We start from the raw sequence: 72,089 nt of genomic DNA on the forward strand, positions 1-72,089 counted from the left end.
TGGAGTAGTTCGGCTGCTCTCAGTCACAAACTGATCATCCACGTTTCAGGACTGCAATTTGTGCCACAAAGGTGAAGCGACTGGTAGATCTTTAGCCATCCAAATTTAATCTGGTGCTTTAAGTCTGCCTAAAGTCATAGGCTAGAGGCCGTGCTGAGGGAGATTGGGAAAGACTTCTGTCTTTTTCAGGTTGAAAGTAAACTTAACAGAACTGTCTCATGCAAAAGGAAACCCTGCTCACTAGAGTTGGATTATTTAAAACCTTTGAATGACCTGAGAGACTTCCTAAACTTTCTTCCTTCTGCCTCCCACTCCCCACATTCTAAGGACCTATTTTTTTATTCTTTTAGGCAATTCATGCCAATAAATTTAAAACTCATGGATCTCTCAGCTGACTCTTCCTAGCTGGCGCCTTATTTGAGTAATGGGTCATGAAGTTGACATTCCTCCAGTGATGTATTACTTACTAGAGTGGCACTGACCAGGAAAGGAAGGTCAAATAGTGTTTTAATTTAATCTTTTACAGCTAGAGATGAGTTTGGTGTTAAAAAAAATGCAGAAGAGAATATCCACATGATACTCTCACTGGAGAAAGTATCCATGGGGGAGAGGGAGAGATGACATCAGGAGCCACTGAGAGCTATATCTCAAGAAACATGGCTTATTTTGGGGAGAAGCCAAAGGCAAAATAACAAGCAAGAAGGAAATGACAGAGAGATTCTGTGGAATTTTTCAATACCTGATTACCTTCTGCTTAAAGACTTGGCTCCAACTTCTTTTTAGTAGCTTCATCCAAAATACCCTTCGCAAATGAGGAAGAATGTTACCCCTGGGAAGTTAGAGCCCAGCACAATAAGCTTGGTTTTCCTCCTGTGATTTTGATTTTTAAAAATTATATGCTGTTTCTGTTGGGCCATTACTCCTGATGGCGAGATCCTAAAGTTGTTGCAGATTACTACACTCTTTCTTTAAGGTGTGTCATCTTAACATTGAGGGGAACCAGAGTCCACAATAACCAAGAATAAGCAAAAGAAAATAAGCAAAGTGTTTAGTAACCCACAACCATGCTGTGTAGTGCGATGAGGCTCTGCTAAGCTATTTCTATCATTGGATTCCCATCTTTTCCACTTATTTCAGCAAGGTAGGATTTGTTTTCATTAATCCACTTCATTTGATGAACTGAAATTTCTTTGATGCAATTCTATTTATTATACAATCAGTAGACCCAGGGTATACATACTAAAGAACAACAGAAACGGTCTCTATTTGAGGTTCTCAATCCCCCTTCCCATCATCACTTTGCCCGTTTGTTATCTCCCGGGCTGCCTGCAAGATGAGTCATTGTTTTTTTACCATCTTTCCAAACTCTTTGTCCCTCTTCCACTGGATCACAAACCTCTATAAAACTATAATATGGAAAACTCATTCACCAGCCCTTGTCTTGCATGAACAAGGACACATGTGTTTCTACATGCAATGGAAACTTGTTATAATTTCAGCAGTCTGACTCCAGAAAGGTGACCAATGATTCTGACAATTCTTGTAAATGAAGGAGTATATTTTTTATCATCCCATAGTAGCATTTTTGTTGCTGTTGCCACTATACACACGTTTATGCTGATCCATCACTTCATACAGAAAACCAAGTTTCTATGTTTTACATAGGCTAAAGTTACTCCGCACATTTTAAAGTCTGAGGAACAAATTCTGACACTGTTATTCATTCATCATTGATACTGGAAAATTATGAGATATCATAAGAATGTCTCAAGAAAGAAAAATGTTTATATTTGACTTCTGGTTTCTTGACCCTCCAAGGTTATTTGCTTCATATTTTCAACTTTTATCCACATCCTGGAAGGCTACCCAGCCTATTTAATAGAAGCTTAGATTCTCATGAACTTCTCTTATTCCAAGATCTGGGTCACAGAAAAAAAAACAAGTATCACAAGACTGGGTGATAAAATTGAGAAACTTGGCAACACTTTTTCCTCCTGCTGATTAGGTCCTTACTCCATGAGTAATCTAATATAAATCAGTGGGATCAGTCGCCAGTAGATATTATTCATAGTGAGTAGAGCTGGCAGAAATATGTTCTGTTTAAAGCAAAACATACTGAAGCAAGCTCTCAACCTGATAGTGTTAGCTCTAGGAAACACTATATATAAAATGTGCGTAGGCACACATGCATGCACACACACATCTCTATACACACACACACCTGCACTGCTAAAAATACTGCACTAAGGTCTGAACTATCATCTGAACTTCTTGGGATATAGTTCCATTACAACTGTATCTGTTTAAATAAAACACCAAGTGGTTACTTTCGTAATCTTGAGTCAAATGGAGAGCATCTGTAGGAAAAGAAAGGAATTTCTTCAAGACTTGCTTCTTAAATGCCAGGTAGCCACTGAAGGAGTAACGCTCTGTGGTCACAAGATGATACACAGCATGAACTGACACTCATGCACGAGTCAGGTTGGCTAGAGGAAACATTGCTTGCATCGCATATTAGAATTATAAAACTCTGCATTTGGGGCATTTCAAGTTCTTGGTTGTATGGATTCTTTGGTATATAACAGAAATATGTGGCATGGCCCTCCTTTAAATGAGGCACTTCAAAAATCTCTTTGATTTGATCAGTAATTTTAGCACTATTAGTAAGGACTTAATTGCTTTTGAAACTTCAGCTCCCTATGTCAAATTTAGTTGAAATCAGCTGTTGTTGTAAAAAGATTATTGTGGGGACACTCAGACAGTGTGACCTCAAAAAATAACGGGTATTCAGCTAATAGAAGTAGTTCTGGCTTCTTTCTGTATTATATCACAAATCCCCATGAGATCTACTAGTTGGCATCTATAAATGGCAGCTGCTGCCTGCGAGCCAGTGCAATCAATCTTCATGCTATAGCGGTTACCCACATAAAGAATAACCAGTGACAGTGAGTCAATAGACTGAAGCATGTAACATTTATCCCTATCCACTTACAAGTATCAAAATAACAACTGACCAAGGCAAAAGAGTATTCAGTAGCTTTATGCTTTTGTATCAAATCCAACGTGAATACAAAAGTGCAATAGAGGCCACTTGGAAGGCCTCACCTTACAAATTCATCTACTTTTTTTGGTTTGATATGTTTGAGACAAATCAAGACAGCCAACAGATATTATTGCCTTATTGTCTTCATCATTCTGAACATTGATACCAGCTCCACACTAGGAAAGCAGTGATCTCTGAACTGCTATTTGGTTCTGTAAATGTGATTTTGTTTATCAGTGAAGAATAGAGTACAAATTACATAGGGTATATTTACTACTTTTTTCGAGTCTAGCTGGCTAGAGGAAAAAAAGTTCTGTTAAGTGATGCCGTGGAGTTGCCATCATTGGTAACATAATATTTAAAGATATGATTTTCACATGTATTCAGGCTTGGAGAAGATACTTCTCTATCGGGGATACCCATCATCTGAGTTTCATCAGATACTTTCTTATGATTCTATGCTGGGAAAAAGAAGAAAGAAGTGGATGGCTCTTATCAATGATATTCATAATTTTGGATTTGGAATCACCCTTCAGGTCCACTAAACCAGGTGTTTTCAGCATATGGGCTCTGCACGCAGGAGAATCGTGGACTGCAGTGTAAAAGCCTGCCCACGATAACTACCAGAGCAAAGCTCTTGTCAGTAGCTCATTTTCAAATGGGTTCCATGGCTCAGGCTGAAAGACATGACCATGTGTCTGCTAAGCACACGCTTACCTTACGCACATGAGAAGCCCACTAATTTGAAGGTGGTCATTGAAAGGGTTAAGCCTAAGAAAGCATAGTTCACCCACTATTTTGATAGACACATAATCTAAGTAATCACTCATGCAGCTCTTCACGTAACTTCAACTGGTTTTGTTATTCTTCCCTTTTTATTCCTAGCATATCGACTGATATTGAGGCATCTAAAATTGAACTATGGTACAGCTAAAGACGTATCATAGAATCATTATGGTGGAAAAGACCTTCAAGATCATCAAGTCCAACCATAAAAATAAGTTTCAATCATAACTTTCTATTAAATCATTATTACAGTGAGATATTACTCACATAAAGTATTTCTTTACATTCTATCTTTGTTAGTTTATTTTGGAAGGCATATTCATTAAGCTGTAATACTTACAGTGATTCATATCTGTTCCCTCAGGGAACCATGTTAGATCAAAGTCCATTACCATAATGAGAAGTTTATTATATATTATAACACATACTACTTTTCATAAGAGCTGCCAGAATGCTGATAGATGGATAGAGGAATGAATGCTTTGGGTGAATACAAATCTTTCTAGCAGACTCTAATGACCTTCTTTAGTTGTTACTGATCCAGAACCATTTGTTAACAAATTTTATTAAACCTTTTTTTCCCAAATTATTCAAATAATAAGCACAGACTGACATATTTTCTCATTGCTCTCTTAGTCAATAACCAAGTATTTACTAGGAGCTCCTGTGGGTTTTGATTTGCAACAAGATTTGCTATTTATTTTACTTCAAAATTTCTCATACAGGGCCCTGTCCGAAGCCTTTTGAAATTCCACGTAAATTATTTGCAAGATTCATTCTGTCTCTGGCTTCATGCACCTTTTCAAAGAATTCTTGCAAGACAGAGCAGCACAATTTGCCCTTACAGAAGCTCGTGTCAGTTGGTCCTTATCATATTAGGCTTATCTTAATGTGTAATCTAGTCTTCAAGTAGATTCCATTTGAGGTCTTATCTTCCCAACTAGAGTAGATTAAAGAGGAAGGTCTTTGTTCACCCAAGTGCTGTGACTTATTTGCTTTCAAATCCCTGGAATTCGGAGCCGGAGCCCTGCAAGACCACTGTCTAGTGAAAGGTTTTATGCACTTGCTCAGCTTTGGGCACAGTCTCACCGCAGCCAGCAGACCCGTTGCCTTGCTTGAAATTACACGTGGGATTAAACACTATGCTAGCTGTATTGTGTAAATAAAAAAAGCCTGAACCTCAGGTGAAGAAAAACAGCAGATGTGACTATCTCCAGCAAATAGCACTTTTTTTCCCCCTTTTAGTATGGTTTTCATACATCATACACAACACTCAGAGCATTCAGAGGAGTTCTCTTTAAATACTGCATTTCACTAGCTCCAGCTTCCTCAGACATAGTTTCTGTCATACCTAAGGAACTGCCAAATGTTTCCAGAAGAAGCACATGATGAGAATATTTCCTACTGACAGGAAGAAAAAAAAAAAAAAAGTGTCTGACTTCTAAAGTCTGTTAGGAGTCCTGCCTAAATTTCTGTGTTTCTGTATTATGAAAAGAATCCTATGCCTACCACTAAACTCACAGAATTAGCTGTTCCTACATCATTCCAGTGACCGGTAGAAAATATACTCCCTACTCCACCTTCTGCCGTATCCCTTACTGTGGAGGTTGTTTAGTTTCAGTGTGTTAGGATCCAATGCGAGTCATTTTTGCTGCATGTAGCTGGGTCTTTTAACTGTTGTAAACCCTTTGAAGTTTCCTCTTTCTGCCAAGAGGTCAACGCGGTCTTTCTTTTGCCCCTTCAAAAGGACCTTTCATTCATTCCTGTGTTTGGTCAAGTTGTTGTGGGTTCTGCTCCGGCCTGGCACCACGAGTCCGCCCTACACAAGCAGTTGCTGATTCCGCTGCTACTGCTGTTTGTGCTCCTTATTGCTGCTTTCATTTATCTTCGCTGACACACCAAAGGAAAGAGGGGACTGAAAGGGGAGAATTTGGCTGTAAGCTAAATTTATTGCATGTTATATTTCATGGAAGTCTGGCAGGAAGAGTTGAGTGATCTCAGAGGTTCGGGAATATTTTTGTTCCTATTGTGCAAATCAATCAAAGCGAGGCTCAGCCCCGGCCGCCCGCCCCCTCGGCAGCCCAGCGCTGTCAGCAGAGGCTTCAATAGAACAAAAGTCTCCCAAGTGGACCCTGCATTCACTTGATGGGGTCACATATTACCCAGCGTTTAATAAAACTCACATGAATTTTGAAAGGATTCCCAGATAGATCAATGACTGGAAAAGTAGTAAATTTAATCAGTGGAAGGGATGCCCTAAAAATCGAGGTGACTCCATTACATGTGGCAGTTATTCTTCTGTTCAGATATTAAACATCATGGGTGTCTTGGGGCTGTTAGGATCGATTCTTGTCAGATAAACCTGCCCATCTCTTTCCTGTGATGTTTCCGCTGACCCCAGATCTTTCATGGAAGAATCCTCTCAGGGTGGGTTGTTCTTCCCAAGCCTTCATCCACATCGCCGGGTTAACGGGCTGGCCTGGATCCTCCGTTGCGCTGTCAGCCGTACGTGTGGCCAAGCACAAAACTTGCAGGGCTAGTGACTGAAAACAGCGAGGCTCGGGCAACACCAGAGCCAGTGCCCTCCGCGTGCACGGGTAGAGCAGCCTCGAGCAGATCACGCTCTCTCCCTTGGAGCCACAGCGTTGTCTTAACCTTTTCCTGCCTTTTCCGCTAAATCCCAGGCGATGGCCAAGCTTTCCTAAAAGTTATAGCCCATCTGTTATCCTCATCCTTCACCAGTCCTTGATAAAAAAAAAAGTGATCTCAGTAATCCTGGCCGCTGCTCAATTAATGAACTCTTAAATTCTGGCACAAAATGTAATATTTTCATTTCATGCCTGAAAACAGTTAGTGAGAAATAATGACTCTGCATCCTTTCCTAGCAAACAGATAGCCTCAGGCTGTCTTATGAACACCAGGCAATGTGATGTGTCACTGTTCAAAAATTCAAGAGGAATCCAAAGGAGTGTTTTATCCTTGATCCTTGCCGTGTTATCTAGTTCTCCGCTAGCTTTGGCAATCGCTGTCGCAAGTGAGAGCTGAGGGAATGCTGAGTCTGGAGTCATCACTCATCTAACAAGTTAGTGCTGCTACAAGATACACGGCCGCTCGCTGACTGCCAGCACCTTATTTTGGACACAAGTCAGACTAGACAGAGAGAATGGATGTGAGACCTTGCAAAAAACAGGTCTCTGGGCAGGCTTCCATTCGGCAACAGTCTCCTGTGTCTAGTTTTGCTTTTGCAAGGGTAGAGCTTGTAATCCCTTTTGCTGCAACCTTTTGCATTTGGGGGTCATGAGGGTCGCCCATCTCTGCAGCACGCTGCTAAATACTTCATTCATTTGCAGAGTTTGTTTTTAGTAACTTATTTTTGCAGGGCAAATATATGTTTAATTAACACAGTTATGAGAGGAGGATTATGTAGATGCAATTTAAAATCAATATGGAATATATGGAACACTAAAATTAGAAAAAAATCCGTGAAAAGAGGCATATACTCTACTGTGAATATCAGAATTATTTTCATGATGTTTTCTTCTCTCTTTTAAAGAAACATTCATTTAATTTTAGCAAATATTCAGAACTAGGTTTTCCAGTTGGCTTCCCAAATTCTTTCCACCAATCTCATGTTTCTGCAGCCAGAAGAGCAATAGTGCACCAAGTGTGTCCAAATTTGCCATTTACCGATTTCTCCACCCAGTTACTCTATAGGATAATCCCATATGGACAGACTGGAATCGCGATTTTGAGTTTAGAGGCTATGGTGAGTTTTTCGGAAGGACTTTGGGATTGGCTCCTGCTAAATGTAGGTAGATTTCTGGCACTAAGAAACACTTCAGAAATCTCAGCTCAAAAGGCCCATGTGACAGCCATGAGTCTATGGATCTAAAAGAAAAAAATGCATTCTTACTGGAGTACTCAGAATACCACATTTTCGAACTATTAAAAAAAAAAAGAAGAAAGAAAAGAAAAAGAAGACCTTGGAAAAATAGTATTCTAAAACCCAACATGATCATTTTATTAGCAATGAACAAATATTAAATCTTTGAACAGCATGGATTTTTATAACAGAAGATCCGAATACAACCATTAGGTAACCCCCTCTTTGAAGCTACCCAGTCTACACTAGCCTAAGATATTAATGCTATGAAAAGACCACATTATTATTTGGCATACAGCCATACAGCATGGATGCTAACTGGAATTCTGCTAATTCCTGGAATTCAGGGATACTGTGCTAGATGTTGTTATTAACCAAAAGTTAATAATCTGCCTAAAACGCATGGCTACTTTCAAGCTCTTTGATCTACAGATATATAGAAGAACATATATATATATATGACATATACTGTTGCTGTTAACCACCTGAGTTAGCTGAGTTCTCTGACGGCACCATCAGTTAACAACGTTATTGCCCAGTGGTGAATGACCTTTTTAGTACCACAGTTCCAAACAGAGGACTGTTCTGATGAGAAAAAAGTGTGTCCTAAAAACTCAGCTGCTGTTGATAAACTTCAGGGAATAATGCAAATGCTTCTTTTAGTGGCACTAGGAGCAATTTATAAAACAAAACTACAGTTTGTAAAAACTCTCTTTAAACATTTATTAATATTTCTAACAGAGTCTTTCAGAACTCTGCTGCTGATTATTTTGCATGTTTTCCTTTCAGCATTAAAAAAAAATGACAGAATTTTGATCAAACACGAGCTAAAATAAGTACTTCCCCTTTCAGCCAAATACCATTCTGTTGTGCACTGTTTCGTTCACTGATAGGTTGGTAAAGGAGGTTGACAAATAATTTTAAACGTTTTCCTTGCCTTCACCTGGCATAACCTGCCGGGGCAGCAGCAGAAGAGAGAGGAGAGAGAGTGGGAAGCTCGGGATGAGGGTGAAGACAGCAGTGGGAAGGGGATGGCAGACGGTGTGTGCGACATCCCGGGTGCCGCGATCCCCACGGGAAAGACCAGCCCTGTCTCCGGACAAGCCTTTTTTTCTTTATTCTGATTATGTGCAAGCAGGTCACAGCTTGGTCCAGTGAATCAGACATCTTTTTCATTAGGGGCTGGTGTCACTGACAAGCTGCACTCAAGTAGCGCCGTGTAGATGTCCTTGGCCAAAGGACCGCAGAGCGGTTTGGCTCTGTTTCTGCCTTGCATGTGTGAATGAACACATCCAGAAGGAAAAAGTTCATATTTACTTTGAAATGCGTTTCCTCAAGTTTTCCAGTAATCCACTTTCTGCAAATATTTGGGCCAGCAAAGTCCAATCACACAAATATTATGGAAAGCAAACACCAAGCAGGTGTGAGCTGAATTAATTCATTTAAAATTCAAGGAGAACATTTGCAGAATTCACCCTGTATCACTATCCTGAGAAAAAGAGATCTCTGAGATCCTCTTGCTAATTTGAGCGACTTTATATAATTAATGAAGAAGCTGATCAAGGTTCTTGGTATCAAGGATTCGGTCCTGACATTTCTCGAGTCGGCATATCCTGTACGGGCTGGGTAATGTTCCTGTGTTGTTGTCTGCTTAAGCTTGGGCTTAGCCTTCAGTACAGCCGTTATCTCACAGGGTTTCTGTGCGTCAGTGCCCTGCTGTATAAATATCCATATAGAATTATTTAAATGTGGATAATTCAAACAGGCCCTCTTCCTTTTGGTGGTTCCTACATTTCTGCTTTTCTTCTTTTAGCTTAAAAGCGGGTGGCTTTTTAACAGCATTTTGATTTATTTGTTTTCCGTTGGAATTCTTGAATGTAATCAGCTGGAAAAATAAGCACGGAGGGAAAAAAAGGCGCAGCGGGGCTGGCAGCCAGATCCAGCAGCGCCCCGGGACGCGCCGGGGCACCTTGGCTCTGTCCCCCTGGTATCGGGAGGCGCTCGGCACCTCGCGTGACTGGCCGGTGTAAACGGATGCTGGCAGGGCCCTGGTGCCCTTGGATTAAAGGTGATGCATAATTAGTCCGTATGGCTTCTGTTGGCAATAACTGCAGGTAAGCAGCTGCGTTCTCTTAATTCAAATGACCGTCGCCGTGCGCCGGGGGCATGTGTTATCTGCAAAGGTTTTGTGTTTCGTTTCAGACAAGGAGTGATCCATTAATAAGACAGAAAGCGATGACATTGATGCGCTCCCTGCCAGGCCTGCCGAGCCAGCGCGTGCAGAGCTCTGTGCCAGGGCCTTCCCACTGAGCAGGGCTCCCAAGGACGGCAGCAACGCCCGGGTCATTCACTGCAGCGCGGCGCTGCGAGTGAACACACGAACTGTGGGGTCCAGTGAAAAGGAAACGAGACCATCTTGCAGGGGGAGAAGGGGCGTGAAAAGATGTTAATCGCATGAGCAGTAATCTCCTTGGCTGCTCCGTGTGCCACACTTGGCCTTTGTTTGCCTTGACTTATCTGGCTTACGGATCGCAATCCGTGTGCGCACGGAGGTGGTGGAGGGCCCCGCTACGCGCGCATGGGATCGGCTACCGGAGAAGGGCAATGAAATGGTAAGGAGAAAGGTGGTATCATAAAAAGAGAAAAAGGAGAAGAAAAAAAAAAAGGCAATCTTCAAGGCCACCTATCTAGACAAAAGGGCTCAGACAGGCAATAAAAGCAAAAAATCGTTGAGACAGCAATGAATTATGAAGGCTATTAAAACCCACAACTGAATTTACAGAATCAGCTTCCCCTGATGTATTATAAAAATGCTTCCCCATGAACTGGAGATACCAGAACTTGCATTGCAGATTAATTACAGCCTTATTTTGCAGGACTGCAGAGGGAGAGTTCAGCTCAGTTGAAGCAGTGTGGATATTAATAGTGTTAAACTTTCCAAAACTCAAATGCTACCAGGAAATCATTAACATTACATTTAACAATTTCAGGTACTTTTGGGTTTGAACTCCAATTTTATTATTTATGGAATCTTGATTGCAGGAAAAACATACCCAGCACTTGTATTTAGATTGTGTTTACAAAGGAGCTCTGTGTTCACCCTGGAATTTTCATAAGAACAGAAAAGTAGATTATGCGGTTTCTTAATACTTCTTCACAAAGACTCTTCTGTTTCTAACAAATGGTTTATGCAAATATATTATTCTCTGTGGTGCTTCAAGCAGTACACATGGAAAATGACATTTTGCAATCAGAAACAATGAATATTCAGTACACCATTTCTTAGGTGAACTAATGGATAACATATATTCTATGGCCAGTGCCATTCGCTAATTTGGAAATTTCAACAGAGAGCAGAGAGGCATCAACTGGCATGGGCAATGCAAAACACTGATTTTCAGCTTTTCCAACAAATATTCCCGAAAAAGGCGATTTGGGATTTTTAACTGGAGACTAGGAGAAAATTTTCAGTTTTTGCTTGATAAAGTAGAGAGTTGTTTTATAAAGGAGCCTTTAAAAAAAGATGTACCTGCATCTCTAAAGTCACAGCTACTGCTAGACTTTGGGAGGGCAAGAGGGTGAAAACTTCACAAAATCCTCCCACAGATATTAAGCTGTGCTGTGAATAGCAGGAAAAAAAAAAAAAAAAAAAGAGAGAGAGAGGGAAAAAAAGCCAATTTGGAAGGTACAGGCTGTATTTTACAGACCTCCCTCATACAAGCAGTCATGCTGAAGTCAATGGTGTTATTTGTATAGGGCTGGGACTAGCCAGAGAGCAAAGACTGCATGAGGAGCGCTCATTTTAAATCCAGTTCAGGAAGGATGGCTTGGCAGTATGAATTTCACTTATTTATCACAAAATACACTTTGGCCATTAGGATCCTTCGAGTCCACACACAGCTGCTACAAATGAATGACAATGTAATATGACATAGAGCAACAAACTGATCGGTGTAAGAAAGACAATTAAAGTAGGCCTGATGTATATGTTTTAAGCCTCTTTTGCTCTCATGCGCCTCAGGTTAAAGCAGTAGGCTTTTCATGTTGAGAACTATGTGTGAATATAGAAGTTTTAGGGGAAAAAAGAAGAAAAAAAGCTAGGCTTATCTCTCTTTTCCTCTGTATTCTGCAATGCTGCAGTTTTTCCGAAATGTTTTTCTCTTTTTGAGATTAAGCAAGAGCTGTTTGCAAGACTAAAGGAATCTCGGCTTGTCCAATTCTTGACCACTTATATTTTGTTCTTACCAGTCTTCTACAATTACTGGGAGATTGAGTAACTGCATCTTTGAAATGTAGAAGTTCAGAGATAAAGGAGTGTCCATAAAATCGTGATGCAGTTTGAAAAAAAAAAAAAGAAAGGATCAGATTGCTTATTTCGATGTAAAGCGGAGGTCTACAGTGTATGCAACAGAGTAATTAATACCTTTGATCACTGGGCTTTTCAAACTTATCACATCTTAATGCAATTGGAGATTGACAAACAATAACAATTTCATGCTTATGAATGTCTACTAGTAAGTAAGTCTGATTAACAGATGACCCTAAGAGAGAGCTTTTGGACATAGTGTGCAAGTCCAACGTTCATTCCAACAGTGAGTTTAACAGCAATGCTGTGGGGAAATCTGCTGCGTAGAACTGGATAGACACGTGAGCTATTTCACATCCTCAGTTATCTGATGCTAATAGTCCAAATTCACTCTTCAGTTACATAATTCCTGAATTAGTTTGAAGCAAAGTTCCTTCATTCGGTGATGCACCCGGGGACTAGACCTCAACGGCTGAGCAGAATCACAGAGCCCTGAATCGGCCTGCGTTGCTCTCACAGACTGTCTCCAGGAAGCAGAAATGCAGAGCTTGATCCAGATCTGTAGAATCATAAAGCATGTCAAAAACAACGCACTACTACACTTCTTTGGTTCCATCAGCAGAGATATTGTGAGACACTAAATAACTGTTCAAGGCTGGTAGAAAAATCCAGTCTATATGTAGCAATACCATCCACTGCAAGAAATTTACAGTAATCTTTAATGATGACAAAAAGCTTCACCTTCCTTGTGTAGGCTGCAGCTTTGCTAAATTTGTGGTTGCTACGGCCTGATAGGGACCAATATCAAGCTTCAAAGTGAAGCATTGTTTCCAGCGCCCCTTGGACTGCATTTCTGGCTGATGAACAAACAAATATTGAAAGTAATTTGCAGAGGAAAACAAAAATTACTGAAACCACCAAAGGCGTGTTCCATTTGTAGATTTAAGTAAGATATCATGTCAATAGAAAAGCACTCAGTCACAGAATAATGGTTTCCTCCTGCTGCACAGGCCCCAAACCGAAGCAGAGGAGCTTGTTTTGAAAGCAGGAGATCTTGGTCCTGCGCAGCTGTTAAGAGCAGTGATACGACACTCTTGTAGATAATGACTGCGGTCGGTTTAATAATTTAACCTTGTGGAAATCCCTGAGCTGCCACCTGACAGAGTAGGAAAGTGTCAGGAAAGGGGTCAGGGCGGTTTCGTTCCCGAGGGCTTGGTCACCGGCTGCTCTCTAGCTGCTGGGGCCTTCTGCTCACACCTACCCGGGGCAGTTTGGAGCCTACAGAAATTGCCTGGGTGGATGACTCGCAGTGCAGCCACAGTTTTGCTCTCCTTGACTGTATAAAAAACACCTAACTTCCCTCTAAAAGCCAACAGGATCTTCTGAAAGCCCCGTGCTGCTCCGTGTATAGAAAAGTACTGGAATTTGTGGGATCTGGCCAGCTTGCTTCTTGAGCGCCTTCACTGGCATAAGGACCAGCTTGTCTGTAACCGTAACTCACATGGGGAAGCTGAAAAACACAGCCCAGGATCACAGGATCCCAGAATGGTTGAGGTTGGAAGGGACTGCTAGAGATCACCTAGTCCAAGCCCCTGCTCCAGCAGGGACACCCCTAAACAGCTGCTCAGCTGCTAGCTGTGGGTCACAGCTGGAGCAAGACAAGGAAATGACGGCGGGAGGAATTAGGTGGAGTGCTCTGACATTTTCCTGAAGGGAATGTGGTCCCAGGGAACTGCGCAGGGCCCAAAGCGCTAAAGAAAGTCCTTTGTCATATGCAGCTACAGCCAGAGTAAGCGGGAGACTCAGGATGCCAAATCCAGTCCCTGTATCTCTTTCCTTCAGCAGTGCATCCAGCTCAGGCTAAATGCAGCACTGGCTTGTGGACCTGCTGGTCCATTTTCAGCAAGGAAAGGATCAGCTAGTTTATTTTTAGCTAGTAAAAATGAGACGTCCATTTGATTTACAGGGACTTTTCCCTTCTGACAAATAAATTAGTTAATATGTAGGCATCTCAAACACCAAACGAAAGCCCTCAGTCTGCCCAAGTTGCATGTCAAATTGCAGCTAAAAGGGGAGTATTGTCATCTCTCCGTGAGGCTACTTGATTTATTATAAGTAAAATCTCAATACAGACAGAGGAAGAAAATGCTATGTCCCAGTAACTTTCCCCAAACAGGCTCAGACAGTACTCAGGTCATAGTTCTTATGATGTTAGTAAATCAAATTCCTGCCACTGCGCTTAACATGAACAGAAAACGGCCTAAAATTTGACCAGAATCCTTGATTGACTAAGAATGTAACAGGAATGGGAGTGCAAACTTGGTCTCCTATTATTCCAACCGCAAAGCTTCTCTCACATTCCTTCTCGGGAGCCATGCTTGCCCTACTTAGAGAGATGCTAAACTGCTTCTTATGTAACTGCTCAGGAAAAGCAGCACACAGCGAATAAACTACCGAGCTGGCATTCATTTTACTCTAATGTTCTCCAATATGAAGTATTTTACTTTAGCTCCACTGCTAGAGGTTCTTCTACCTCTTAGCTTAAAGAGGCGAGTTTGACATTACATTTATTTCTTGGATAATATACTGGATGCTTCTGAGGTCTACACTGGAGCATGAAGTGATAGTGTCTGTTGAAGCCATCAGTTCTTATTGACAAGTCTGGTTAAATTATCAGGTTGTATGTAGTTTTATTTGAGTGTAGGAAAATGAGGGTTATAGCCAGGAGCTTGGTGGGGTTTTCTTTCCTGAGATGATGATTTATTCATTTTGGCTTCAATAGCTACAGTGTCAGGCATATTTTATATTTTTCCAACTTTGACACTTCAAACATTTGATTTCCCTTTGCAACTTCCAACCTTAAACATGTTTCCCATTATAGATTTTTCAAGTGACTGCCTTGCACACACTGACTCATGAGGCTGGTTTTTATTTTCACAAAATATATAACCCTATTTGAATAAAATACAGATGGTGTCCAATACATTAAACACAGCAAATTTGCCTTTCCCTCCTTCACCCCCTTCATGTTCCAGTCCCCATATTTTCTGTGGCTATATGAAATCTTATCAGCCTGGGTCTGAACAGCTCAGAGAGGGCATGGCAACAGGAATTGGATGCCATTCACGTTGGGTCAATACAATAAATATTGCACAGATTTTAAAATCATTGTTATTTTTCGTGTAGGATTATGCGGTCAGAGCTCTGCTTTAAAAGTGAGGTGCATGCCCTTTGGAAGGCACCAACCAGCCAGTTTTGCATGGGGCTTGAAACAAGGACATACAACAGGGAGAAGGTCGACCCTTTGCACCGAATAACTCTGCTGTCCCAGGGACGGCAGGAACGCTCAGTGGCTTCTTGTATCACCAGACAGTTGGAAGGAACAAAGACACAATACACCGACAGGCTCGGATTTAGTTCTGAGCAAAGTGAACTTCTTGAAACCAGTTAAAGAAAAGCTGTCCTATAAAAGTGCAATAAAAAAGCGGGTTTTTTTGCTATAAGAGCACAGAGATCCTTATGTGTACACAGGATTGAGTAAGATTCTGTCAGCCTCACTAGATGGCATAGGAGGGTGGTTTGTCTCATCATAGGAGAAAAGCTAGTTTCTGCCAGTAACTTACGGGAAATTTTATTTTATTTTATTTTATTTTATTTTATTTTATTTTATTTTATTTTATTTTATTTCAATAGAAATCCTATTAGCTAAGGGATTTACTCTGAGCAAGCTGCAAGCACGTTCTTCGCAGCTTAGGGTGGGGGAAATCCAACAAGAAACAAGCCCCGAGGCTGGCTGAGCAGCCAGTGCATTGCTGTAAGATCATTTCGTCTGCATACGGAGGCTGTGAGCGGGAACTGGGAGACAAACGCAGAAGGAATAAACTGACTGCAAAAGGTACCGAAGAAACTAGGAACTGATATTGCACGGGTTGGTGGCTGCCGGGAGGTAGGGTTTAATCCCCTTTTCAGGCTTAGGGTAGAATTTTTGGTACTCCCTGCTTCTTTTCCAGACATACCGGAATTCCACCATCAGACAAATATTTAGCATGTGCTTATTATATCCTTTTTACTCACCTAGTTTCCTTGTCCCTTTTAAATTACTTTTAGAATATGTTTGCCATACCAGCACCAGCATTCACTTTAGAACTAATTTCAGTCAGCAACTGTCTTGCTGGGTAATTTTAAATATTGAAAACCAGAAATTCTTAATAGTACATACTGAACTCAGCAGAGGAGGATAAATAAAAATTACATTATACCTGCTTGCAATCAGTGGAAATGTGTGGAACTCCTTAATCCTTTGCAAAGATCATTTATTAAATAGTTCACACATGCATGTACACACTCATATATGGAAAAAAATAGTGTATTTTTCCTCCTCATCATTCAACATTCCCATCAGTTTTCTTCCTTTTTTTTGGTATTAGTAATGAATATTACAGAATACCTGTACCTGGCCCTGTACCAAAGTTTGAACATTTCTGTATTCACGTATTTCTTTGTAAAGACAACATAACACGATCTCTGGATGCGCACTATAACCTTCCATATGCTTTAAATTACAATTCCTCTAAATCATTCGCTTAATCTAAACTATCAACAAGGATGTCCAACTTCTTTGGACTCCCACATGACAGCGCACGCAGAGGTGGAGGCCCTACAACCATTGCTGACGTCCGCACACCACCCTTGCCGGTGGGAACACCGGGAATAACGGTGGGATGACGCTTGGCGTCCTCGCGGTGTCCCCAGGCGGGACAGCTCTGAGGAGAGCTCCCGAGGCTCCGCTCTCCACAGACACAGCTTCTTCGGGGACCTCTTCTGTGACCGACTGGCCAGCATTTTGCTACCGCGTCCACCCCTTCGCTCAGCTGCTATTAGCATAAATTTTTGCTAAAACATGGTAGGAGGTGTTTCATGCCTTGATGGAGAGGACGGGCTTTCAGAGGCAGCTGCATCTGTAATGGACCTACCACGGGCAGGTCCTGCTCCATGGCAGTGATCGGTAGCAGCTACCAGACCACCAGCATATAAATACTATTGCCAGAAACAGGAGTCTCACTGCAAGGTGCTGTCCTCCCTGCACGCCACTCTCTGCCTTCCCCCAGACCGTTCTCAACCATTCGCACAAACTCCATAGGAAATTATATGGTGAAGGCTGAAATACTAAGCAAAATGATCTGTTAAAGCAGAGGAAAGTATACTGGGAATTGCAGTACTCACCTTTAGTATTAAACACTGAACTCTGGTAGTACTACCTTGTGGTGGAAGACCACAATCACATCTCTCTGTGATTCTTGACCAGTGTCTCACTGCACCTCAAGCCCTCCCTTCACAGTCTGAACAGAAGTTCACAGAAGCTTCTCAGCTGGCAACAGGGCCCCCTAATTTTCAGGCTTTCTTTCAGGTTCATAAATGCTCGAAATCGTATCACAAATCTCAACATAGAAGCTATTTCTCATAGATGAGGTAGGAGGCAAGACCTTCAGTTCCCAGAGCTGATTGCCTGAGACCTCAGCTAGTCTATTCCCGTTGGGAAAATTCCCTCTGCAGTGTCCTGCTGCAGAGCTGTTCCCTTCCAGCCTGGCTGCTCGTGTCTTCATTAGGTCTCTTCCAGGCTCTGGCCGGTGGTGGGGGCCAGGCAGTTGCTGAACATACCTTGGCCTGAAGCCTGTTGCCAGTGGTGGGGACGGGTCATCTCTTCACCAAACCAGTGCTGAGGCCACAGGCAGCTCTGTGGATGCTCGGAGCTGCAGAGCTCCCCAGGTTTCCTCTCCACGACGTGCTCTGGAGCGAGGACATGGCAAAGCACCCCCGGGAGCAGCAGCGCTCCAGGCTGCGCTGAGCTCCTGCGCCTCCAGCTGAACTCAGCGATAGCTCTGTTAGCAGGACATGTACATAAATACACGCACATGTACGTACACACCCATGCACGCACACAGGCATCAGCCATTTAAAGCCTCCTTTCATATTTGCACCTTGTGGCTTGAGGAAATGCACAAAGCAGTCAAAATGCCAGGGGCTGGGGGAGAAAGAATTGCCTTTTCCCCAGAAAACGCGGTGCAGCTCCGGCTGCCCGGCCCGGAGCCGCCCGCTCCCCTGGAGCCTCCTCCTCTGCTGCGACTTCTTGGGCCCCCGTGGCACGAGCACCAGCCGGGCAGCCTGCTGAGCCCAGCGGCCAGAGACACTCGTCCCCGACAAATTCAGCCTTTTAGCAGTGCTTATTGCAGCTACTGAAATAACAGACTGCAGTGCTGCGCCTCTCTTATTAAGACTTTAATCAGCATTTCCACAGGAAAGCCTCACTCCCAAAGAGCTATAAAACTGCCTGCACGAAGTTGATTGCTGCTGAAATCTACAATCCACTTTCTTGACTAAAAACTACATTTTGTTCCACCTTATTTGATTGGTTTGCAAAACCTGATGTAAGTTGGTTTGGCAAGTTCGTTTAAATCCAGAAACAATTCCTGGTTTCAGAGCCGTTCCTTTCAGGCACACTGAGAACAAGAGAATGAACTTATCTCAAGTTACCTGCCTGCAATATTAAAAACTTACTCGGGTTATCTTTTTTTCTTTACAGTGTTGATAACTTTTATCTAGGAATGTGACTAAAGAATTTAAGTATTCACAGTGTTTTTAAACGTTGAGTGTTTTTGGAATGGTGGATAGCACTTAATGTGAAGGCAACACACGGGAGGTTACAGATGTTCCAAACACAGACGCCCCGTCAGTGCCAACACCCTGCCAGCTCTGTGCAGTACGTGTGGGCACCATCTACGCAGCCTCTTTAGAAGAGCCTGCGGTGTTTGTTTATTACCACAGTGACTGATGGGGTCCTAAGCACGCGGCGATACCATCAGCTGAGCTATCACGGCTGCCAGGGGGGTAATTTGTGCGTTTCGGCCACTACAGGGCAACGCTCCGGCAAATTGCCCTAAGTTTTGTTACAGTATCAGTGACCTTAGAGAAACTGCGGTGAGACTAGAACTGGCACCGCCCCTGTCGCTGTCAGGCCACCTCTCCAGGGCAGCAGAGAGGCTCAACCACCATTTAGCCCTCTGAGCAATTATTTTGGAGTCTCTTCTAGTCCTCTCCCCCTTCCTAATGGTGAATTATTAAAATAATGCTAAACGGCTAAAATAACGCCAGGTGCTAGAAGACTGGTATTGACATGACTCAAACCATGGAGCAAGAAAAGCTGCTAAAACCTTGTCTTCTAACGGTCCCTTTGCTGCCCCAGAAAGACGCCTGTAAACAGAAGTTAAGCTCTTTCCTGCAAAAAGACTTCCCACTTAGGTTACTTACAATACATTATGTCTTCAGAGGATGTAGGCATTTATTTACAACACAGAAAAAAAAAAGAAATAAATCGTATTTATTTTTATTTTTTACAAAAATAAACAATTTAAGAAACAGAAGCATTTTTTTCCTGACTGTACAAACTACAAAACAGTATGACATTGGTCACTTTAGCATTTACTTTATTGCTTTCACTGAAAGCAAATTCTCTAGACACACCATGCCTATAAAATGCATTTTACATAGAATTAAGGCTAGCGTTCATTTGCCATTATTAAGGTCATTTACTTCATTCACTCTAAGAATTAGCAAGCAGTGCCTTAAACCAAGGTGATAACAAATGTTGATGATAACAAATACGAATAATTGAAAGATATTGATTAAAATAGTACTGTCCCACCAGATGGATTGCTGTGCCAGTCTAACAGAGACGTGGCTTAGTTAACAATTCCAACTCGATTCAACAAAAGTCTTAAGCACAGGCTTAATTATAAGCATATGCTTAGGCCTAACCCTATTCAGCAAAGCACTCGGCACTTGGGTAAGTCCCTACCCTTTCAGTGGGACTATTCATATGCTTATGTCATTTGCTAGACCTACAACATGGCTCCTTCAAATTAAAAATGAAATTTTCTGGTAACATTTGAAGAAAAAAAAAAGAGCTACAATCTTGCAATCCTAAACTTATCCGAGGAAGCACTCCTTCATTTTGACAATACACTGGTCTTGCATATTTGAGAACTTTAGCACAAGTGCTGATTGTCTTCAGTAATGTTTGATATGCAGTTTACAAACTGATATGCCTCAGTTTGTTGTGATTGTACTTGCCCAAATAAATATCAACGCAGAGGATGCAGACTTCTCAGAAACGATCAACCTTCATCTCCGTGCAAATAGGCACAGGTTAGAAAAATTATGCTAACCTTGGCTAGAAAAGCTAGAGCTGCCAGCTGATTTATAACCAAAATTATACCCTAACAGTGTATCATATTTTGTATTTTGCTTTGTTTTAAAAATCACATTTTCAAAATGTTGTTTTATTGCACATTCATCCTGGTCATGCAGGTCATTTCTTTAAAGTTTTGTTTAGCACTCTATAGATTAGAATGAGTAATAGTGCAATTATCTCTCCGGCCACAGCCGTCTTAAACATAACAGCTGCCTATATTTATACACAAACAGCTCTTGTCACTCACAAGTCACACCGAGCCACTTTAGCTGTCAGCCTGTCACTTTCACATATGTTATCTTGTCAGGATCAGGCACGATAGGATTTGAGGCCATCTTGAAGAAGACGAGCTGCCGACCTGAACAGGGCAGGAAAGGGAGGAAAAAAATAATTAGAAGTGATTGCCTGTTTGAAACACTGGCATTTCATATTCTTTAGGCAACCTGAGACTAAACGCTTTAACTTCAACTGGTTTAAAACTGAAACGCTTTCATTTAAAATTGCACTGAATGTCCCTTGGTTATACTACATTTACTCGTAGGTAATTATGATCATATAGCATATAGCTAGCTTAATATGAGGGAAAGCTCTGAAGATTTTACACATTTCACACCATCCTTGAAAGGACTGCTCAAGGACTCTCCCACCAATATGTATAGGTCAGCGTGGGTCACCTGCCACACGTACATCCAAGCCCAGTGAGGCTGGAGTTAGCGAGGGGACCCTGAGCACAGACTGTGAGTGGTCAGACCTTGCCCCAAGCAGCACCTCACACACATCCTCCTTCTGCCACGGACTCTCCCTGGCACCGCTTGCTACAGCTGTTCAACCTCTCTGGGGGTCAGAAATCCAAATGCTCTTTACTCCCAGCCTGCTTCTCAAGGGCTCTCCCTTAGCACTGTTTCCTTAAAAAGTACCACATGGCAAACCGGATGCCTGGACTACTGACCAAATTTCCACTCCGAATTTCCACATTTCTGGGAAGTCAAGAGCTCATACATCAGAATGACATGGTAAAGCTGATAATAAATAAGATTTACAGTATTACTACTCTGACTCATTTGCTTTTAATATTGCAGCAGGAAACAGAACCTGCTCTAAACTTCCTATGAATTTCCTTGTGCCCTGAGATTTTTTTTTTTTTTTAGCATCTTAGTTAACTTTAGTGGTCTGACTACAGATAGTGTGACACGACAAGCCAATAGTCACTGGCAAGGTTAGTGTAAATTAGCTTTTTCTGGGGTCCTGGAAGTCTCTGTTCCCATCTCAGGGAATCACAATAAATTCAGAAAGCTCTAGCAGTCTAAACAGTCAAAACACTCTGATATGTAGGAAATTTCTGAAGTTCCTATTCAACTGTAAGGCTTTCCGAGCTGGGGGCCTGCACTGAGATACATATTTATATAAGCTTGGCTTGCTGTATATTTATGTTGCTCACCTAAGCACAATGAAAACACCCAACTGCACACAGGATAGAAAGTTAAGACATGCTAAGACCTCAGTTTTACAGCAAGATGAGTCTTGGAGCTTAAGTTACCTGCCACCCAAGAAGTCTGTGGCAGGGGAAGGACTTAAATCAGCTTCCCAAAGTTTGGCTGGCATCAGCCACCCTTCCTTTTAGAGACGAGAGCAGGACAGCCAGCCTGGGCTGAGCCTTGGTATCTCCAGGCAGGAAAGCAGCTATGGGTGACGATGACACGCAGCACTCCTGGGATGTTACAGACCACCACGTGCATTTGAACATCCACCACCAGTCATCACAGATTCTCAGTAGACATTTGTCACATCTTAGTTTCTCAAATAACTGTGAAAATTCCTCGGAATAAGCCTAAATTTGGTTCAGAAGTAGGGAGACAGAGCCAATCCTACACTAAAGTGAATCGGCACTAACTGACTGACTTCAGTGGGACCACGCTGTGACCACCAGGCCCACAAAACTCTTGGGAAATGTATTTATCCCTCCAAGTCAGCCATACTCCGTTAGACAAGACAAGCAAATGAGTTGTGGTGGCAAGTGGGACTTTCCCCTCCAAAGCTCTTTGTAGCCACGACGCAGTGCCGGGCTCTTCCACCTCTCCCTGGTTTTGAGCACTGCCTCCCCACTGTCCTTGAGCCAAATCCAGGCTGAGGGAAGCACACCATTCCCATCAGAAGCCGGGCATCGCCTACATCAGTCGGAAAGTCCCAGCTGGTTGGATGCGTGGGAGAACCTGTTTGGTTTTGTGTCAAACCGCAGCAACCATATGGGCTGGAAAGATTTATTTAAATCCAGATGTTGGGCCACGTCCTGCACATTTAAGTGCGGAAACAAGTCACAGACTTTTGTTGTTTCTGCTGCTGTATTTTAAAATAAAGCTTGGGACCCCCAAGCTGGGGAACTCCATGGCCCACAGGCAGCAGCCCTTGTCCACTGAGAGCCAAGCTCTGCTGAAGCTGAAACTTCAGAAACGATCCTACTTCTGGCTGCTGATGGTGGCTCCCACAGACAAGCACAGCATGTTCCTCAAACTGTGTTAAAACACTGCTTCACTGAAAGCAGCCGGAATATCTGACTCAGCTGCTGTTTTTCTTGAGCACCATCCATGACCTACCTGTCCAAGTCGTCTGGTTAGTCAAGACGAAAGCTTTGCACTGCGAGTAGCTGTCGCAGATCTCGATGGCTTCGTTGACGTCAAACACGGAGAGGAGGCAGCCCTTGTGATGGTACGATGGCCAGCATCTGTAGTTCTCATCGGGAATAAAAGCTTCAGGCACCCGCCTGTACTCTGCAATTAACCAGAGCAAAGCAATCAGCTCAAGAGCTCTAGCCAAACTGAGCCTCTTTTTTACTCAGCAAAGTTTATTATAACAACTTTGGAGAGGAATATGTGGTGGAAAAGGCGAACAGCTAGACTGAGGCAGAACCATTTTAGTCCCAAATGTGCTCAGAGTTCTGCACCTTACTTTGTTTTTCCTTTTTCCTTTCTACTTTTCACCTTTTTTTCTCCTAGAAAGTGTCTGTAAATAAACAGCCTGTGCACAAAACGCTTTTTCCCCTTCCCCACTGCGCAGGCGAGGCTTTGATTTTATTAGGAGTTTTACAGGAAGAATGTCCCTTTGAATAAACAGCATCCACTTGAATGAACTGACTCACTGTCCTACTTCTCAACAGGGAGCGGGATTGTCAGGGTGAGACCCGGCCAGGCGTTCCCAGCCCTCCCTCCCCGTTAGGGGAGCCTGCTATTTTCCTCCGGCCCCTTTAGAGAAGGAAGAAAAGGCAGGCTTTTAATTAAGCAAACTTTTTTTTTTGCTTGCTCAGATTAGCACAAAAGGGGAGTTGCTTGATGGGCCTCCGAGAGAAGAAAAACCCAGCGCACGAAGCATGTCCGCTTGGTCCGTGCCCAGCGCCGCGGCGCTGCCCGCCGCTTCCTCGTCCTCTTTGGCTGCCGTTCAGTCTCACTTGCCTTTATGAGCTGCCTCTCGTTCCCTGTGCACGGCTCCTCTCGGCCTCCCAGCTGCTTAGGGGGGCTCTCTAATGAATGCACCAGCAAATTTAACTAATCATTTATAAATATTTCTGTTTAGCTTCCAGACACAAAAATTGATGGTTCTGCCTCCCACCCGCCCCTGCACCGTATTCAGAAAAATAAATACATTCTGTATTTCTTCTAATTGTATCTATTATGGAAATTGGAGCTGCCTGCCCTGACTCACAGCCTATTCTCCAGTCACTCTGGTTCTGCCTGACGTTGCAGATTCAGCCTGCTAGCATTTCAGGCAGCGCATTATGCTAACACCCCTAAGTCAGAGGCCAGCGTGTCTACCAGACTCTAAACCACCAGTATTACAATTACAAAAGGTATGATACATCAACAAGGGCTCGTTCACCCCACACATTCTGGAATAGTGCAAAAGAAATGCAGAAAATGCACTATTTTCCAAGCATAGCTCATCAGAAGTATTGTAAGACACATCCACCAACTGGAAGCTAAATCAGAGATGATCATGTGCCACTTAATCAAAGGCAAAAAAGCTTGACTCAGAAAAGGCAGACTCACTGTTAGGAGGAAGTATAAAAAAAAAAAAAAAAACAGAACCAAAAAGTAGTTTCACTAAGAAATGTCCATTTCGCTGCCAAAAATATGCATACATTTCTTTGGAAGAAAAGTAGCTGTATAAATCAGAACTGCTACTGACTGGATAGGTAATAGCCTGTCTTTTCCTAATTTCTGCATAAACTGGATGAGGCCAATCATTCTGGAATGTAGCTCATTGATATTCTCATATCTCTGTATGATAACTGCTGAATATTGTGCCTTACAGCCAAGGTCAGTAAAATGGTGGGTGCAAATGAGATGCCAAGAGTCCCAATTCACCACTGCCTGCACCATACATAACCGCTTATACCAGTGAGGGCCACAGGCTAACGTGATATAAATGTGACTAAACGTGACTACGGAGGTGCCACGTGGCACTGAAACACACCAAACCCTGCAGCACAGCCACAAAATGGTGACGTTGGCTGTAACAGAGGAATCCCGCCCCAGCTCCTCGGCGCTCGCGCCATCCCTGCGGCCGGGCTGCAGCAGCCCTTGGCATGCAGTCAGGCAACTCCAATGCCACGATGTATTTCTCTCCATGTAAGGCAGGAGCCTGTCTTACTGTGCGCTTTTTAAACTCCTCCAGTCACAGCTATGCCTCTTAATACGCCCATAGTACTTTCAGCCCTCTCTTCCTATTACAACCGCTACGAGTTAGACTCTCGGCTGACTTGAACAGGTTTCAAAAGCACAACAGTGATTTACATGAGCTAAGGTCCTGGCAGAAGTGGAGGATAAAGCTCTCCCTTTTACTGACTTTTCCAAGGTGACTGAACCTGGTAAATCACTTGGGCAGCCTGGAAACATTAATCAACAGGGATGGGCCAGCAACAACCGCGATCATGAAAGTGAGGTCCTGTTAAGTGTCCAAGACGGTACTGAGCACATCCTCACCTTGTGCAGGAACACAGCTGCAGCCGTCCCTGTGCTCCAGCTCCCTCCTAGACAGGGCGGCAGCGCTGGCCAAACCCTAAAGCAGGGGAGGCACCACGATCTGCAGCGATCACCGGGTGCAGCATTCACATAAATCATGGAGCACAGCAAAGTTATTTGGGCCTCCTGCCACTCCTGCCTGCTGGAAATTTAGCAGAGGGGGAAGGCAGCAAAGGAAGCACCACGACCCGCACAGGTTTCTCTTTCTACCGTGTGTTTTTTTCCCTATGATGAAGGAGCCGCACTAGCATCTCAAGCGCAAGGCCCTGTTGCAGCAGCACCCAAGGAGACTAGCACGTTAGTCTCTGAACTAGAGTTCAGAGACCAACTAGACTAGAGAGACTAGTCTAGTTCAGAGTGACTTCAGACTGAAGTCTAGTTCAGAGACTAGAACTAACTCTGAACTAGACTTCAGTTAGTTCTGAAAACTTGCCATTGTATTTAAAGCCCTGAGAGCCCGATCCTGCAACCACCTGGAGACTCAGCACGAGATACCATCCACCTCTGCTTCCACCAAAGTCAGCAGCAGCGGGACCCTGACCAGACCTTTTCACAAAGGAGGAAATACCAGATAGCTTTGCTGTCAAAGCAAGGACCATATGGCTGAAAAGGGAGAACTAGCCACATCAGACGCTCCTAAACTTCCTTTTCTACACACAGCTTTTCTTCCTACCACTAGCCTAATAAGTCTTACAACATTTTTTTCCTTTAATCGTTCTTTCATGTTCTTTTAAAAACAGACACGTAGAGCTGAGCTACTCAGCAAGGCCCTGACATGGCGGCGCCGGCAGGAGCAGGAAGGCCCTGACATGGCAGGAAGGCAGCTCCCCGCCTGCCTGCGGCCGCAGCCACCACAGGGCCCTCGGGCACCGCCGCCAGCAGCTCCCTCCCAGGGCAGCCCCTCTCACAGGGAGGCCACAGGGGAGCAAGGGGCGGCCCAGTCACGGTCCCGCATCCCGCCTCACACTCCCAGATCCTGCCTCCTCGCGAGGCCAATGTGGGACAACCTCTTAAACTGTGACTGTCCAAAGGCATCCAGGAACCCATGTGTCCATGTGTTTTTTTATATGCTTATGGATGCTTTGCAGGAGCCAGCAACTCACTGCAACACCAAACGAGTGCTGCTCTGAGGAGTTGCATCCTTCTGCAGATTTTGCTTTATTGCGAGTATGGCAAGGTAGCCGTCTCCCTAATTTGCAAAGTGAAGGCAAATATCTTTGGAATCTCTTGTTTACACCATGACAAATTAGGGAGTTGACCCTCTTAGCCCTTAATTCGCACACGTTGTGAAGAAAAGGACTCTTTTTACATGAGGTAGGAGAAGGAAGGGCACTCTTGAAGGACGCCCCTGGATTAAAGTGTGTCCCAGCAGCGGCAGCACCTCCTGCTTTTGCTTGTGCTCTATTCGCAGCAGCCAGCAGGAAATCAAAGTTCACCCCTGTGTACGTGTGGCTAACACAGCCCTCGGTCGAATCGGGGCTGCCTCAGCTCATCAGATACAAGCCCAAACCACACAGGAGGCAAATACCCAATCTGCACAAGATACCTAAACACAAGGTGAATCCAAATGTTGATATTCTCTGCACTAATTTTAAGTAGTCTTTGCCTATTATGCAAACTTTGCTCAGTAATCCATTGCAGAGAAGCACAGCTACAGTCCTTTGCTTCACGCTTCTGCAAGCTTGGAGAGCGTTTCAACGTTGAAATAGACATCCAGACAAAAATACGCCAGCAAAAACCTATCTTAGGTCACAGACAGAGAAGTCGAACAGACCTTAATGCCAACCCTGTCAAACCTCAGCTAAAGCACTGGCTTCCCTTACGCCTTGAAATGACAGTCCTGGTCACTCAAGTGCAACTACTTGGCCAGTTTAGCAACACTGCACTGAGTTCAAGACAGCTCTAGCTCAGGTTTTTGTCCTGCCAAGACCTGAAACTTGCTTAAATGGAGCCCGTGGAATTTGAAGGCTCACGGCAGTAAATCACATCATAAAAAGGTCAAAGTTCTGGTCGATTTCCAGACTAATGGTGTTTAAAACCAATAAATACTTGCCTAATAGTATAAATGCAGCCATAAATTTACACTTTTGCGTACATATATGTAGTTTGACACAGAGTACGTTAAGGTGATCACAGCAATGGCAAAGAATAGATCAGAGAAATGCAAGATGTTCTTACTGCTATCACCACAAGAATTCTTTTTTCCCCCATCTACTGATTTTCTGAGTATTGAAGGAAATAAAAAGTAAAAAGTAATGCAGTAAATGTGATCTTGATGTCACTTATGACAGGTTTGCTCCAGTTTATAAGTGAGAGCTGATTCATTGCTGATTAGTTATACAAATAAATCTCAGTAGGAAATTTTTTCCTGCCACAGAAACATCTTGAAATTTCAATCTTCCTGTGTGGAACTGAGGCAAGTCTCCGACTTTTTGTTTCCAGATTCAATAGTTTTAAAATGCTTTTTAAAGCTTGCGCTAGTCGATGAAAACATACTGCTTCAATCATCCCCACATCATCCATTTCCAAGTCAACCTCTTTATTTAAAAAAAAGTAATTATAAGCTAATGGGGACCACGAAACAATAAAAATAAAGCAACAATTGAATCATAAAACAATCTTTGTATTTTGTGTTTTCTTAACTCAATTAAAAAAAAAATGAGAAAATGTCCTTCCTGTAAAAAAGTTTCATTTTCACCAGTTGAAAAATTCTGCTTAAAAAAGTATTGTGTTGAAAATTGCTGAGTCAATTCTCAAAATGAATCAAGAAACTTCAACTAAGTTGTACACAGAGTTGGTGTAAGAACGGAATTAAGCTTCACTGAGTCAATCCTATCACTCCCCATTCACTGCAAGTAGCAAGAACAAAGTTAGGGTGATCTGAAGAGCGACAGCCAGTGCAAGACAAGCATTTTCTCAGGCCAGGTAAAAGAGGCATCTTTAAAGCCAGTCTGTGGCATCACTGACCAGCGCAAGAACCCTAAAAGAGGTTAAAACATGGACTATCAAAAATAACCTGCACTGTCCCAAAGCCAACTATAATCTATAAACATACTAATTTTCACCATACTAGACTGAATCATATAAATAACTCTACAAGTATATTATAAACTATGTGAAACCGCCTGTGGTTTCCCCCTTTTAGCTTGTTTGAGTCACCCTAAGTCTGACTTTAATCAGTCCTAATGACCGTTCATTTCAGCCACAGCAGCCAGATTGCATTTTTACTACCCACTACAGCTACTAGTTGGAAAACTGCCCAGTTTTCTTTTCTAGTTATCACCTGCCAATACTCCATGGGTCAATGACACAGATGCAATAATGTTCATCCTTGAAACAGAAATTGTGTTGCTCCTTTTCCTCCTTCCTCTTTGCCTCCACTCTAGCATAAAACAGGCAGTTGAACCTGTATTTTCTTTTAATTGCCTTGCTTGCAATTAAGCAGAAAGGCCCTGAACTCAACAATCTCACTTAGATGCAATACTAAGCAGTATTTTGCTACACAAACAGTCCCACTGAGTCCCAGGGAGATTCAGAACAGAATCAGATTCAAAATAGACAATAAATAGATAATAAATACACTTATGTGTCAATACGATTCATTTTATGCTAAAATTTCCTCATGCTTCAATACGTTCTTCAACACAAACACTCTTCAGGCAACAGCCTTCATAAAAGTTCATGTACCGCTGCTCTAAGGGAAGCCGTTTTTTCCTATGCCTGAGGAAAGGAGACGTTAAACATATCTGTGTGTCTCTGCCTTAAAACCTCTCTGACAAATAACAACTGTTTAGAAGGGCAGAAAGGTCTGGCAGGGCACGTATTTGCCATAGTGCTTCTCTGCGTGTGTTCGTCACCCTCTGGCTGCTTCATGCATGCAGGCTGCAAGCTAAGCACTCTGTTTATGTCCTCCTATGGAGCGTACAGTAGACCACATTTAAAGCAGTATGTATGGTGCCACAATGAAACACAAATAAGAATTATATGTTATGTTGCAGGGTATTCCTATCAACGCTGCACAGCTGGTCTCTTCTGCCTTGCGCACCATGATGTGGGGCCAGCGCAGCAGGTTGCAGCTACAGAACCATCGTGGGTCCGTTCCTGCCATGTAAGCCCTTTCATCAAAGCCATCCACGGAACAACGGAGCACCAGAAACGGTCGTAAGCGGCGCTTGGCCCACTCGCTCCCGAAACCAACGACGTTGATGCATGGGCCCAAAGGGGTACGGCGCCACATGCACATGTATGGGTGCAGTTACATTTGAAGACAGATGCCTGCAGGATTTAAAAAGATACTGGTGACTTCATTTATCTTTTTCAAAGGAGCTGAGGACCTAGCCCAGCAACAAAAAAATATTTTCCTGTAAGCTATCATGTTTGGCCTCGAGAAGTTTAGCAGCAGCAGCCGGCAGCGGCAGACAGAGCAGAAGACACCGCTCAGTGGGCGGCACGCAGCGTTTGCACCGCGGCAGGGGTGCCCATCGCTGCTCTCTTCACCCCTTTGCTGCTTGGCCTCCCTGGGCAAGGGACACAGCCGAAGACAGTGGTGGGGCTGCGAGGCTGCCCCGCAGCGCGTTCCCCAGCGCCCGCCTCAGCGCTTGGGCCTGCCGTGGGGCACGCAGGCTGCCCCGTGGCCCTGCAAAACCCCTCTTCCGCACACGCGCCCTGTTCGACTCCAGTCATTCTTGGAGACATTTACCCTTTCCTAAACAGGTTGCTATAGTTACCCTGGCAAATATTTTTTAAAAACACTGTCGTACTGTAAATGTTTACATACAGCATAATCCTGCCAAATTGTCTTGAGACAAAGGGAAACGCGACGTGCCTTTATGTCCAGCCTGACGGCTTTTTTAGCCCTGCGAATGTACTCTCAGCTAACAACAGGGGCTAATTACAGCTTTCTGTGGGCTTGCACAGCCTTAGGCCTAATAATGGCTCATCTATTAGCTTTAATGAATAACAAAGCTATCGGATTTACTAGTGTTAGCTGATTTCACGCATTTCTGAGTAAATTCCGAGTTAACTGAAAGGCCAGGGCTTAGCTCAAGGGCCAGACACCCAGTTGGTACAAATCAGTGTCAGTTGACCGAAGTAATAAAAGTTTCGGTACTTGGGCAGGACTTTAGAGATGAACAACAGAAAGTTTTTTTATAGTTTTCCTCAATCTTGATAACTAAAGGAACAATTTAATCATTGTAGATAACATATGTGAAACGAAATACGTGGTTCCTGCTTTAATTCACATTCTTATTGCAGCAAGAGGCCAACAGTCAATGAAATATGAAGGTATTTGCTCATGGTGTTGCTTTAAACACTGTAATGTTCCTATACCAACATTAACAGTAGTGTGATTTATGGTAACAGAACACATACATAGCTATCAAATGTCTCCCGCGCCTCTACTCAGTTCCTAAGATACTAAAGCAAAGTCCAGAGCATAATATAATTTACAGCACTATAAAATGTTTTACAACTGAAGCACAGTGAAAGCTTAATATCCAAGACCTTCTGTAATATGACTATGTCATCTTGTTAAACATTATTTATGGGAACACGAGGACTGAGAAGAGCTTTCTTCGTGTCACTTTCCTACCGATTATCAATATCACCTTTCGCACTTCATGGTGTTCATAGGAGGAGGTCTTCCTCTCAAAAACACAAGTTCACAGAGATAACAGCTTGTTTCCTAAAAGACTATTTTAACCATGTCCTCAGATCACCACCCAAGATCATGGTTTCTTCCTTTCTAGTAAGAACTTATAACATTCAAGACAGTGGATAATTCAAAACATTGAGACTTTTAGGGCAAATTCTCAAGTGTCATTACCTGAAACCTCTATTTTTCTTTTTTTTTTTTTCTTTCTTTTTTTTTTTTTTTAGTGCTTGTACTTCTTGAATCTGAATTCTCTTCTAGTTTTGCCTTTTTTATTTGAACATCCACCACAGCTGTTTGTCTCACACTGAAAAATTAATTCCTGTCTTTCCTGCCATGTGAGAGGGTAAGCAGCTCAGGAAGCACTCACCTTCTGAGACTTCCATCATCAGAAAGAGAGTCTATATGAACTCGGACTTGCAAGACCTTGGCACTGTGGTATGTGAATGCAGAGCCCTGATTAACTCTGACCTGGCCTCAGAACTAAACCATAATCTCCAGTTTTAGCTTAGTCTAGCACTGGATTGCTATATTCCTTGAATTTTCACTATATTGTAAAGTAAGAAAAAAAACCTCATAAAAATTTTTCCTTTGCTATCTGGGAGTAACACAGTGACCCCCTAAACAGGGCCAAAAAACTACTGCAGTTTGTGAAGGTATCACAGTTTTTGACTGTCTCTTTCCACTACCCACCAGTGATATAAAATACAGGATTTCACCTAGTGCTCAGCCCTGGTTTAGCTGGGCCAGGAATGGGAAAGCTCAGCTGGGAATGCTGTGAGGAGAAGTTGGTTATGTGGACACGAAGCCTCTTTCTGCACCCACTATCACCCTCTCCTGCAACATCCCTGTAATGTCAGATGAGAAGAATTTCCTATTTATTGAATACTCTTTGGACTGGAAGCATTAAAAATGAATCCCAGCTTGACTTTACAAATGAAGTATTAGTAGAAGGAGGAAGGTATGCAGAATAGAAATGATATGAATGAGCAGGCAGGGCTATTTTCACTCTTGAAGTATGACTTTTTCATTTTTTTCTGGCGAGGAAAAGGAGCCTTAAAATAGAAATAAATTACAATGCCTTTTCTGTTTGGGTAAAGCAGCCTTAGAACAAACGAGAAGCAGACCTGAACATCTTAAAGATGTGGCAGCTAAGTCTGAAAACATCTCCTGCAAGCATAACTTCTGCTAACACATCCGATTTCTCAGGCCAGTTATAGGTTGAGACCTTTTTTATATCAAGGTATTTACATTCATGAGCTTTAATTTAGCAGCCTCCTCGACTGGCATAACGTTACTTAAAGTTTCCAGGTATTTTCAACGTCTTAGCTGATGCTGTGGAGCGTCAGGTCCCCAAGAACCTTGAAGCATCCTTAAAATAAAAAGGACCACTTGCACAGGAAGACATTACTAACCTTGAGCAAGGCGAGCAGATTCTATGTTATATTGTCCAGGACTCCATGGAATTAAACTAACACAAATATGTGTATTTATTATAGGAGCTAGGAATACAGGAAGCTCTGCTCCGTATTACTAGGAACTTGCACTGTCAGGTTTACTGCTACTGTCCTAAACATTTCTCCTTTCATATTATCCTGATATGGTGGTTAAATCTGGAATCAACCAGTATCACAGAAAAACTTTGGCTCTCCTGGCACTTCTTCAACAAAGGACGTGTTTGTACTATTGATTGGACCGCTGAAAATAATTTTGCTGTGTTGACAGGCATCACTCAGCACAGACTGTGATGAAAAGCTGAAAATTACAAAGTTAAATGAACACCTGCAGCAATTATCCTGCCAGTTTTACAACAAAATAAATACTGAATTATTTCTGATAAGTGGGTCAAATTCATCCCTGGTGTCATGACCCCTTGAGGATAACAGTGCTACGATAGGAATGAATTTGGCTGCTGTGTTTCTCTCAGAGTAAATGCTCTGCTGCCCTTTTTAAATGCTCTGTGCCAACATTCATCTTCATTTGGAACCCATCTCTCCTCCTTTACAGTGCTTTTGCAGCAAAACCATAATTTTCCCATCAACTTGCAGTCAAGAATGTCAACAGTCTGACATGAATATTGCACATGCCCAGAAAATAATTTGCGCAAGTTTTTTCAATTGTTTGGCTTAACAGACGTTTCCATTTCTGTATAAACGTATTTGAAACGTATCACTTGCAAGGTATCCTTCTTGGAAGGACATGCTTCCCTTTATATTGGAGTTGCTTGGCTAGTATTTACATACCTGTGTAGAGAGGAGATTTTACGAAAAAGATGCTACTGTGCAGCTTCATTTTCAACCCATGCCTTTTTGTTATCCTATTGCTAGCAGAAGCTGGGAGTTACAGTGTCCTTCCCTTGCAAAGCAAAGAAAAACTTTATTCTTCCAATCTACAGATGCTAAAGTCTGAAAGCAGCTCCTGTAAGTCTCCGGAAATTCACAAAGGAATAGGGTATCTTTATGCTCTAATACAGGAAAATATCATTGTTAATATTCCCATCAGCTCCTGGTTGGGAGAGTTCTCGCACTCCCACAGCGGACAAGTGTTTGGATGTGCTGCACCTCTCAGCATGAGTTTACAAAACACATTTCCCACAGGTCTGCTGCTATGGAAGGCAGCGCTCCACGGTCTTTCCCTCTTCTCCAGAGGACCCTGCCCACACCTACAGAAGTCTCACTATCTTATTTGGTGCAAGAAGCTTCAGAAGTTGCCCAGGAAGCAAGAACCATATTGGAAACCATCTCGTACTGGAAATCATTTTATATTTGACCTCACATGTATGGTTTCAAAAACCTTTGAGTCTCCATCTTTTCTGAATATTTTCCCTTTTGAACCTCAAACAAAAGACAAAGCAGAATCTCTGATTTTAAATTCTGAAAAAGAATACTTTACCAGTTTTTGGTATTCGGGTAGTGTTCTGTAAGTACTCTCCACTCTTATACAAATTCAAAACTCTTTCCAGCTGAGCTGCTGTTTCATCTATTCCCCAGTGAAGTTCTCCTTTAAAAGCACAGAGGAAAAAAAGATTTAGATGAGCAGCAACCTTTGCAGAAGTAAAGAGAGGTTGCATTCAGACCAGGTCATAAGCATCAGAAGTTGGTGGTGCCCTACTTTATGATGGTACCATGATGTGGATAAATAGTCCATTAGGTAATACCAAGTGGCTACCCAGTTGGTTTCCACAGGAATTAACTTTATTTGGATTGTTGCTTGTGAGACTGCTACTGAAGCACATATGAAGACACAACACACTCTTATACTGAAGTATTTTGCAAGGAGTATGCAGGTCCAAAACGTAGTTAAAACCTCCAAATATGATTTCACTGATATTCAGGGCTGTTCTTGCCTTCTCTGTCTGGGGGAATTTTATCCTGTGTAAAAAGGCAACCTGGTTCAATCACAATGAACATAAAAGCAGCATCCCAAGCATATCCCAAGCCATATAACCATATCCCAAGCATGACAAAAAAAAGGTAACTGGCATTACTCCATTGAGTGGGTTTACCTGTTGCATTGACTATCTTATCCAATAACGGTCTCAGTGAGGCTGGAGCACTGTGTGGCAGAAGATATGTAAAAAAGAACCTGTAATGGAAAAATAACCCATATTGAAAAGAAAAAGTTTACAAGTTTACACATGTCTGGTAACTACTGAACAAAATAAGGAATAAAATTCCAATTGCTTATAAGCCGCCAACCTATTCAGGACATATAATCATAATCTATAGTCAAATAAATATATAACTGATACTACTCACACAGTTGTCTGGCATATACCTAGACCACGCTGTTACACACAAGGCCGCCTTGTAACTAAGTGTAAATGTTCCATTAATACAGAAATTTGCTATGAAGCCCCATGGATTGCGACTATTTGCAGAGCAAACTAGCAGAACACCATCAATCTCAGAAGTCCTGGGGTGGCTTTCAAACCCTGGAAGAGCGTAACTCAGGTTTCTGTTCATTTTATTTGAGTATTATTTTCTTTTCTACGATTTTCTTGGGCATTAAAACAAATGGTCAGGAAAGAACCTTCTTCCACTGCTGTAAAGCCACTGCAATTCAGGATGCCTGCTCTGTTCTCACCACAGATCTACACCCCAGTGTGTTCACGTGGATAGTCCTGTTGGATGCAGGTCCTCTACCGAACACAGCAATAATGTGACTTTGTTCTGCTCTGAGCACATATAAAAGTACTAGAGCAGTTCTAGGACACCCATATCAAAGGTCTATGAGTTTATAACAGCAGTAGTTTGACTAACTGATTCTTTTGACTGGTCCTAAACTATCCATACTCAATCACTGTTGATAAAATAGTGTGAAAACATAAATATCGATATCTTTACATACACCTCTCAAGACTCAGAGAAGGAGGGATGTAAAAAAATATCTTACACACACACACACATATATATGGTATACTTAATTTCACATGGTTCCTCTGCATTTCTATTGCTCTGCCAACATTACTAACTACTACAAACTGAGTGTCATAGCAACATAAGATAGAGATGGACAGTTCAGGATCTGATCACATAAACAGAAGTATCAGACATAAATATTAGGTAATGAGCAGAACAGTAACATAATTGGGAAATTGCCCTGCTTTCTATCTAACCTGCAAAGCAAAGTAAATGTTTTTTTTCACATACAGAGACCACATTGTCAAACAGAAACCTACAGTGACTCATACTTAAGAGAGAGAATAACAGATGTCTTACATAAGCACAAATTAAAAAAATTGAGTTACTGATAGCAAGAGTTGCTCATTGAGCTGACATAGTCCACTTACACAATGAATATTTCCCTGAGATTTTAGCTTACATTATGGAAGAGTAAAATTTATCTGTTGCAAAAAGAAATATTTATGATTTTCACAAGCATGATTTTCCACAGGCAGGTTCTCAGCGATGAGCATGAAACAGCCACTATAAATATACGCAGAAGTTTAAAGAGCAGTGTAACATTTGCAATGAATAATTTCCTGGGTAAATTCTACCTCATTTTGAGGCCTAGCGAATATCGACCAGCAGAGCCCAGCTGATCAGGACTGGCTCTTTGCAAACATTCAGTAGCTGCCATTTGCTTCTCTAAACACCGGCTAGATGCAAGCCATGGAGCTTATTGGTTTTCCTCGGCTATATAAATACACAACTTGCTCTAAAGCAAACAGCCACATGTGCAGCGCTGAGCCACACGGACCCTGGCGCCTGGAAAACTCAATTATAGGAACATTTGTTATTCATAGATTCTGAGGCCAGTGGCATCGCTTGTGATCCGCATCACACGGGTTGTCAGATTCCCCTCAGTTTGCTCCTACGAGGGTTTTCTCATTTCTTTTCCTCGAAGAACTATCTGATCTTAATTTAAGAACCGACAGTGATGGGAAATTCATCTCAGCCACTCGTTAACGGTTCAAAGTATTAATTATCCTTACTTTTAAAAGGCTAATTGTTTTAAGAACGTTCTTCCAAATACTTGGAGGAAAACCCTCAGAGATGTGTTTGTGATAGAAGGCAACTATTTGAGAATTAAGATGTGCCAGTTCTTACATAGAAGTTTTTTTTTTCCCCTAATGCTTTCTCTCTTTTAATTATTTACCCCATAAAGCAGCAAACTGGATAGTGAACCATCTTTTCAAGGCCAGGGCCTTCTATATTTTTACATGACAAGGGATTTAGGCAGCCGTTGGCTAGAGTGCTGCTTTTGACTTCTAGCCATCAGCACCAGTAACCCCCAGCTGCTCGGGGAGGCGGCAGCAGCACCGGGTACCTCCAACCACACGGCCCCGGAGCGCGTGGAAACATGAAATTCGGCAGCCTGGGCAAAAGCCTTCCCGGAGCAGCACGCGGATGTTGCTGCTAGCACTGCCTGGGATGGCTGCTTTGAGAGCCTCCACCATCAGAGCAGAGAGAAAAAAAAGAAAGGGCGAAAACCCGTACGAATCTGCATCACAGAAGAGTTGCAAGAACTGTCTCATTGCAGAGTTGATGGGCCCCCATCTTCACGGGGCCTCAGTTTTACTCACATAAAAAGTGTTGACTTGTTTATATGACCTGTCGTATAAAAAACGTTGACTTGTATGGCTGACCAATGCAAAACTAGACTAACTTGGTGAATTGTTAAAAAGCCAGTGACTCGATGACTCTAAGTATGCAAAATATTACATTAAAGTACTTGCACATCTGAAACAATTATTCCTGGCTTAACTTACTCCTGGATAAGATCTGAGCTAGTATGTGTTCACTGGTCTAAACACCAATAAATGATGCTGCAGACTTCTTGCTTGTTTTCAATTCTCTTTTACATTATAGAAAACCCCTCGTGTACCTGTAGGCATTGTAGAGATTCCTCTTTTCATTCATGTTTTGACATCGTCCCTCCACAGAACAAGGAAGAGTGAAATTTCTTGCTGGGAATTCCATAAAACAGTCACTGTTACTGGTACAAGGACTTTCCTCAATACTGGCATCGTCCAGATCTGTCACTTTCAATTCCCCATCTACAATCACAAACTGTCGAGGACGAAAGTCCAGTAACGTCACAGAGCCAAGAGGAGAGTGAGCCAAATAATGTAAGAGCCGAACTAAGCTGAGACATATCTGAAAAATAAAAACATGAGTTCCTGTGTTATTTTCTTAGCACAGAGCACATGAATTAAACCATTTTAATTGCAGATATGTTCATAACTGTGCCTAAATATAAGCATTACAACTTATGTCCAAAACTGAAAGTTGCTTCCAAAGTATTTTTTTCAGAGGATTAACACAGTTGATGCTAATAACCCTTAGAGACTTGAAACCAAAATAAGCTTCATTTTACTAGTGTTTTCCCACACTATTCTTGAAGCATGGCCCATTGTTGCTATTCTTACTTTTAATAGAAATAAAAGCATCTACTTTTAATAACACATTACATACAGGCCTTGATCATGCAGTCTAGGATTCTGGTTTTTTACAAGCCCAAGATCTGAGATTTTTGGCTTCAACACTCTGTGCCTATAACTGGAGCAGAAGATGCCTGTCTGTATTGTCTCTTCACTGATGACTCCTTTTCAGTGTTTTTATACTTATTTTCTACTGGTTTCTCTTATATTTGTCTTGTTTCCAGGGGAGAATAAAGCAAATATACCGACAGTGTAGTTCAGTAGCTCCTCTGACCCAGAAGGCAGACACTGGGCACATCCAAAGTTGTTCCTCCAGACTGTGTATTTCTGAGGCACTAGCTCTGACACTTCTGTTTTCATTTCCTTGCCTGACAGACTAGAACATTTTTCTTCTACTTCAATGACACCAAGAATTTGGTGTCATTCACACAGGCACATATGCCCACGAGCAGGGACACGAGGTGGCAGGTTTGCTGGCTCTCCTCCGTCTAGAAGCACACACAAGTCTTTCTTGTGCTGTCCTAGGGTACAGCACACTGCATATAAAAGGAAGCAGATAGTGTTGCTGGGGAAATGGAAGCAGGTCAAAATGAAGCATCCAAAAAAATTGCTTTTCCTATGGGCAAGTACATCACTGAACTGCCCCAGAACAGGATCCCACACGCACAAAGCTCTAACGCTTCCCTAGTCAAAACTAAGCTGCAGCACACCCGCTGCAGGTGGCCATCAAGGGCCAACAAAACCTCAAATATTGCTTGAATAAAAATACCTGTTATGTGAAGTTATTGCCTTCCCTCAAAGGCTAACTGAATCCTACTCCTGCGCTGGCAACCCCTGTGGCCTGCTGCCTCCACAGGGCACGCCGCGCGCCGCGGACGCGACGGGAGGTGGATTGAGAAGCGGTGACAACTGTCTCAATTTCCCCCAAGGAAAGCGGAGCAGAGCTCAGCACAGGCAACGTGCCTGCTCCACCTGTGCTGGGAAAACCAGCCGGGACGGGGACATTCCTGGGCACGGCAGCCTTATCCCACGCGGTGCCGGCAGCGCGATTCCAGGCTGGGGCCTGACCTGGAACGGGCAGCGCTGTCCCAGGCAGCTCCCAGACACAGCGCAGGAGGCAGCAGGGCCACGGGAGCCTTTCCAAGAGGCACTTGGCACCGTGCACCCCGCGAACTACGTTTTGGCTACGTTTATTTTGCCCTTCCCTAGAGAAGGGGAAGAGGAAGCCATAGAAAACAATGATAAAAATCAACCCACAACCGTGATTAGGAGATAAACAGTAAAAGGATGTTACATTTAAGATCCAATTGTGCAGCACGCTGCTCTGTGCCAACAGTTCTAGTGGCCTGGCTTTTTAACAAGTGTGAAATGTTTGGAGATATAATGCAAAAAAAAAAGAAAAAAGCATCTAACCAGCTGTGATTTAGATAATGTCAGCAGACAAAATAATCCACCTTACACACTGCAGAAAGGGAGTGTTAAAATGTGTTTCTGAACCAAGATGTAATCAAAAGCAAAACAAATGTTTCATATATGTGAATCATACAGCATGGTACAAAACCTCTTTCACGCAGGGTTTTGTTTTGTATTTTTGTACCAACAGCTTGCCTAAAAGTCCCTTTCAAAATGCTGTTACTTACTCGAAATCTGTCTTCCCACGAAGTCTGCAGGAGCTGAATCATCTCCAAGGGCGAGCCCAGCTCAGTGATGGTCGTCAGTGTGTCTGGGATGTCATTACTGTCCTGGTAGCAATAGCCATAGAGCTGGAAAAAATCAGAGAGGAAATTATCAGTGTTATATATCTTGGCATGCTTTTATTTTTCTCCATGCATGAGGTGCAAAGCAATCGTTTCTTACAAGGCTCTGAACTCCGCATGTTTTAAGCCCTCCAAGTCCACCCCAGAAAGCTTTTGCATCCTCACATGTGAGGAAGGCTCCCTTGAAACTCCTGAAGGAAGCTCTTAAAGTAGTTGGCACAGTCCCTGGGGCCATCATACGAGGCTACTTAAGTGGTTTCTGCGTCCCCCCGCCACACACACACAGGACTTTATACTATCAGATGTGCAAAAAAACAAGGTAATATCTAAATAAACTCGTGTAAGAGGAAACCTCTGTAAGAGGAAAATTTTAGCCTATGCGATATCTGGCTAAATAAGAATGATTTTCTGCCTAGAAGACAGTGCAAAATATCTTTTAATGACACTTCCTACTGCTTGTGCACTGGCTGGCAATGTGCGTTTAAACAACAGAATGGCTTGAATAAACTGAAATGCCAAAGCTTATCCTTTCCCATCCAAAAACTGTCTTTCACTGCAACTGACGGACAATGCAGTATCATTAGAGAAGGGCAAATAGTGCAAAACAGTATCTGAAAATAGTTTCTGCAACTCAGAAGAATTTACGTGGCAACTTGAGCCATACTCCAGCTCCTTCTTGCATTTGCTTTCCAAGGACATTCAAATTATTTTTTCCTTGCACAAATCCTTGCACAAGCAGAATATTTAAAAGTTATGAAGAAGATGTCGGGCTTTATATGGAGTAAGACGATGCCTGACCCAGCTAAGGGGACAGCCAAACTCCTTGCCAAGCCCTGGCAGAAGGGCAGCTAAATGAGCCTGATAAGGATCTGACTGCAGCTTTCCAGCCAGAACAGCATGCACAAGAAATAACACTGCATGTAATCTCTGCCCCGAGTCGAATAAGCCATACAGTTAAAGGGCTTGTGTGAAAAAGTAATTTAAAAAAATGCTCCAGTTCCATTCATCTACCGCCTTTCTCTGAAAAATTAGACCTTTTTGTTTCCGAAAGCTCAGGGAGCTGACACGGGCCCCCATGGGGACTCGGACGCAGCCCTGCAGTGGAGCAGGGCAGGGAGCCCCAATTCCCAGGAACACGGGGACCCGGCCAGCGCCCGCAGCACCGCACACAACCCCTGCAAATAGACCTGGAAGCAAGTGGAGCCTCAGGACGCCGACCCCGGCGCGCAGGGAGGCGAGGAGAGCTCTGCAGCCAGCACATGTGCAATCTGCTACGAACTGCGCTGCCAGCTCCAGCCACGGGTGTCTGCATTTAAATGGCATGAAAGGGTTCCAGAAATGCAAGTGAAGTAAACAATTATTCTTCTTGGTGTAAGAACGGCGCTGTATTTCCAAACAGCTGCTAAAACACAGACATTAAACTAAACAAAAAAGCGCTAGAAGTTTTCATTTTAAAACATGTCACAAAGATTTTGGCACTGATGTACAATAAAGAATTTGAGATAGTTGCATATGGGCATCTGAAAGAGGAAAGTGTGCCTTTTTTATTTACTGCCACAACCATGACAACAATTTCAAGAGCAACCATTTATTAATCTAGAGTTATTTGGATTGGTCCCAGGGTTTGTTCCTTATCATCCAAGATAACATTTTTGTGCAGCTTACTTAAGAACAGTTAAAACTGTGCTGCAAGCTGTCAGTTCTGCAGTTATCCATTGGTAAAAAGGCCATAATGGACACTAACAAAGAACATAAGCTAGAAAATCAGGGTATCACAACTAGTGTTAATTCACAGTAACATGGAATGCAAAAAAAAGGTATCAACCTTCATTAGTTTTCACAAATGTTGGGAATGCCTATTTCAGGAATAGAAATAAGGAAGACAAATGTCAGTCAGATTTGATTATAAAAACATGATTCATATACATCCACACCCACAAAATATGGCAAAAGTAGTCTCATTACCTATGGCTATCAACACTGCAATTCCTTTCTACTGATGTGTATTTGTATGTGTTCATCTCTGAACGAATCAACATAGTTATAACAGTGATTTAGATTTGGTCTCAGGGAGATAGCACTTTGCTTATAATTTTTTCATTTTAGTATTCAATTATACAATTATATGGCAAAACTCTTCATTGCCTGTGTAGTCATGTATTTCATGTATGTTTTATTATATAAGGGCCTACTTAGTTACTTCTGTCACTGTAGCAGCTTAAAGCTGATCCAGTTTTGACCACATGAAATTGTTCTTTATTCTCATAAGATTTTTTGCAAAAAAAGTATTGCTGAATTTAATTAATCTTACAAACTAAAGACACAGTACTGAGAAAGTTAGTGTAAGTCTGACTCAGAAAAAGTATATATAATCTGAATTCTTTATTGCTTTTACTTAATTGAAATCTCTCTCTCCAGATGTAGTGTTATTACATAATTATATAGAGTTACAGAAGCACAGAGGTCTGAGATATAAAGGATTTATTGGGCTGCATTTATACTTCTGTAAATGAAGTCCTCAGACCAAATGCAAAAAAGTGCACATGTAATTACATGGCCATACTTGTATGTACAATTATCATGATTACAAACTGGGCATGTCCCAACAGCCAATTAAGCATCTAAAATGGTTCCCATTCTGATGAACCACCATCAGAATACAGATGTTAGAAAATCTGAAATATATATAGATCCAAAATATTCCAGCATGGTAATTCTTACACCCTTCATTTAAGAAGCTGACTTATTAGATAGATACCCTTTTATTTAAAGGAGAAATAAAGATCTATTTTTAAGGTCTGAAATAAGAAAGATGGTTTGTATGCCCAGACAGTGAAAAAACAGATATCTGGACACATGCAGGGAAAATGAGTATAGCTGGAAGCCAAAGATGATACAAAACATCTCCACTACCTGAAATTCTCCTAGGATGGACATCATTTTCAGTATCAGAGTTACATGTGAGATGTATTCAAGAGTGATGGTTTTCATACGCTTTTTCAATATGGTTCCAATTAATCGAATGGAAAGAAACACAATCCCACATCTTTTTTGATATTGCATTCAAATACAAATATATTGCCACCGAGATTTTTTTTTTTTTTTTTGCATCAAATCTAATAGCAAACAGTCACAATATTGGGCTGCTTCCCCTTCTGTTTGGGGAAGACACCAGCCAGAGGGGAGATGTTGAACTGTTCTCACATTGTGCGCCGTAATCCATTTAAAGGCTCCCTGTTTACCGAGCTCTTCGGCAACTGTTTGGATTTGCTCTGCCGCACGGGCCCCTTCCTCCTTATCCTTTATTCCTCTGAAAACTCCCCCTGGCTCCAGTGGTTTTCGGCGCACTGGGCGTACGGGGTCAGCCCCGAAAAAGTGGGATTGCTTTGTGGGAAGCGCTGTCGGCACAGCCCGCCGGCTCCCATCCCTTTACAATTCCCTTTTACTACAAATTATCGGGACAGAGGTGCCCCTTTCAGACAAGCTGGGGGGCCAGGGCGGAGGCAGAGGTCAGGCTCCGCACAAAAGCCCACAAGCTTACTGAATAAAAACACAAAATGAAGGAGCTTATTAAGCTGTCATCAGCGGGGTAAGTATATGCAAACAACAGACCCTCCCGCATCAGCCCGGGCACCCTCGGCGGATTTTGAGAAAAATAAACGTCAAGGCAGAGCCTGAGCCCACGTGCTGCATTGCATTTGCAGGAGCTGCTCAGGCGGGAAGGACACGGTGGACAAGATTTTCTCCACAATCACAGATCTAGAAAATTCTGCTTTTTTTTCCTCCCTTCTTCAATGAAGATGAGGTTCTCCTGCTGCCGGGAACAAGAGCCTCACGGACACTACTCCCAGCAGTAACGCGAGTGACCACTCAACTGTGCTACACACACGTGAGCTCCAGAGAGCTAATTCCCTTCCCCTGCAAGCTGGAGCTGCCCAGACTTACTGCAGCAAGGCACTGACTTCACTCCTCAACAGAAAAGTCACACTCGCAGGGCAAGCAACAGTACTGCACACTCACTGCAAGCTTTATTTTCAAAAATGTATGGACACAAGGTTACCGAATCAAAACTGGTTATGGCAAAATTATAGCTCCTACTGACCTGGGGCCCCTGAGAAATAAAAAGCTCCCCCTGACATTGGTAGCCATTTAATGGACCGTTTCTGCGAGCTGCTGCATGCCAAAACCAGAAGAGCCTATTTTAGAAGGTTTGATCAATATTCACAGATGCCCAGTTGAACATAAACCTTTACATGCCACCCACGTGTGGCTTCACCCTCCCTTCCTGGAGGGCTGCCCAGTCCCTGCAGGAACAAGCCACACAAGCACACTGCCCAGTGCTGCCATCATTCACCATATCGGAGCGGAGACATCTGTGCCACCCGGACGTGTAGCACGTCTCCGGGTTTGAGCACCTCCTCGCGTTGCCGAGGGCATCTGTGTACGTGTTTATCTTTGGCACTGCTGCTCAGCCCCAAAGCATCTGCAAAGCCACCGTGTGCCTTTCCCTGGAGGAAGGGCAAGTTCCTTGGATGGCCTGAAGCCAACCTTCCCACTGCAGAGTGCCTAGGGATGGTGCCCAAGAAGGGAACTGATCTCACGCCATCACGTCCTGCCAAGAGCTGCGCTTCTTTGGGAAAGCTCAGGATACAGCGAGGGCTAAGGCAGGGACTGCAGCTGCGTGCAAAAAGCTGTGAGGAACAATTTCTTCTGCTGACTAATACATAAACAAGGCAGGTAATTTAAATATTAATCTCTAAATTCACATCTCTGCCCAGGCTTTTGTTTATAAATGTATTAATAGCACTACATTTTACAAGAGTTTAAAGGAACCAGAATGTCATACCTGGTACTGTTACTAAATATGGAATTCGAGTATGTTAAGATAAAAACTGGAATGTGTTAATTAGAAAGACACACATACATATCTATATATATCTAACTGTATCTATGTTTATATTCACAGATGTCCATAGATATCTATATATTTTATATGTATGTGTATATATCTACACATACTTGCTGGTCTAACACACATTATGTTGGCTATAATCTTATGATTTAGTAATGTTATCTGCCTTTCACCCTCCCTGTTTTCCTTATACTCTGAAGTGGAAAATTCTTCTGCTAAAAACATTTACAGCACTTTGCATTTGCATTGCACTGCACAAGCTCAAGGCCCAACCTTGCAAATATTTAGCCACGCAGGCAGCCTGCTCTCGTAAAGCACTCAGCAAAGGCAAGGAGATCACTCCTAGACCCATGGTTTGGGTAAAAAAACCTTGTAAATGAGCACAACAACATCCACCCTGCCCTCCATCCACAGCGAGGGCACTTGGCTCCGCCGCATGAAACCTTTAACCCTTAATTATGATGTTGTCTTGCTTGACCAACTCTCAATAATATCCATGCACTTTATGTTCTGAAAGGGTAAACTTGCTGGAGTATTCAGACATGCCTGTATATCATTTCTTTGTTAGGTATCTGAGCGATAGACACTGTATTTTATCGTGGAAAGCATAAAAAATGAACTTGGAGTCTAGCTACAGCTGCATGGTCCAAGAAAAAGCAGCTGCTTCCAAAATATATTGTCTCAAATTTGGCCTGAAACAATAAAGAACATTCATGTTTGGTGCCCACTACCTAAATTGAATGATTCAGTTGAGCCTGATGAAAAACAACAACTCCTTTAAAATTAGTCTAGAATCAATATTAGCATTAGCATACCGCCTGTGAGAACTAGTACTTGGCAAGGCTTGCACAGGCAACACAGAAAACAGAAACTGCAAGGGGAATTGGATGCCACACAGCACCTCTCCAAGCAGTTGGGTGACTATGGCACTTTAAAAACCAAGGCTAAAAAAATATAATAAATAATAAAGCAGATGCAGCCTCCTGCAATTCCCAGGATGTCACCTGGGTCAAAGCAGCTTCCTGGGCAGGGCCTCGTGGAGCAGCGGCCTCCCTGGACGGCTGTGCACGAGCACGGCTGGGCTGTCACGGAGGGGAGCCCAGAGAGGTTGCAAGTCATCAGCTCCCACAAGAGAGGCAGAAATTCAAACCAGAGTCTTGTGGAGTGATTTACATGGCACATAAACCAGAGAAGCGATCGCAGAAATCATTCAGCAAATGATGGGGATTAGTTTTATGAACACTGTTTTCCAAAGCGGGTAAGGAAGACGTAGCCCTTTTAACTAATTTGATGGCGTGTTCTTGCCTTATGGAAAACTCCTCCTGCCAACAGCTCTGCAAGCTCAACACTCTCTGCTGTCCTGTGCAATTCAAAAAGGGGGAAAAAGAAAAAGCTGTTTGGCGACTTCAAGACATGCAGCGTGTCTTCCAGTGACATGAAGGGTTAGAGCCAGTTTGCAATTGGATCAGCTCAGTGCTTCCAGCAGCTCCGGAGCTCTTGTTAACAGATCCTTTCCTCACTCCCAAAAGCGCAGGGTAACATCTGGGCCTTGGGGGAAGCTCTCGCAATAAAGCGGCACTTTGTGCGATTCCTCTCTCCTCGCCAAACCGCATCTGTCTGCTCCCCGTGCCCTTCCCCACCCCAGCCCGGCTCCTGGGGCGGTGGGGACAGGCGGCAGCAGAGCGAGGCGGCAGTAGGTGGCACTGCCTGCTTTCCTCTGCCACCCACACACACGCGCGCGCCCGGGGCCCTCACCCCACCAGCACATCCAGGAGCTGCCCCCAGGCCACTGAGGAACCTCCTCTTCCTGGAGGTAATGCCAAGGATGGACTGGGGTAGCAGAGCGAAAAGTCACAGCTCTACTGGATCCCATCCAGGCAGTGGACAGGACTGCATCCACCACGGGAAGGTGGTGGAGTGAGAGGTGGGAGCTCCTCTGGCCACCCCACCAGGACCCAGAAGGTCCTGAGGTAGCCTTGTTCATCAGGACCTGACCCAAGCACAGTCAAACCAAGCTATTTAAAATATCACCTGCTAGGATATTCTTTGTCCAACAGCATTCTCACACTCAAAACCATCCCCTACCAACAACCTTGCATCCTACATTGCATAGGGCCGCTCTTCTCAGGCTGGTGGTTCCCAACGTTTTAATGGTCAAATACGAGGCCTGAGGCTGCCGCTCAGCACCCACTGCCACAGCTACCACAGAGGGGACGCGATTGCTCAGCTCCCACCCCAGAGCCATTCCCACCCACAGCCACCACCGGGAAGAGCGGCCCAAGGGACCCTTCCCACCAGCAGATGGGCTCACCTCTCCCAGTGTGCCCTGAAAACGGCAATGGGTCACGGAGAGGAGGACGGGGATGCACCAGACCTCACAGAACCCACACGCTTCCATGCCAATGCCTCTGCACTGGAATTTAACAGCAAACTGGTTCTCTTAATCCTTGGAAAGGCGTCGTCTACTTCCACATGGAACAAGTAAGCTGCATCCAAAGCTTCACTATTTTAATTCTCACGTTAAAAATAAAACTGTGCCCTTTCCAGCTGGCTATGCCTATGCATAGGGAAACCATCATGGTAAAATGCCTGTTAATTGGGTTCATTATCAAATGTAAAAAGAAAATCACACTTAAAAACACGTTAGCTGGTTGTAATAATCATCAGCAAAATCAACCAGCACATCTTAAGCCCCACTGAACTTGTCAACAGCAAGTGACTTATTATTTTAATTGTATTTTAGTCAATGAATTTTCCAAGTGATAGTCACACTGTAATCATGACCATTTCAAATAAATCAGTAATAAATCCACTAGTGCTAACTGAATCAATTCATATAAAAACTGCTTTGACATCGTAAATTAGATGGTGACTTTCAGTGCTGATGCGATTTCAGTATTTCATCAGCTTGCTTTAACTCCAAAAGCTAAATAAGCCAAACGAAATGGCCTTGCCTGCAGACTCCCAGTTGTGCTACCAGCTGGCGTCTTCAGGAAGAGCCAGCGCTTTGGGTTGAGCTTTTGTGCGGGTTTCCAAGGGAGTGGTTCTCTCCTCAGTGAATCACGGAGCTGATGCTGGACATGCCCTGCCACAGAAATGAGCCCACATTTTGCCAGGTGCCTACCAGTCTCAAGCCTGCCCTGCCTTCCCGTCAGCTCCAGCAATGCCAAGCAAGGGAGGCTCCCTCCTGGGAAGAGCTTGTGCCCAGGAACAGCAGCTCCTTTAGCGCTGACGCATTAGCAGGGCCAACACTGCATTACTGCAACATTACTGCAACTCCAGTATCGCCAGTGTGTCCTTACAACCACGCTCATTGTTTGAGATTAACTGCAAGTGGGTTGATTCCTCCTCAAATACGGCAGGGAGGAATCAAAGCACTCTAAATCATCCTCCCACTAAACGCATGGAAAGGCAGGACTCCAACACGGGAGTATTTGAACCCTGCAAGAGAAGAAAGCACCGCGCAGGGGGAAAAGGAAGAGATCAACAGCCGCATTTGATACGGAGCAGCGGCAAAGCAATTAGCAGGCTGCTAAATCCTAGCGCACAATGAATCCGTGACCCAGTTCCTCCTCTTCCCCTGGGCCTTTCATTATAAAATCGACTTTAATGAAGCACCCCCTGTCACCAGAGCAAACGCTCTTACCCCACAGCCTGTACCTGCCCCTCGCACCAGGGAGCTGCAGGCAGTGCCCCGGCTCCCGCACACCAGCGGCCACACGGGCGCCCCTCGCAAGGGGCAAGGCACGTGAGCAACAAACACACACACAGCACCCGCCTTTGCGCCAGCCTCGGCCAAAGCAAAGCCACCTTCTTGCCGGCTTTCCCCGTTTCTTTTGCTAAACTTGATGGGGCACATCTGCTGGAGCTGACACACGGGGCTGCTGGCAGCGGCGGGGGCACGGTGGACGTGTTGCATGGTGTCTGGAGGCGAGGGTGCCCTCGGGAAAGGGCCCGTCCCCTTCTATCATATATCGCACAATAATCGAGTAGTTTAAAAGGATGCCTAAAGAAAAGAGAGGGGGGAAAAGAGAAAAAAAAAAAAAAAAAAAAAAAAGCTGATTTTGACAAGAGACAGGCCAGAAAGGGAACTGCTGAGACAGTAAAGAACAAGTCTGTTATCTTACAAACTACACTTCAGGCTGTCAGCTGCCAGAGATTTACAGGAAAATCCCCTTCCCTCGGACAGGGCCTACACCAAAGGAGAACTTTGCTTCCACCAAGAGCAACCCATAAACATATTCACCCCGAAGAGCCCTGGCCGGGGCAGGCGGGCGCCCACAGCGGTGGCAACAAAGGCGCTCCCACTTCCCATGGGGAATAAAAAATGGAAAATAACAATAAATAAATAACACAACAACAAGATGCTGAGAAAACCTCCCGGCTTTTTATTGCCTGATAGATGGTGTGCAGCGAATGTGGCATCCATGAGCAGCATGAGTCCTATCGCCCTGGCTAACCCGGGGCTGTCGGATGCCAAAGGCAAGGAAGGAGATGTTTGCTCCTGAACCCCTTGCCTTGTGGAGCCTGGTGAGGGCCCTGGCCTGGCTCCCCCGGGGACAAGGGACCATCACTCCTGACATGCAACGTCTAAGGCTGCAGCAGAGAACTCAAGCTCTACACTTCAACTTGCTCACTGCTCCCCGCTTTAAAACACTGTTTTACAGCTCCCGGATGACATTAGAGACCTCTTACTGGCCCACCTGTGTCCTCCGACCGTGACTAGATCAAGGCTGTCAGGTCAATTTTTATAGTCTCTTCTCAAGGTGATGCCTTATCAAAGAGTTAGCACTCGCCCGCGCTGCCATAACCTTGCCCCCTGCTTCCCTAGCATGGAATAGGTTAAACGGGAAGGGCAGTGATTTATGGGGCTCTCTCTGGGCTGCTTCCCTCTGCCTCGGAGGGGAGGCTCCGCTAGCGCCCAGCGGCTGAGGACACACAAAAAAGGAGGCCATGACAAAAATTGCAATGAAATGGAAAATACATTCCTGACTTAAGTGCAGTCTATTTTTAAATGGAGCGGCATGTAAATATGAGGGCTTAATTAACACAAGGGAGGTTTGCACACTGGAACATTTTCCCAGCACTGAGGCTGGGCGCCTTTCTGCTCACGGGCGCGTGGGGAAGCGGCTGCTCATGCCGGAGCTGCACGCTCCCAACCGGGCCCTCCGCACTGGCGTTACCCAAAGGGACATTCACATCCCCACTTGGTTTGCCCACTCCTCAGCCCACCTGACGGGCCAGAACAGAAGAACAAATTCATCTGCCGTTCCTCCAGACGGAGGGAAGGGACGTTGCTCCCGGGGAGCTTTAGCAAGGCACTGTTAGCCCCGAGGCGGCTGCTGTCACCCGTCCACAGATCACACAGGAGCTTGGCTTCTATTTTGTGCAGAGGACAGAGCTACAAATTAATCTTTCCTCAGGAAAAATTAAACTGCACCCTGGCAACACCTGGAAGAAACAGCATGACCACTAGTCACCGAAGTGCAACTTTAAAAACACAGACACCGAGGTCAGTTTTGCCGACTTGCTTCACTTGGCCACTAAACGCGAAAAGCCATTTTGGTAAGAGATCCCCTCGGCACTCCCGGCCGCGGGGCGCCCTCCCTGCTGCCGCCCCAGCCGGTCCCCACAGCGGCCCAGCCTGGTTTCCCCACAAGAGCTCGTCACAGCAGCAGGGGAGCAAGCAAAAGATTTCGGCAGAAACACCTCTCCCCGCAGCCGCCTGGATGCCCTTGCCCTTCCACGATGCTGCTCGACCTGGCAGCACAGGGGGAACACCAGGGAAACAGGCGAGAAGGGACCTTCGTACGAGGCGGACAAGCCGCGGCTACTCGTTCTTGGCACGGCACAGCCCGCCCGGGCACGCGGGGTTACAGCGAGCCGAGGAAGCCGCGGCCGCATCCACGCCGCCGAGGCTGCTGCCACGCGGGGCAGCGGCCGCGCAGCCCGCTCCGCGCCGCGCTACCTGCAGGACGTTGGCGTGCCGCAGCCGCTGCAGCAGCACCATCTCCTTGACGAGCTTGTAGGCGGCCAGGCGGTAGCAGTCGCCGAGCGCGCCGAACTGCCGCACGCAGCCGGCCACGTCGTGCCCGCCGAAGTCGACCGCCTTGAGCGCCACGGCGAGCGAGCCGTTGAGCACGGCGCGGTAGACGGCCTTGGTGTAGCCGGAGCCCAGGTAGCGCACGCCGCTCGCGTCGCGCACGTCGCGGCAGCCGAGCAGCGGCGGCCCCGGCGGCGGCGGCTGCGGCTGCTGCTCGGCCGAGGCGCGCGGCGCCGCCAGGTCCATGAGGCGCCGCTCGCGCGGGCGCAGCGCGCGCCGCCCGCCCGCCGCCTCCTCCTCCTCGGCGCGCGGCCGCCGGTAGCGCAGCACCTCCTCGTAGCGCTCGCGCAGCTGCCGCGCCAGCGCCTCGCCCGCCCGCGCCCGCTCCCGCGGCGTCGGGGCGGCGCGCGGCGGCGGCGGGTGCTCGGCGCCCGGCATGAAGAGCACGCTGAGCGCCGTGCCCAGCAGGAAGGCGAGGCAGCAGCCGGCCGCCACCCTCCGGCGCCGCATCGCTGCGCTGCGCCCAGGCACGGCCGCGCTCCCGGCGGCGGCGGCGGAGCCGGGCTCAGCCCCGCATGACACTTGCCGCTTTTAAGCCCCCGCCGCTCTCATCATTAGCGGCCGCCGAGGCGGCGCCCCCCCCCCCCTCCCGCCCCATCGCTTCTCGCCGCCCGCCCCGACGTCCCCTGATTGACAGCGCGGCCCTGCCCGCGGCCCGCGGAGCAGCAGGGGGCCCTGGGAAACGTAGTCCCCGGCCGCGGCGCCGCCGGCGAGCCCGGCGCGCGGGACTACATCTCCCAGGCGCGGGAGAGCCCCCCGGCGCCGCGAGGGGAGGGCGGCCCCGCCGGGGCGGCCCCGGGCCACGCGCGCCCACGTCTGTGCCCCTACACGCGTGTGCGCCCGCCCACGCGTGCGCGCACCCGCGCGGGGATGCGCAGGGAGGTGCTTGAGGGCGACCCCCTCTTGCATCCCCTCTGCTTTGCCCCCCGGCTTCCCTCCCGCTCCCCCCTCGGCCCGGAGCAACGCCGCAAGTGACGGGCTCGGCATGGGGCAGCCCCGGCGCTGTCGGGGATGTGAATTGCAGCGCGGAGCGCTAATGACACGGCCATCCATCACGGCCGCGTTACGACGCTGTTAGCAACTAATTAACAAACACAATCAGCCGCGGGAGCGGCCACAAAGCAGGGCCATCAGCAAGAGAAAGGCCCTAAAGAGGCAGGAGTGCACCACGGTGGCAGTGGGAGATGGTCCTCCGCGGAGGGAAAGGGGCCTGGGGGGAGCGAGTCCTCGGGGCAATACACATCGGGCGCAGGAAAAAAAAAATAAGGAAAATTGAAAAGAAAAATAAAAAGAAAAAAATGTGCGCGGATGTCGGGCTTGGCAGCTTCTCCCTTGCGCTGGCAGTGAGCACAGACAGCGCTGGCCAGGGACTCAGCGCCCGGCGCGGTGCGCGGAGCTTCGCTTTGCTCTCGGGGAGAGGAGCCGGGGTGAGGACGGCGCATCCCGGGGATGCGGGAGCTGGGGGTGGTCACAACCCCCGCCCTCCAGCAGCCTCCGCTTTCTGTCACTCTTCTCGTTGCGGAGCGGGCGCCGGGCGCGGGCACCGAGCGCGGGCAGACACGGCGCCGCCGCTAAGAGGCAAAATAAGCGGGGGCCTTTAAGGCTTTACTGGCTGTCTGCATCTTCCCCTTTCCCCCGCGCTCCTTCTTTTTCCCCCCCCTTTTTCATTCCTTTCCGCTCTAACCCAGCCGGGCAGAGTTTTGCACCTCGGCCAGGCCAGGGCGCCTTCGCCGCAGTTTTCCCGGAGCGGATCCCGCTGCTCCGCCGTCGCTGGCACCGCCGGGGCGCGCTGCTCCCTGCCAAGGCCGGCCGTGCCCCCATCTCCGCGCCCGCGGAGCACCTGCGGCCCTGCCCCCGCAAAGCCGAATCACCCGGACAGAGCGAGCACTGAAGGGCTGGCGTCTTCTTCTTTCTTTATCTTTTTGCTTCTTTTTCCCCTTTTTTCTCCCCCACCCACCTTCTTTTTTTTTTTTTTTTTTTTTTTTTTTTTTTTTTTTTCCATACACAGCAGGCTGCTCCTTATTTGATCTTCACAGCCCTTATTTCTATCACGATTGCTAAAGCTGAGGGATCAAACGCGGAAAAATTAAAACCATGCTACCACGCTAAATGAGGTTAAGATCGTGGCAATGCATTGAATGCTCCTTGGGGAAATCGCGGTGTTGCTGCAGGAGCCGTGGTCATCCTGGAGGCAAAACTTGTGCTTTGGGAATGACAGGGTTAGGAGGCTGCATCCAGACCGGGACAGCGGTCCCACATGTCCCCAGCCTGGTGGGGCTTCCTGGGGCGTCGTTGTCCCACTGCTCCCACGAGCTTTGCCAAGCTTTGGCGGAGCTTCCTTTTACACCCCAAAGCAGCGTTTTCTGAGGAGCCGCAGTGCTGCTCTCCGAGCACTTAGACTCAAGGGCCAAACACCAAGTGCCAGGTTTTCAAGTGAGGGAGCTTCAAGATCTCTCTTAAAAAATAAATAAAAAGGAAACAAGTCTGTGGGTGCTGGGATCCTGCAAAATTAGTGCCTGGCAAACTGTTGACATTTAGGAGTTAATTTTTTTTTTTTTTTTTGCAAGGACTTCATAACCTTTTTAAATCCTGGCCACCTGCTCTGGCTGTTTACATGGAAATTGAGCTTTCATTTTTTTGGAAAGTGCAGCCTCAGTGGTGAGGGCAGGACTCTCTGGAAAACACAAATCCATGGTCTGCCTGCCTTTTCTGTACGGCTCCTCCGGTTCCAAGCTCTCTGTCAGCCCCGGCTTTGCCAGGACCTTCAAGCTGCCCTTTGTGCAGACGGAAATCCTCTTCCTCAGGGGTGCGAGAGAGGAGGCAGGCCCCTGCACACGCCTATTCTGCGAGCGTTCAAACAGGAAAAATCTTTATAGTGCTTGTGCTCGAAACAAGGTTTCTTTTTCAATGTTGTTTCTTCCCTTTCTCTCAGCAGAGCTGCTCCCTGGCATGTCTGAAGCAAGCTGAGATGCAGCCAGTTGTGTTAGTTCTGGCCACAGCAAAGATGTATAATGAAACACGGGACGTGCGCTGCGAGGCCAAAGTAAATGGTCACTAGCAGAGCCAGCAAAGTCCTGCAAACGCGAACGCAGACAGTCTGCAGCAAGGAAAAGCTTGGACTTTACCTCAGCCAAAAGGAAAACTGAACTCTGGGCTTGGAGAGCTTGGGAGGAGAGGTTAGGATGCGGTGCTTTTCTGATGACATTCACGCACTGCAGTCATTCCTGCGTTTTTTTGTGGACAGGGTGTCTGTAAGTGGGGAAGGTGTTTCACCTCCCATCTCCTGTTCTCAAAGCGCAGCACTTTGGTTTTCATATGCCAGATGTCAGCATGCGCCGATTCTTCATCACTCGGTCAGGATTAGAGCGTCCCTGTACCAGGGAGGTGTTGTAAGGATAACTCCATTAATGCGCCTCGAACCCTGGTACTGCAGCGATAACGACTCTGTAAATATTTACACAGACAGAGCGAGCTCAGGGAAATTTTACATTATCAGCTTAACTTTGTTGTAAGGAAGCAGTTGAGAAAGTCACTAGCATATTGCGTTCACTTTTATTATTGATTCAACGATATATTTGCTGCTGCTTCACACGGCATTCGGAGAGTTGCTGCTCCAAACATTTTACAGTCCATGGGGAAATATCAAGTACCCAGCAAAGGCAAAAAGTAGTTTTGCTGCAATAAGAATAAATCTTGCCAGTCAGACCTTTTACAGTTTTAGAAGTTAATAAAATAGCGGGTGGAGGACAACCAAAGGATATAATTTATTTAGACATTCAAAAGCCTTTTGATAAACACCCATGCAAGAAACTGTTAAGGAAACCTGGTAACCACAAACTGAGAAGTAAAGTCCTGTCATGGATTAAAATCTGGTTATAAATGGGTATGGAATAAATGGCCAGTTCTAGTCAGGAAAGAGATTAATAATGAGGTGCCCTGGAGATCAGGACTCAGACCAATACTGCTTAATGCTTTAATAATAACCTGGGGGTGAGGAGTGAAGTGGCAAAAGTTGATGTCACTAGAAATGCACTCTGTGTAGGTCAGCAGCAAATTCAGGAAAAATTAATAAAATGGCAAGACCACGTGCACAAGTATGAAGGCAGCCTGGAAAGCGCCTTCAGGCCCTCTTCTCGCCAGTCTTCCTTGATGCAATGTGTAGAGTCAGGAGCTGCCGGAGGCCCAAATTCACGCCATGAGCTGTTTACTCGAGACTGGTACACAGACAAATACGCTCTCCAGCAGGCCAGACAGCATCCGAGGGTGCATTTGTGTAATCTTGTTACTGCCAGTCCTCACCTCCTGCTGCTCTCTTTTCCACTTTGCCACCCAAACACAACACAGTGTTGGGTGGCTTTTGAAGGTGACAACATTCACACAGACTCAGACAACTGTTTTCCACAGAGATTTATAATTATTTTATTTTTGACCAATGGGTCATTTCCAAGAACACTGTTCTGGGAAACAAAACACCTCATAAGGAAAGATTTTTTAAAATCCTCTTGATATGACTGGTAAAATATTCCAAAGTACGAGCCACAAAACAAACAGGGTTTAATGCTCCTCTTTCGCCTGATGACTGTTAAATGCCTCCCACCCCAACACCAGGATCTGGGCACAGCAGGTGGGCTATGAGGTGGCTCCCAAAGAGGACCAGGACCAGGACCACTGCAGGAGTGAGGTGGGAGAGGCACCTGTGGGTGAGAAGCGCCTTGTTGCAGACCCTGTGGTACCCAGGAAGGGACCCAGGGCTCCCTGTCCCATCTTGGGCTGTGGCCAAGCCACATTTGTGCTTAGGGCCAAGCTAAATATATGTCTTTGGGGATATATGGCTCTGGGGATTCTTACTCCCCCTCCTAAGAAAGACGAGGCCACAGGGTTCGACTCCCACACACCGAGGCGTTTCCCTGGCGTTTCCTTGGAGGTGGCCGCCCTCTGCCTGCCTCCTCACCCCAGTGCAGGAGGAGATACTGCTTTACCGTCCGTCTCTCCAGCCCTTGCTGGTGGGGCAGGTGCCATGAAGGGCTGCCTGCCTTGTCGCTGGCAGCACCTTCCCCTCGCAGAGGCTTGGAAACCGCCTCCCCGCCAGCTCCTCCGGCAGGGCCTACCTCGCGCTGAGGCACCGCTCCTGCCGCCCCCGGCGCCACAGGAGAGCGTCGCTTCCTTAACCTCCACCTCATCCCTCTTCCAGGGCTGGGGGAGCTGCTGCCAGAGCTGCTGCGGGGCGGGCAGCGCCTCGAGCAGTCATCGAAGCTTGGCATCTTGTTAGTCCGGGCGCAATGAGTCACCAGCAATGCTTCTATTTTAATGTCTTTAGGAGCCTTAAGAGCCCCGAGTTTTTATATGTGGCTTTAGAAGATACTCATGCTGATGTTTTGCCAGGCCATAAAATCCTCTGTAGCAATAATACTTTTTTTGGAGGGCCTAGCCTAACAGTTTTGGATTAAAATCAGGACAGAAATATAAGGGACAGAATGGAGAGGCACAGGAGGAGGTTGTCTGAACCTTGCTTGCTCGCATGGCACAGAGCAGTAGGAAGGCTTATGGGAAGAGTATTTTGTACTCAGAGGACAATTTCTTGCTACCCAGCAGTTGGCAGAGACGCATAGAAACAGAAGACCTGCTCCTATAGTTTCTTCCTGTGTCTGTAGTATCTTCCAGCAAGGGTGCCGTCAGGATAATTGGATTAACGGTGTTTACGGATGGGAATGTTATTATGTGCTACTTTCTGTGAGAAAAGTACCCAAGACTGATTCCGTGAAAGATGTCAGGTCGTTTTGTAGCCTCTCTTTGAATAGACAAGATATTTCAATTGTTTCCCAGAGTCACGCTAAAAAAAAAAAAAGAAAAGAAAAAAAGGCATGTGAAAATGCCAGAGAATTTCCTCTTTTCCTTTCCCACCCAAATACAAAATCAAATAAAAGCAAACACATGGGACACAAATATAGGAGCAGCCCCCTCTGCATGTATTTCTGTGTTATGCAAGCTCTTTCCAGATGTATGGATTAGGTCTCATCCAGCTACTACTTAAGCATCGACCTTACAACATTGACCGAGTGCCTCACTGAGTCGAAAACTTCAGGAGACAGTGGTGAAACTGTGAGAAAACAAACACATTCAGCAGCTGTTCTTCCACCTTCTGTAGAGCTGTTGGTTGCTGCATCCATCCTGTGGCCCTATTTCCATCTCCTCATTCCAATCAGACCCTTTTGGAACCATTAGAAGGATAGATCCAAAGTCCCTGGAATGTTAAAATGACAAATAAAAGATGTGAGTATTTTGTTTTTCTTTGCCTGAATATTTTTAAATCAACTGCTGTTGCTGTAATGAAGGAAATCTGTAGCCCTGGTAGCACGAGCAGGAAAGTACCCTCATGGTGAAATGATGCAGCACCAACACTATGACATATATAAAGAAAATAACTGCCTCCTGAAGAAACATTCTAAAAGAACTTCAGAATCTGCACTCAGTTAAGGATTTTTGCACATCCTGGGGATGCACGTCTCTCTTATGGCCTTCCCTCCACCATGTCTCTTCAAATAGGGCTGTGTACTAAAATTTTGTAAAGCACTGCACAGATTATTCCGTGATGCAGTATTTTTTCTCAGCTGGCATGTAAGAGAACCGAAAGTCAGTTCCTAGTCCAGTTAAGCTCTCTAATTACTTATACAAAGATGGACAAAAGAAACTCATAACATAGAGATGTCCAGCAGCTGGGGCACGGTTAAATATGAGAATTTTAAAAATGGCCTTGATTCCAAGTCTCTTGGCTTGCATGCGGGTTGTAGCAGAGGAAATTGCTGATTGAGGCACAGGGGACATGCAGCTCCTCCAGTGAGGAGAGTCAAGCTCAGAGTATGCTCAGTGAAACACAACCTCGCAGTTACGAAGGAAGGACAGGCTTAGATGTGAGTGTAAACTAAATGATTTTTAAGAGTCTAAAGATTTCTAAGCATCTCTGTTTTGGACATAAGTGCTTACAGAGGCAGTTAGTGACTGAATCTCTCTGTGAACATTTTTCTCACAGCATTTTGCAGATGCCCTGTGGAGGTAGCCTCAGATACTGTGGCTACATTACATGGGAGATTTTACTGGAACCTTTCTCTAAATCATAAAAGGTATCAGCTAGCAAAGTCAACAACATTGTTTTGCAAGTAGAAAAGCTGACGTTCTACTTGTTAAAGGATTTCATTATTTATTAAATATGCTTTAATAATTTGGTTCTATTTATCCTGAAAATAAATATATATAAAAAGCTGTTACTCAGGAAAATTAGCTCAAAAACCTTTCAATCCTCAAATCTAGAAAAAGGCTGGAGTCACATTTGAATCTAGCGAAATCACGTTCTCGATTGCTTTTCCAGAAATGCAGAGAATTTGCTATGCTTTGAGCACCCTGAAGGACTGACAATATTCCCAAGAGATTTGTAGGCTCTCAGCTACTGCTCCAATTCATAGAAATTAAACCTTCCATCATCTGGTTTTTATATTTGGAAAATGTCAGCTATACTTCCTATCACGTATATTGTTGCTTCAATGCACTGAGCCTTCTGTGAATTTCAAAACACATAACTCAGCTCGCAAGCATTTCTTTTGTAAATATTGATAATGGTTTCAAGTTCTTTATTAAATAACTTTTTAATGAGTTTGAGGACAAAGAACTATTTTTTCATGGTCTCCTGAAGATAAGAATCATAACATATCTTTCTGTACCATGGAACACATGGTTCTCAATACCTCATTGTGCAGCAGAGGTTTTCCTCATGTCTACTTTAACAAAAAATATCCCCCACAATTATAAGAAGTAAAATCTAACCAGGTTTTACTAAGACGTATGAAATTGCATGCAAATTCTAGGTGACAGCTTTGTGGGACTTGGAGAGCATGAGAAGGCTCCCTTTAGTATTTTAATCAAACTGCAAGAAGAGCTTCAAAATGCCCCATTTGTGCTTTAGTTAGGTTAGATGTACAGACCGCTTCTCCCTCAGTATTATTTATTGGCTGAGCTTTTACCAGAAAGGAGCCCTGTGCATAAACTTGGGATTGAAGACAATAAAATATTATGGAGCGGTTCAGCTGGGGACGTTTCCAGGGAGAGGGTTTTTATCAGTTGGCAGATGTGGCCCAAGCACCGACTGGGAGCTCCTCTGCCCAGCAGACTGCAAATGATTTATGTTGGGTAGGTAAAAGGGAGTCTTTAGAGTGCCTTGAAAAATATTAACTTATAGGAGCTCTGACCTCCGTCTGCTAGACCCGGCCCAAAGGGCTGATGTTTACTAGTAAGTATTTGGCTCTCTAGGAAACTGCATGCTGCTCATGGAAGTGAGGTTATTTTTTGATATAGTTCAATTAAAAGTTGGACTGTGCAGCAGCATGCTGAATCAAATATATTGTATAACTAATTTTCTCTATAAAAAAGCAAGTGTTTACCTTTGAACTTAAAAATGTTGCCTTCAGGCATTTACTAGTCCAGCCAACTGTAGCTTAAGAGTGTGGTGCAGGTTCTACCGCTTACTGCTTCATTGAGCACTCAACATCATTCCTATTTGCTAAACTGAATTACAAGACAACTAGGAACAGACTACCGGTCCCTCGAGAACAGCCACTATTCTCCCACACTCCCCTGAAGACTTCCAGGTCTAATAATAGCATTTTCCTGGGGTGAAACCTTAATGATCATCATTTTAAAATGTAAATACTTGCTTTACTTGCACATTTATTCAAGGGAATAGTAGCTGCTTTACTTGCAGCTACTAACAGAGGTCAAGGGGCAAACGAGGATGATTTTTCAGTGATTTCGGTTGGTGTCTGGGGCATGGCCATGAGCTGGGGGCGATGCCAGAGCTGCCCCTGCCCAGAAGTGCAAATCCCCTTTTGCCCTTTCTCCTCCTCTCTTCCTTACCCTCATCTGCAGGGGAGATCTTCCTTCCCCTTTCCCACCCTAATATCTAGAAGGTTGAAACAAGCAGCTAAACTCCTCCTTGCACCCTAACCCGATCCCTGCCAAATCCCATAGGCATGGGGGGGAAGGACACGGAATTCCTTGTCCCCTCACAAGGACTAATGAGACCTGTCTGGCTCCTGGGAGCTGGCAAGGGGTTGGCCTGTAGAGGCCAAAGTCTCCAGATAAGAAGTCGTTTCAAAGGTGGCTTCCACCCGGGGAATTTTACACATTAAAATGAAATACAAACAGCAGCTTTCTTATCCTCTTACCCTTTTTTATCCTTTTTTTTTTTTTTCAGACAGAGTGGCGGCAAAGTCCCAGGGCATCTCTATTAAAAAGGTAATCAGGAGATAAGGGTTGGAAAGGGGCTGTTGTTGGTTACTGGCTGGCAGGTTCTTATTTGCACCTATAACTTTAATGATGCTGTGACTTGACTGCAGCCTTTAGGGTGTGTTAGGGCAGCTAGAGCTTTGCAGAGGCATCTTTCAGCCGTTTCCATTTAGGAAGTACTTGTTACTTAGTTGTGAATTAGAAGAAATGTCCAATCTTCCGTCTTTGTCATTGTGCCAACACACAGGAAATGACCTCTTCCTAAAAGCTAAGCACCTGCAACTCTCATTAAGGTCCTTCTAATGTCACCCATTGCCTTTCAGACTCCTAAAAGGGCCTCTTGCAATCTACCTGCTTCAAATTCCCTGAGGATTTATTGGCTCAGAACACAGATTACTTGTCTTGGTATCAGGGATTTCCTTTCTTTTGAACAGGAACATAAAAACACAAAGAAAGCCTAAACTCAAGTAATGTGAAAATATTGAGTTTGATTCCAACCCATACATTCAAAGTTATAGCTCAGTGTCTGACCCTAACTTGAAATGTGATGCCTTGACTCTGCATATGATCATATGGTATATAAAATGTTTGGAAGCCTTTGAAAAAAAACGGAAATATTCTTGGCTTTGGTTGCACTCCTATTATTATGCTTTCTTTAATGCATTTATAGTTGCCTCAATAGATCTTTACATTTTTCAAGCTTGGGTAGCAAGACTTGTGAAATCTGGGTTGTTGGAGATCTGTTAGAAGTGTGCTGTGCACTTCACACATGATGTGTCTCTAGATGATAGGGTCCCACACAATGAATCCAATCCAGCTTGATCCAAATCTTCCTGAAACCTTTCCTTTTCTTTACCGCGTGATGCAGAACCATACTATAAAGCCTGAAACACTGGACTCTTCTTGCTCAAGAGGTCAACAGTAAAGTGCATGAACCTGTGAGTTTGCACTGGCCTGAAATTGCCTTCCTTTGGTCCTTTTATATTCAGGGAAAGCAATAAAATTTAATGTGTGCATGCACTTACTGCATTAAAATTAATGGTTTCATTTCCATACTGATTACTGACCATGAGTTGAAATTAATTTAATTCTCCTAGAAGATGTCCAAGTACCCTTACAACTGAATACTGCTTTTTAGAAGTAATAAAAATGCCTGGCAGACAGCAATGAATGACAATTTCACGCTCAACATGCTCAAATGCCCCAGTGATCTAGGATTGTTCAATAGATGCTGACAAGAAGTAATCTCTATGTTCCATTCAACAACTGATTCAAGCTGGAACTAAAAGGAAGAAGTATCAGTCATCTTGAAAGATTTAAATGTAATTCCTTCTAAGGATAGAATAGGTTTTTTTCTATTGCTCTGTGTTCATTTTTAATCCCATCAAAAGTCTTCTGTGTGCTTTACGCAGAACTTCATACACTGCTGATTGTACACAAGAAGAGATCTTACCTTCATCTGATGTGTTCAGCAACACTCTCCCAGGGGCGACTTTTGAGAGTAAGCAGTGTAAACCATGCAATTAATTAGCAATTGGAGCTAGTAGGAGGTGAATGAAAGTGATGAGCTTGCAATCAGACCTAATTAATATGGTCATATCATTAGCAGAATCTGAAAGTTTATGGCTCTGTTTGGGCAGATGCTGGGTGACTCCTGGGAAGAGGAGTCCCTTCCTTCAAAGCCTGTTTCCCCCTCAGCATCCTGTGGAGCTATCTTCAACGATCTGTAATGATCTGAAGGCTGAGATTGGTCCCTTCACAAATATTGGCCAGTGGTTCACTTTGTAATTAGTCTAACTGAAAAGCCTGGGATTCCTCCAAGGCCAGAGTGCCCTTGTACGAATAACACGCAATGACTGTGTGCCCAGGTAAGACTTCAATCGATAGCACAAAGGATCCAAATTAAGGGAGATACTGGGTCAAATATCCTTGTGCTGTAATTTCACGGGGACCCAATGGGCTCTGTAATCAAAACTAGTCCCACCGAATGCCATCTAAACTGGCAGATCTAGTCAAAAGTTGGCCAGGTGCCATTTTTACAGCTAATCATAACGGACAGGTAAAGTATGATCACACTGTGTTTACATGTGAAATGTGTTTATCCCGCTTTCAGCAGTTCTAATGTAGCATTTATCTTTCTTCAATTTTGCATTTGTTATATAAACACTCATAAGAGTTGAGGGAAGCTGCAAAAGACAAGTTGCATATCAGACGCCTCAGAAACATCAAGAAAATTGGGCAAAAATGAGGGAGAAGATCCTCTTCCTCATGTATCTTCTGGCTAACATGTCCACAGGCAGATATGCAGCCTACATCCTTAGCAATCAACATTTAGCACACTTAGCAATTTTAGTTATCAACATCTGGAAAGCTGCAGAACCAAGCTCAGGATTTGGATTACAACTTTTCTTGTCTTTTTTCTTTTTTTTTTTTTTTTTTTCACAAGGTGTGCAATTGTCCTGGGCAAAGAAAGCCTTTAAGCCTCCTAAGGAGCTTTAGAGTATGCAATTACTTTAAAGGACAACTATTTAAAGGACACTGAAAGCCTCACAGAATTTACAGGCTACAGGGCAACAACTTCTGGCTCTAGCTACCAATCTGAAACCAGTGACAACAGTTTGTCTCACTGGGAAAAAAAATACCCTGAAGGATGTTCCAATCCCACACATAGTTCAGCAGCAGGAGGTCTCTGGATGGAAGAGAAGATGTATTTTTCTTTAGCTTCTCCTATTAGCTACCTGTTGGGAAGAAAAAAAAAAAAAAGGACAGAGTTTTTTTCCTAATTTTCTCCTTCAATACGAGCTCCACAGCGGTGCTGGAGAACAGAAGAGTCTTTCTATTAGACGTGAATCACCAAATCACCATATGTGAGGAAGGCAGCATTGTGGCTTGGACCCAGGGGGAGGAAGCCCCAGAAGTTATTTTGCAGGCTGTTTTCATATGAAAAGGATTCAAAAAGATGCCGCTGAGCAGCTAATGCCCTGTTTACTTTCCTGTTTTTGTTTTAGCCCAAACTCTTACGCAAAAGGAGACTCCAACACACTCATCCAGGGTTTCTTGCCCAAGGCTGTCAACCTAGCAATTTCATCTATCAGTTATACCAAACCACAGCACACTTTTCTAAGCTTAGCTTGTTATTGTCTTCCAGGCTGCAGAATAACCCAGGGCAATGGAACAGTTACTGGCACTATAAATGCTTTCAGACATTGAAGCTAGTAACATGCAACCTTATTTGAATTAAATTACCTCTTTAAGAGAGTCTGAAACCGGATGACTTCATATAATTCATTATGTTTAAGGCGGCAGTTTAGTGTGGCATGTTAAAACCCATTAAATTGCTCTGTAGTTTTCTTGGCTGTGGTTGTTTTTTTTAAGAGAAAGTAATTAAACATAAATATTTACAAATATCCTGGCTGTGAAACTCTATAGCCAATAACAAGAACAAGGCGAACCGACCCTGCGCTGGCTTCCTATATTAACATCCTACTCTGGCTAAAACATTCTTGCTTTCAGCAAACAGGGCCAGCTGATGTGGAGCTCTAATGGGGAATTCAGAAGCTGTGCAGTTGAATTTATTTAAACCAGAGGAGGAAACCACTTCTCAGATGTGATTTCGTGTTTTTATATGCAGGATTAACGTGATGGGCCATAAGACGCTACAAGTAAATTGGCTTTTCCCCTAGTGATCCTGCCTAAAGCCATGCTCCAAAACTCTGTTGGTATCAATGGAAAGAGTCCCACTGAGTTCAATGGGCTTTGCATGAGAACTGTACTTTCGAAAGCACTTTAAATGAGCAAAAGATGAGCCCAGCTGCAGAAGTCCTCTCTTTTTCTTGCTCTGAACCACCCCTTCTTGCTTCTGCTCATCTGTCTCCTTGAAGCCAGCATGAAAAGTTAGCTAGAAGTCATCTGTTACCGTAAAGCCAGAGCTGCCCTTTGCCAAGCTCTGCTAAGCTGATGGGTGTCAGAACCCAGTAGAGGCCATCAACTGCAAACGTTAGTCTAAATAGTGCAAACTGCCCAATAGGTATGTTCTGGAAAGCCTTGTCAGGAGACCCAGACAGACCCGCGAGCCCAGTGAGCTCCTGTGTGCTCATATGTTGGTGGAAGCCCCTTCAGATCTGGTGTTCAGGGGTGGGTATACTGGATTTAGCCTTGATAAAGTACTCTGCACTCTTTCTTCATACTCCATTTGGAATGAAGTGGCCTCCTTGCTGTATTCTTAGAACTGAGGTCTGAAAGTTCACAGAGACAGCATAACAATATTATCATGTTGCGATACTTCACTAAGCTCAGCTATGGCCAGATTTTGCCATTCCTACATATGGTGGGTCTAGTTCATGCTTCCCCAGCATCCCACCAGGGCATGCTAATAGAAGACCTAAACCCTTCTACACCAGCAGCAAAATAAGACTCTCACGATATGAACACTCGGCCCAGGGGCGCTGCTCCCAGCGTGAGGAGCTGGACACTGTGGAAACCTCCACCCGTGCTTGGGGCCGGCTCCTGCCTGCCCTGCAGCCTCGGCTCAGCCTCCCGCGAGCAGTTTGAGCGTCTGAGGGCGCTCGGGCCTTACCACGATGGGGCTACGCAGATGGCGCCGATTCCAACGCCAAGGCGAGCGCTGAGCCCTGCACCTGTCTAGAGAAGGAGGAGTGCTGCTTTTTGGCCTTTGTATTTCCCAGTGCTCCTTCCACTCAGAACTGAAGGCTTGCCACAGACAAAGCGCTCAGGGAGAGGGCAGGGAAGAAGGTTAGAACAAGAATAATTCATCTTTAGAGGAGTTTTTGTTGTTTTTGTTCTGTGAAACATCCGCCACCTCGGTCAAAGTCCCCTTTCCTGAGAGGGGATGCAGCATGAGCAAAGATACTGTAGTCTTTCCCCATCAATCCCTCGGGAAAAAATAATAATAATAAAAATAAATGAAATGAAAAGCACAGCTAGGGTCCGAGGCATCTCTGGACCAACACAGATTCTTTGCATTTGCTGCCAGCCAGCATAAGAGTCCACGCAAAGCACGCTGCTGGCATACATGACAAGCATTTCAGAATCTGTTAATTCCTAAACTTTTTGCCAAGAATGACCTTGTTAGAAGCTGCTTTGGTCAGAAAGATGAAATACTAAGCTGCCTGCCTTCACAATAGCTCATAAGAGAGGTCTGTGTTACTGAAACTCAGCCTTTTCCTTTGGAATTAGCTGGCTGGATCATTTCAGTCTTTGGGGGGTATAAAGTGCAAAGAAGCTGCCAGAATGATTAAAAATTGAGCTGCGCATGTGGCTGGGAAGCAAGCTGTGTGTTCTGCTCGAATAAATGAACCCATGAGAGCTTCCCACTCTACCTTGACAGGCAGCCAGCTGCCTCTCCGGCCCGGCCCCGGGCCTTCCTCCACCTCGGGCTCCTCACCGCGCTTGCGCTGAAACGCTATATTGGCCAACGCGTAGTTTAACTCAGGGCTCTCCATCTCCTCGGCAGCTGTAGCGAGGGCTAATTTTTCTGCCAATAAGTATGGACGATAAAAGGAGAAATCTGATGTTTGCTAACTCCGCTGCGGTATAGGGGGAAAAGATGCTGCTAAAGCTGCATTTATTGAATGAGCAAGCCCTTACCTAGTTTATGCATTGGTCAGCCAGAGTGGCCCTCAGCCATTTTACCTTAGGCTGCAATTTTTGTCAGATTCTGTAGAGTTCGATCAAATTAATATCTGAAAGGAAAACAGCCAACAAAAAGCCAGGGCTGAAGGCAATAACTCCATAGATGGCATATTTCTGTCTGGGTTATGAGTAAGCTAATACCCAAATTAGGTCCGGTATTTTGCCTTCGAGTCTGGAGCGCGGCTTTCCATGGTGTGTGGAGCAGGCGGCCCCTTTGGACACTAGTCCCGTGCCTCGCTGCATGCAAAGGGTTGGGACGTTCCTCGACAGAGCAAAGACACAAACTCTGCTAGCTCTGGAAAGACTGTCATGTAATCACAGCAATTTGCCTATATCACAGGCAAATTCAGCTCCTGGCCCTGCCTAAAAGCGCCAGTTTTACTGGGTTCTGTATGTTTTGTTGCCAAAAGGGTCTAACCGCCTCTTGCTAGTTGCTTCAGCAACTCTGACACCAGCGAAGCCGATCATTCCTGCACCCTCAGGGGTGCTTGCACAGATCCGTCCTTTTCCCACGTTTTAATGGCCATGGGTATTTCTGGTTCAGTTTTGCTGGGTTCACAATTGCTATGTGCACGCTACCTCCCTGTCCGCTGGGCGCATTTCAGCTCAGCCGAGCAAACCAAAAAGAAGGGCTGAAAGGAGAGAAGTTGATTTCCATTGCATTTAATTGGGACTTTTCTTCCAACCTGTGTGGCAGTAATAGGCTTAGAGCCCTATTTGTACAGTAATGCTTGATTTCCTTGTTTCTCCCCTTCTTTGCTCCTCTTAGCACGGTAGCACATTATTGTTTTGAACCGCGGATCTTTGCTGCGGTCTCTTGTTTCCCACAAGTTGCATTGCTGGGATGTTTACTTCCTGGATTTAATTCTAATTTAGCTACTACACTAATCCTTAAATAAATCTTTTTCAGTTCAGCTCTTTCCCTTAACCCTATACACTAATGTTTACACGAATTTAAATAGGCAGGATATTAGATTAAAGTTAATTGATGGAGTCAACATACTAATCCAGTTTCTACAGGTTTACACCCCTGAAGAAAATACTAAGAGCAGCCATACAAATTACCCTTTCTCATGGTCACAGTGCGGGAGAATGAGCTTGGAGAGTGGCCCGCTTCTAGGTTTTGAACACCCCACTCATTTGTGGCGCATGTTTCTCAAATCATCAAATCCAAGATAATACAAGACACGTGCAACTAAGCTCAGTTCTCTCTTTCCCACTTCAGTTGACGGTTCAAGAAAGTTGTCTGAACAGTTTGAGAAGCTACAGGCTTCCACGAAACCAAAGACAACATACTGTCAAAGCATAATGATTCATACACCATTTCCAAACAGTACAACTATTTTTTAAAGTGATGTATTTTTGAATGGTGCATTTTTTAAAGAGGCAAGACTGATTTTTTAAAACACAGTTAATCTAGAAGTCTAATTACTGATTCACGATCTATTTACACAAATAATTGTCACTGCAGATTTACACTTCTAATTATGTTTAAGTGTAATATATAGTATATAGGCCTCTGAAAGCCCGTGCAGTAAATTGTGTAAATGATCAGATCTGTATCAGATTTTATATTAAAAAAAAAAAGTCTTAAAGAAAAAAACTTTTAAAATTTTGGTCCACAGCAGTTAAAGACACATTGCATCTTAAATGAGGTTTCTCCATCCCCTCTGTGTGCTGCAAGTACTTGTTACCTTCTTACAGGTGAGGGATTGAAATGCTACAGCTGTGACATATTCCTGTTGGTGGCTATTTTCTGTGATTGAATATTGGCACTGAGATGGCACCTTGGAGTCAAAGTTTCCTTGTGTGGTGTTTTGCACAGACATAAAAGAATACAGCTTGTGGCTGTTACTGCAGCTGTACCTTTTGTTGCCCTCTTTAAAAGCCTTAGCAGAAATGCTTAGAATTGGAGAGGCAGCACTATTACACTCAAAATAAACATAGTTAATTCTACCCTGAAAATCAATGCCTGTGAAATTTCTCCTTTCTAAGAAAAAAAGAAAAAAAAATACTTTTGTCTCCTTCAGTCTGGAGCATTTCTTGGCTCCTAGACCACTCTCCTTTTAAGTTACAAACTTATACTCCTCTTCCATGTTTGCTTGTAAAAAGTCGCATGCTGACTTACACCAATTAATAACATGACCCAGGGTGGTGAAAAAATACATATATGTATATATATATATATCAGCACAGAACGGCAGTAAATCAATTCTGAACTCCTAGTATCAATCCTCACACACATATTTAGGTAATAAATTCAGTCACTGTACTAGGTTGAATTTTCTTGTTAAATCCTGAATGCTCTGGGGCAGAAGTTGTAGCTTTTCCCTGCCAGGTAGGTGTTTACGAGCCTGGTAGCACCAGAAGCGTTTCTGGAGCCCACAAACATAATTTAGCTGCAGTAATGTGAAATTACTGACTCTGCCTCGTGCCGACATGTGTTACATGCAATTGTAAAAAGGAAAAAAAAAAGTTTAACAGCTTAGCCACAAAGGAATGTTTATATCTGATTACACTAACTGCTAATTTAATGGTAGTTAATCAGTGGCATGCAATACAAGCCAAGCAGCGCAACAGATTTATTGATTAACGGCATTCTGAGCAGTTGTCGTTCAAAAAAAAAAAAAAAAAAAAAAGGAAAAAAAGCGGTGCATTTGTTTCATTTGTTTCATTAAGCAAGCACATAAGGAGCCCTGTGAAACAGTAGCATGTTTGCTGAGGGCAAATTTCTGCTTCAGCTACAGCAGTTCAAAATCTGAGTTATTCCAAGTTTCCTTTGAGCCAGTAGGCCAGTGTAGGAGCTACATGCCCCAGTCCTGCAGGAGATGCTCTGCACGTGTTGGGACACGCTCCAGGTTTCCGTGGACAGACAGGCATCCTGGATGCACACTCTTCACCACCTAAAATTCCACCCATCCAGCCATGTACCACAGGGCTGGTTTTTCTTCAGATGAAACATGAGCCTGCAAAGCAGCAACGGAAACAGATTCTCGCCGAGTGCATCCCTGCCCAAGGAAGAGAAAGCTGAGGAAAGCTTTCCTGGAAGATGAGCCTGAGCCCCCTTGCTCACAGGCTGTCCCTGAGGGGCCCTTGAGGGACCGCAGCTCCCCGGGAGCGCTGCGGTGCCCGCTCTCTGGCCCCAGCTCCTCGCCCAGCATCGCTGTGGTCACCGCGTGCCTTCCCCCTGGGAAGAGGCCAGCTGCCAAGAGAGAGGCATCTGTAAAGGAGCAAAAAAGCTTAAGATGCTGTCAGCTATTTATTAACGCGAGACAGTTTACTGGATGCTGCCAAAATTTAAGAGCTTCTGTTTCTGAGAGCTTCGGTTCCGGCTTGTGTAACTGTCAGGAGCGCGCCCACACTAGCTGTTTCATGAATAATTTATCATTTAGCTGGAAGACGATGAAGACCCACGACGGTGGGTTTCAGCCTAGCAGCAATGGCCACAAGCTAAGGCAAAGGAAAAAAATACCACACTAGGACAGACCTACCAAGTGAGGTGCCTTGTGACCCTCTAAAACCCAGACACTGCTTCGCACCCATCCCACCGACATTAGCACGGAGAGAGCAGCGCAACTGCCGTGGCAGGGACGTCTTGCTCGGGAGCTGGTAGGAGCGAGCAGCGCTCTGAACCTCCTCCCTGCCGGGAAGCCCCTCACACACACCAGGCTTCTGCTTCCTGAGGAAAGCACTCACTAAACAAGCTGCTTTCCTGAATAAAAGCCGTCGTTAACGCTGTAACACTTGTTTGATCCATGGTGCAGGTAGGGAAAAATCACATTTGAAAACAGCAAGCGAGTCAGGGAGCACAAGGGAATTGGACCTGCCAGCCAAGGACGTGTCCAGATCACCATCCCTCAGCAGCAGCACTGGGCACACGGGGCCACTCTCGGAGCTGACAGGAAGGACGCGCACAACCTCCCAGAAAGGGTCACCTCAGACACGTGGCATCCGCACAAGGACAGGGAGAGGTGGGACGGGAGCACCCTGGCTTCCCTCCAGTCGCTGACAGGCCCAGGGCCACCGCAGGCGCCTCATCCAGGCCTCCCTGCAGGCAGCGGTCACACGAGCCGCTGCAGGGGGCAGCGGGGACTTCTCACCCATCTCCGTGTTGGGTGGAAGAGCCACCTCAGAGGCCGCCTCTCCTCCCCGCGAGGTGCGACGGGAGCGTAGCCCACGCGCCTCAGCGGGGCACATTCATTCCGCTGCCGAGCGGTAGGTGAAATAATCCCCTTTTGGATGGGTTTGGCTCGGCCTTCCTCGCTTTCTCCTCGGGCTCTTCCCCGAGGAGCACAGCTGGGAAGGCGCAGAGGCAGCTGCTGGCCCCGTAGCCAAGAGGAAGTACAATATGTCGAGTTAAAAACCAAACGCAAACAAAAGTGCTGGGGTGCGAGGAAAGCGTGCAGATCTGAGGACTCAAACACCAAGATTGCATTTTGCAGCAACAGGGAGAGGCTCCTGACCTCCCAGGCTTCACGTGCACTCAGCAGAGGGTTAAACCCCCATGCAGCACTTGGTGAGTCAGGAAGGGGCACGCCAACAGTGACCTCAGTTTTGGGAAACTTCCCAGGAGGTTCTGGACAGCAACAGGAAAGAAATGCACCTTCCCCTACAGCCTTACAGGAACAGTCCAATTCATTGCCGAGCAGGCTTGATAGTTCGCCCTCTACTTTCTAGTAGAATTGCAATCTTCAGCAGTGCTGTGAATGATCTGGATAGCCTTGCTCATCTGGGCTGTGAGACCGAGCTCCTGCGCACCATGCATAGCTTGGCCATGTGGACCTACCAAGTCATTATGAGAAGAAGCACTGGAATAAGATTAAATTTAGGAGTCTTTGCACTTGGAGCCAGCTCCATCCCACATTTGATTGGGACTGAAATTTGAAATCCACTGCAAACCTGTACTTTCAACCCAAATCAAGAGCGGTAAGTACATACAAATGGGTCCTCTGTGCCCCCTGCAGATGGAGACAAACATCAACTTGGACCAGCCCTCCTCACTTCTCCACTGCCATTTTCCATTCACGTTGTGCGGGGATAATTCCTCGTGCTGTGTAGTTTTGAACATGCCATTAAAAAGTTATGGCGCTGGGCATTTCTCAGGCAAGAGGGAATACTCCATACATAGGAGGGTTTGTTGCTTGTTTATTTCCAGAGCTGAATTTTTATTTCTTTCCCAGCCCTACACATATAAAAGAGCAGCAGCAGTAGACACAGAGCGTGCTGTGGAATTTGTTGCTGGTCTGGTATAAACAGCCAGCCCTGTGTATTGGCCTAATGTAAACAGCCAGTAGCCTGTATAAACAACCAGCAGTTGAGCTTGGGCTAAGCGAAGCCCCAAAGTATGTTTTGAGCAGCAAGAAATCAAACTTCGATCCATATATTTCCATCTGGTAAATCGTTGTTTCACAGCTTGCCAGAAAGAATTCTTTTTAAACAACAACAACAAAAGAAAGTCTTGGAAGTTGGAGCCTTGCAGTTTGCAGCTCCCTGTGAGAGCAGGGGACACCGCTCGGGTCCCCACCATCGACTCACCGCCCTCAGCGCAGCATCTCCTGAAACGAGGGCAGGCCTCGCGCATGGACAGGGGCCCTGGTGAGGCAGCAGCCAGGGCAGGCACGGGTTCAGGCCCCACGCAATCTGAATTTCTAAACTTTCCATTAAAAAAAAAAGAAAAAAAAAGCCAAGCTGATTTTTTTAAAGACATATTTACATCTGTTATAATCCATATGGTCATCATCTTTAAGCAGCTGGAGTATCCCCAAAAAGTTGTCTCTTACAAAGCTGTTCTTCTTTCGGGAGAGAAATCTATTGAGAAATCTTGAAAGAGTACACTTTGAGTTTCCCCCCTCTTTTAGCTTTGAGGGGTACCTCTCAATTTCAAAATCCCTGCCATTCCTGAAATGTGTGAAATGCCCTTCACAAAACTCAGTTCACAGATCAAGATCAGTCTTAAATGTACATTGTCTACACGGCTATTTCTCTGCCTTGCTCAGAGGCAAACAGCGAGCAGAGATCGAATTAGATGGAAATGGTGAAAGATGGGGAGGGTCACAAAGGGGAAAAAAAGCAATCAAAGAAAGAGGACAGAGAAGGGGACCCTCATATACCTATGCCTAATAATGTGCCTATGCCTAATATAATGTGTCTGACTTCGGCCCACCTTGGCAGGTAGCTCTTGCTCTCATGAGACATAAGCCAGATGCATCTCACGTTCCTAACGGCTGCACCTCCACACAACCAGCACCAACATTAGTCCTGCCCGAGGGCACGGGGCAAGCAATTAGGAGAACACGAACATTTTTCTCCCCTTTTTCTCCCCACAACCAGGGCTCTAAGCCGGGGCGGCCCCTCAAGCAGCTGCATCAGCCCTGCGGCCGAGTGAGCCCAGGACTCCCGTTTGGTGCTAATTCGGCAGCTTTTGCAGACAGTAAATTAACCGCAGCCGTTACCTCGCGAGGCCGCGGGCTCTCCCACGCTGCACGGGGAGTGCGAGCGGGGCAGGACGCGGCCCAGGGCGCCTGGAGGGCACCGCGCCGGGCTCCCGCGCCACCGGGCAGGTAACGCGTCCCAGC

At 44.9% G+C, this 72,089-nt stretch overlaps 1 protein-coding gene across 1 annotated transcript; it reads right to left on the bottom strand.

The window, feature by feature from the left end:
* Positions 1 to 19,691: 19,691 nt before the first annotated feature.
* On the bottom strand, positions 19,692 to 51,039 carry PKDCC (protein kinase domain containing, cytoplasmic). The gene is made up of 7 exons (XM_088531633.1): positions 50,455 to 51,039; positions 39,458 to 39,580; positions 37,262 to 37,533; positions 34,437 to 34,516; positions 33,824 to 33,931; positions 22,858 to 23,031; positions 19,692 to 20,624 (listed from the first exon to the last, which is right to left on the bottom strand). The coding sequence occupies exons 1-7, from the start codon at positions 51,037 to 51,039 to the stop codon at positions 20,539 to 20,541; spliced, it is 1,428 nt and encodes a 475-aa protein (XP_088387759.1). The 3' UTR covers positions 19,692 to 20,538.
* Positions 51,040 to 72,089: the final 21,050 nt, after the last annotated feature.

Source organism: Tinamus guttatus, unplaced genomic scaffold (genome assembly GCF_059628265.1).
Source record: "Tinamus guttatus ecotype Peru unplaced genomic scaffold, ASM5962826v1 Tinamus_guttatus_pri_ptg000033l, whole genome shotgun sequence".
Lineage (NCBI taxonomy): Eukaryota > Metazoa > Chordata > Aves > Tinamiformes > Tinamidae > Tinamus > Tinamus guttatus.

Bases quoted from the DNA above. Each gene is read 5' to 3' on its own strand.
- PKDCC (XM_088531633.1), bottom strand. From the start codon at position 51,039: ATGCGGCGCCGGAGGGTGGCGGCCGGCTGCTGCCTCGCCTTCCTGCTG. The intron at 39,581-50,454 runs GTAGCGCGGCGC...GATTTTTTCCAG, and splicing joins GGCACGCCAACGTCCTGCAG to CTCTATGGCTATTGCTACCA. The intron at 34,517-37,261 runs GTACACGAGGGG...TTTCCATTACAG, and splicing joins AATCTCTACAATGCCTACAG to GTTCTTTTTTACATATCTTC.